The sequence below is a fragment of the Callorhinus ursinus genome, unplaced genomic scaffold, assembly GCF_003265705.2.
Source record: "Callorhinus ursinus isolate GAN/ISIS: 27379988/994484 unplaced genomic scaffold, GSC_fseal_2.0 scaffold5, whole genome shotgun sequence".
NCBI classification, from domain to species: domain Eukaryota; kingdom Metazoa; phylum Chordata; class Mammalia; order Carnivora; family Otariidae; genus Callorhinus; species Callorhinus ursinus.
The window spans coordinates 44,319,198-44,391,286 of NW_027397067.1; the positions used below are offsets into that span (position 1 = coordinate 44,319,198).

General features: G+C 38.4%; 1 protein-coding gene across 8 annotated transcripts; it reads left to right on the plus strand.

The window, feature by feature from the left end:
• Positions 1-1,837: 1,837 nt before the first annotated feature.
• MTDH (metadherin) lies at positions 1,838-60,467 on the plus strand. Of its 8 annotated transcripts, XM_025870879.2 has the most exons (13): positions 1,840-2,569; positions 14,683-14,784; positions 28,473-28,557; positions 29,280-29,456; positions 30,867-30,932; positions 32,527-32,763; positions 35,281-35,367; positions 37,577-37,675; positions 43,500-43,624; positions 49,549-49,656; positions 52,743-52,883; positions 55,239-55,395; positions 56,032-60,467. In XM_025870879.2, exons 1-13 carry the CDS (start codon positions 2,189-2,191, stop codon positions 56,100-56,102), a joined length of 1,836 nt encoding a protein of 611 aa, XP_025726664.1. In that variant the 5' UTR covers positions 1,840-2,188; the 3' UTR covers positions 56,103-60,467. The 8 variants fall into 8 exon arrangements, with proteins under 8 accessions (XP_025726665.1, XP_025726671.1, XP_025726664.1 ...); XM_025870880.2 differs by lacking the exon at positions 30,867-30,932 and having other exon boundaries at positions 1,838-2,569; XM_025870885.2 differs by lacking the exon at positions 35,281-35,367 and having other exon boundaries at positions 1,841-2,569; positions 32,527-32,613.
• Positions 60,468-72,089: the final 11,622 nt, after the last annotated feature.

The window sequence follows — 72,089 nt, forward strand, 5'->3', positions numbered from 1 at the left end:
AATACTTGCATGACTATACAGTTATATATGAAAAATGATATTTGTATTACTAAATATATTTTTTATCTAAGGTTTTTTAAAAAGGCATTTTTAGGGACAGTCACAAAAAAGTGAAATTATTTTACATAATCAACACTTGCTAGGCTGCCAAAGGAACAGGCACATCCTGCTACTATTACCGTATAATAGCTTAATTCATAAATCCACAGGTGTTAACCTAGAATGGGCATTTGAACTTCTTAAGAAAGTCATCATCTTTCCCATCTCTGGAAACAAAATGTTAAAATGTGGAATTATAAATCTAGTTTCATAAATATAAATGGAATTTGGAAACTTTTAGGGTTAAAGCAGATCCCAATGTCATCATCTAAGTTTTTGGCCTTGTAACTTACATTGTCTTTAATTATAAGTCCATATAAAGCTTAGCAAGAGTAGTCTTTCATTTTTACCATTTATTTACAAAACTCCCTTCCACCCATTAATCACAAAGTAGGTCAAAATACTCCTTAATAGATATTTGGCATTAGGTGCTTATTGATCTTACCCCCTTTTCTATTCTTTGAGAAAGTCTGTACAATTGACCCTTGAAAAACAGACGTTTGAACTGCCTAGGCCCACTTACACGTAAATTTCTTTCAACAGACACAGTACAATACTGTAAATGTACTTTCCTTCAGAATTTAATATTTTTTCTCTGGTTTATTATAAGAATATAGTACATAATACATATAACATACAAAAATATGTTAGGTGATTGTTCGTGTTCTTGGTAAGGCTTCCAGACAACAGTAGGCTACTAAAGTTTTGGGGAAGTCAAAAGTTATATTCCACTGTCCAGGAGTCAGTGCCCCTAACCCCTGAGTTGTTCAAGGGTCAACAATATTTAATCCACTAAGACACTTGCTTACATTCTATTATTTAATGATTAAACAGCTTCCTTGTAGCAAAGTGGAAAGAAACCGCAAGGCACGCCGCAAACCATCATTTTTGTAATTAAAATATGAAAGGGCAATTCATTTCTTCCTAACTCTACCCAGAGATGGTCAACACAGATTCTAAAAATAGACTTTTTTCAAACTCCTTTTGTGGTCTTGTATGAAAGCTTAAAATAAAACACAAGGAGGAAGCTACCTCTACGCATATACACAGTCCAACGTGCTTCTCTTGTTATTTCTCATTAAAGCTACAAATTAGTAGGAAAATAGTGCCGCCCACGGGCTTTTCAAGTTTTGAATTCTGGGGAACACCCAGAGCAAGAGTGAATGAGCGAAATTGATGCGAACCGCCCAAGCCAGGCCAGCGAAAGATAGGCACGCGGTATGTTAGTTGGCCCTGAAGAGAAAGAAGAGCCAGTTTGTGAATGAAACCTAGAGCTTGGAGGAGGAACGTCTGGCTTCATACTCAGTTAAGCCCACTCTGGAAGAATCCAGCCCTGTGACCCAGGGAGAAAATGCTGATTCCACCCCAACACCACTCCCGGAAAAAGAATGGAGAAAACCTACACCTACTAGGGCGACTTTGACCTAGACGCCCCCGACCCGCTGTCACGCTCTTCACCCTCTCCCCCCACCCCCGACTTCCTCCAAAGCCCCTCCCCTGGACTCATTCAAAGCGCCACGTCTCCTAGCGCCAGGGGACCAGCTACCCGGCGGAGGCTTCCTGCAGTTAACCCCTCCCAGACGCCCGCCCAAGGTCTGCGATCCAAAGGCTCCGAGCCTCCACTAGGGCCAGAACCGGTCACCGCCAACCGCAGGAGCCGCGCCCTCGACCCAACGGCTCCTGCCCCGCCCCTGCCCACGTGACACCCACGACCCGCCCATGGCGCCCACGTGACCCGCGGCCATCCCCGCGCGCGGCGTGGATCGCGGCCCGAGCCGCCATTGTTCCGCCAAGGGACGACGGCGGGGCCTGGCACTGGCGCCGAGACGCCGCTTAGCGGCCGCCACTGGAGACACTTCCTCCCGCCGCCCCCCTCCTTCTGGCGGCGGCGGAGTGAGGCTGGCTAGGGGGAACTGGGAGCCCCCTCTCCTGGCGGCGGCAGCTGCCGATCCCCGGCTCCGGCGCGAGGGGCGGCCGCGATGCGCTCCGCCTGAGACAGTCCGGCCCGGCCCTTCTTCGCCTCCCTTGACTCTTACACAGCGTCTGTGCGCCCCAGCGTCATCCTGCGAGTCTCGCTGACGGAGGGAAGATGGCTGCACAGAGCTGGCAGGACGAGCTGGCCCGGCAGGCCGAGGAGGGCTCGGCTCGGCTGCGGGAAATGCTTTCGGTTGGCCTAGGCTTTCTGCGCACCGAGCTGGGCCTCGACCTGGGGCTGGAGCCGAAGCGGTACCCGGGCTGGGTAATCCTGGTGGGCACCGGCGCGCTGGGGCTGCTGCTGCTTCTCCTGCTCTGCTACGGCTGGGCCGCGGCTTGCGCCGGCGCCCGAAAAAAGCGGAGGAGCCCGCCCCGCAAGCGGGAGGAGGCGGCGGCGGTGCCGGCCCCGGCCCCTGACGATCTAGCCCTATTGAAGAATCTTAGGAGCGAGGAACAGAAGAAGAAAAACCGGAAGAAGTTGCCCGAGAAGCCCAAAGTGAGTAGGGGTGGAGCGGCGGTAGAATAGGGGCCAGGGGCCGGCGTGGAAACCCTCGAGAGAGCGGGAGGCCGAGCCCCAGCCGCCCGAGCCGGGAGAAGGAAAAGTGAGGTTAGTCAAGAGCTGGGACTCCGATCTCTTCAGGTGGAGGAGGTGATCGGTGGACGCGTTACTGGGGAGTCGTGGAAACTCGGGAAGTGTTAAGACGGGTGGGAAAGACTAGCTTCAAGGAAGGAAGTTAGACGGCATGGGGTACGTTTAACTCAAAGCGTCCAGAGGTCAAGCCGTTTTCGGGAACCTTGACCGCCGGAATTACGTACCAACCCTTCTTGAGGCCTACCGGGTAGGCTGTATGTGTGCAGAGTAATGGGACCTTAAGGTGGTGTTGGGAAGTTGTGGAAAGACAGTGACTGGAAGACAGATGTCTACTTCAAGTCACATTGAGACGGTAGTCAGTGGAGGAAATACGATGACCTAAAAAATCTGGGGCTTACAGAGGATTAAAGGTACCCAGGTCTAGACGCGCTTCCATTTTAGTTAGACTGTTTAAGGGAAATGGTTGCCCACTCTTATTCTTGTGAATGTGGCCAATAGAGGCCTGAACCGGAGCAAGGCAAGAGGGAGTCGGTTGCCTAATTTACTCTGGGGTACAGGGCCCCATGAGAGACACCTAAGGCAAGTTGAGCGGTGTGCGAGGTTTTGAAATAGAGTAAAAGGGGATGACAGAGCAGAATGGTGCAGTCCGAAAGAGAGATTTAGGCACCGATTTACCTACCGGACCACGTGTGGAAATGCAGAGAGCATCACATCCATTTTATCATGCCTTTCTGTTTCATTTGTATTTTCTTTATTGCCGTTTTCCCATTGTATCTTTCATAGTTTTGTTTTTTAAAATACTTTACAGTTGAGCAGAGTTTGGAGGATGTGGAGAATTAGAAACCGTTCTTAGCGCGTTGTTATATACACTGAATTAAGCTCTTTACGTTTCAGTACAATAAAGTAAATGTAACCAAGGCCATACTTTGTGATATGCACTCTGGTCTGTGTTGGGCAATGGGAGGTATACACATAGGAGTTAGAGTCAATCCTGGAGACTAGTGTAGGAGACAGATTCATAAATAATGCCTGTAGTGCATAGACAGGTGCTATAGGAGCACAAGTGGTGTTAATGAGGTCTGGAAGGTGGGAGACTAATTACGTTGAAGGAATTTAGGAAAGTTATTGGAAGAAGTGGGATTTGAGCTCAAACTAAAGCAATGAGAGTATTGTTGATACCAGTACAAAGAATAAGTCAGTATTAGAGAAGTGACAGGTCACAGTTAGTGCATTATTAGGCCTAGATAAGTGATCACATTTTGTCTGCTGATTAAGAGGATGTAAGATATATGCAAAATCTAGAAAAGGTACAACTTTGTCAGTATGAATTCTACCTTAAGTTAGAAGAGGAAATAGAACTGATTTGGAACGTATATAATTAAATTTGTCGAGCACATCAAAGGTTACCAGAAAGTAATGTTATGGTGGACATAGAGAACTTGGTTCCAAAATAAGCAAAGAAGGTGATCTTGCAAAAATCACATACATTAGCCTAAACCCTATGTGGATGAAGCAGGTCGTGAACATTTCAAAGCGCTGTTTAGGATGTCTAGAATTTCAGATAGACTTGAGTCCAGAGATGGGTGCTCCAGGAGCCCATCTGAAGTGCATCATAACACTCAGATGACCTCTATCGGAAGAAGGAACAGACTTCTATGAAACTTGTACTGTGAAAAATACCCATCAGACTTTGGACTTACTGCTTCTCTTTTTCATTTTAGTTAAGGAATGGGGCAGTGAATAAATAAATCTAATATTAAGCTTTGGGGAGTGGAGAATGGGACGACTAATCAAATGGTCGAATGTTAATTGGGTGAGAAAATATCTTTGCCTACTTCATGGTATAGAAGTGTTGGAAAAGTTTGTCAACATTAACAAAATTCTAGCTTTCAAACTTTTTTGACTGCAACTTATAGTAAGAAACACATTTTACATTACAGTCCCTGCCCCTACTCTCCCCCCACCCACATATCAAACCATTCTGTTTTTCTTTAATGATATTTGTGACCCATCAGATTGGCTTCACATTTCACTGTGAGGCATGACCCTCAGAAAAATACTGCTTTATGGGACTGAAAAGTAAAAGCACCCATTTGTGTAGTACTCAAATGCTTTGTACTGTGCTAAGTATTTACTTGGAGAAAAGCAGCATACTGCTTGCAAATTGAAGGCAGTAAAAAGGAATACAGTATTCATATGTCTCATTGTGAAGGGGATGCAAAAGTAAAGCTCAGTTGCTCCCCAGGGAGCTTTTTATTCCCGTTGTGGAAGAAGATACACACACACACAAAAAAATTAACATCGCACACCCAGTGTGGGCCCAGGAGGCTGTGAACGGCCTTATCACACAATCTGGCTTTGAATGTGGGTAGGAGCAAGGTAGTGGAAGAGACTGAAGCAACAGAAAAGGCCCAGTAGAGGAAGACTTAACTGTCAGCCTCTCAGGAATGGGGACTAAACTTAAGTAAGACATTTAACCTTGCTCCGTTTAGCTTGTCTTGTTTATAAATTGAGGATCTTAACTGAGTTAAAATACTGCAGGATTTCTCAAAATGTTATCTCTGTCTACTTGCGATAGAGTTACTTTGAATGCTTACTAAAATTTATAGATTCCTGAGCACCAGAACAGGTCTTACAAATTCAAAATCTCTGGAACTGAGTCCAGGGAATTTGCATTTTTAACGAGATCCCTTGGTAAATCCTTGCTATTAGATTAAAAATGACTCACTGGTCTAAGACCATAAGATCCATAGAATAGGAGAGGTTTCTAAGTGGAGTCATGTTTAATCTTACAATCCATCTCTTCGTTACTACATCATTCTGATACACATTTTAGGATATACCTTCCTCTGATCAACTAAACTACTATGGGTTTGTAAAAGGATATTACATGTTTACTTAAATGTTTTATTCTCATCTTTTTATCCCATTATTTTTAGTTCTCTCTTAAGTCATTCCAAATTTTGCAACTCAAGTTTTTAAAATTTGTTTCTAGTAGCTTATTTTTATCTGTAGAGTAGGTGGTATTTAGCTCTTTAATATCTACCCATAAGCACTTTTTGAAATGTTTATATCATTTTCATTTTTATCCCCTAATAATATCCTGGCATAGGTCTTTTAGGGTATGAATTGCGGTTTATTTCCCTATTAAAAGTGGAGGGGGTGGCACTTTTCGCTGGGTTTAGTTCTTGGCATTTTTAGAAATCATTGTTAGGACAATGTGAGTATTAAGCACTCAGTAAATTTTTTTTGTGAAGATTTTATTTATTTATTTGACAGAGAAAGAGACAGCGAGAGAGGGAAACAAGCAGGGGGAGTGGGAGAGGGAGAAGCAGGCTTCCTGCTGAGCAGAGAGCCCGATGCGGGGCTCGATCCCAGGACCCTGGGATCATGACCTGAGCTGAAGGCAGACGCTTAACGACTGAGCCACCCAGGCGCCCCAGTTAAGCACTCAGTAAATATTTTTAACTTGACTTAATCTGAGCAGTGATTTAGATGGATGTGAGATCTCAGATAACTGGTCTTTAACAAAAAATCATTGCTTTGAATTTCAACTGGAAGCCCATAACCCAGGATCAACTTCAGCAAAAATTCATTTTAGTGAAAAAGCTGTTTTTATATTGGTGTAGGACTTCTCATAAAGATTTGCCATAGCGCAGCCATCAGTATCAATAAGTTCACTGAATAGAGCAGTGTTTTGTTTGCTGCTGTATAACCTTGCCTAGTGCTTGGCACTCAATAAATAATTACCGAATGCATAAAGTAGTAAGATGTCCTACCAAAGTATTTATACAACTCATTCCCATTCTTCGTGCCTGGTAAACAGCCATATGAGCCACCTTTTTATTTTTACAGTGGATGATGGCTGTGTTTGCCTCTTCTGACTAAAATTTTGTAAGGTCCATCGTTCTACAGCCAATAAATCGTTCTAATAGTATGCAGTATCTTTTGTAATTATTACTTCTGTTCCAGTTTCATTGCCATTGCCCTACTTTTGAACTTTATTACCTTTTGCTTCAACTATACTAACAACATCCTAACTGGTTTTCCTGCTTTCTGTCTCTTTGTTGCCATTCCTTTCTACCCACTCCTACTAGTTAAATCTTTTAAAGCCCAGCTCTGATCGTGACTTTCATGTTCACATCTTGTCAGTAGTTTGCTCATCACATTTGAGTAAAATCCAGTCTATGACATGGCCATGATGTAACCCCATCTTAGATTTATCTCTTACCCATTATCCTAGATGCATTACCATTAGCTAGACTGCAGTATCTCTTTATTCATATTATTTTGTTCCATTAGAAAGCCTGTCTTTCTGTATCTGTACAGTTTCTACCTATCCTTCAAGGAAGGCCCAGCTATGGTGCTCTCTATACTATAAAGCCTTCCCTAGCTCCCCAGGTAGAGGTAATCTGTTTTTTATATGTTTATTTTATATTTTATTATCTAAAGAAGACAGAGCATTGCCTAGGATTGTACCTGTGGGGCAATTCAGATTTTTTCCCATCTCTGTGCACGTCCATGTGTGATGAGGAAAGCACCTCAAGTGCTGATTTTGGGATCAGAAATTAACTTTAGTGAGTAGGTGAACTTGCCAATATGGAATCCCTGAATAATGGAGATCAACTTTATTTTTTTTAAGATTTTATTTATTTATATGAGAGAGAGAAAGAGAGAAAGCACATGGGGGGGAGGGTCAGAGGGAGAAGCAGACTCCCTGCTGAGCAGGGAGCCCCATGCGGGACTCGATCCAGGGACTCCAGGATCGTGACCTGAGCCGAAGGCAGTCGCTTAACCAACTGAGCCACCCAGGCGCCCCGGAGATCAACTTTATACTAGTCTGTATCTGTAATTGGACCATTCCTCTCATCTCCTCATGTCTAGGTATATACTTGACTTCTCCAATTGGAAATCTGGCATTTGTCTCAAATTTTAACATCTCCAAAACAATTCATGATTCCTTGCTTTCTCCATTTCTGTGAATGGTAAATGACTGCCACCCATTCAGTTATTCAAGCCAAAAATCTGAGAATCATTCTTGATTCTTCCCTTTTCCTCACCTCCTTGTATCTTCCCTACCTCATATCTAATCTATGAGCAAATACCATCCATTTTATCTCCAAGATGTATATTCACTTTGACTACTCTGTTCTGTTGTCTGGCACCTTAGCTCGCTTGTGTTGCTGGAGCTTCTGCAGGCTGCCTCCAATCCCAAAGCCAACACTTGTCTAAAATCAACACTTCAGTGGCTTTTGCATTTAAAATCTCAACTTCTTTCCTAAGTGGCCCAGCACCTGCGTTTCTTTCTAAGCTGTTTTGAGTTAATTTCCTCTCATTATTACCTCCAGCTATAGTGATCTTTTCTTCAGTTCCTCAAATTCCTTCACAACCCAGTGCCTTTACATGAACTATTATTAACACTTCTGGAATAATCTTTTCCCCACTGTTCTAATCAGCCTGTAGATCTCACCTTAAAGCTCACCTTTCTAGAAAATCATTTTCTGATTACCTATTTCACATAGTCATCCTGTTCTATTTTCAGTCTCAACTTTTGGTATGTGGGGATTTTTTTAATTGTAAGTATCACAGTTTGTAAATTATTTACTTATCCATTAACTTTTGGTTGGGGGGGGTGGTCCTCTGCCTCCACTAGGGGAAAGCCTCACTGGCCTTGAAATGCAATGGCAAACAGTGCCCAGCACATGTAAGAGCCTTTGATAATTATTTGTTGAACTCAATTCTGAACAGAGTAACTATAATGATATCTCACAGTTTAATTGGATAGTTTATTTGGCTAAATAAATTTATCTTTTAAGATACTCCAACAGAATTATATCTTTTATTCTTAAGTAGTGGTTTTGCTGTATCATCCCAGGTATTAGTAAAGGTAAATTATATCACTTGCCACCTACATACAGGATTTTCTTTTTACCTCTAAATCACTAGTCCTGTTAGTTTAAGTACTAAAAGAATAATCATTTGAAAATAAGTAAAGAATAATCATTCGATGAAAAAAATCCCGTCATAGTTAAAACAAATATTCCCGATTGTACAGAAAAGGAATCTTGAGATTCATAAAGATCAAGTAACTTATTCAAGGTCATAGACCAAAGGAGTTTCAAAGGCTAAACAGTATCCTGATTTTTAGTCTACAGACTCAACCGTTATTTCCACTGTACCTCTCTGGTTTCTGTAGCATGTTCAAGGAGGTTACTTTTATTCAGAGAGCAAATCCAATTTTCCCAGTGAGTTACAGCTCTCTCTATTGCTCTTAAAATTTACTTGTAGAATCAGAAGTTTGTACTGCAAATTGTAATGATTTTACCAAAGCTCCAGAATTTTGGCTCCACTTGTTTGGTTATATGACAGGGCTTTTTCATCTTGTTATTTTCTCCTGCCAGAGGCCTAGTAGAGAAGACCTTTAATAGTTCTGCTTATGTTAGATACCAAGAGCAGCAATAAACCCTCTGAGCACTGGGGGTTTCTTTTGCATTTGGGCATTATTGCTTAATGCACTACTTCTCAAGTTCATGAAAGCTTTGACAGTATTTTTAAATTATTATTATTCAGGCAAAATCAAGGGCTCTGAGTGAGGAACTGGTGTTACTTGACCAGTTTTAAAGTTTACTTTTTTCTCTCCAGCTATGCTAATAGTTTTTGAACTGTGCCACAGAATGCCGGTATTCCAGAGGGCATCCAACAGGATCCAAGAAAGTACATGGCTGTGTATCTGCTGTATCAAATGTAGTCCTTATCTCAGTACCCATCAGAGGTAAAACCTTTGAAACCAATACCGTATTGAATTCTTCAGAAGTCCTCTTAGCATAATTTGGCCAGGTGACAGGTATGGCATGTCATCTCTCTGTCCTATGAAAGTAGCTCTGATCATCCCTGATGCAATCAACAAGTAGATAGTTTGGAATCCCTGAAAAGAGTTGGGTCTTTGACTAACTGCTTAGAAGGCAGCAGGATCTTTACCACTAAAGAAAAGATCTCAGGATACACAGCAAGATTGTGCAAATTTGAATTATAGGCCATATTTTTAAGATTATTCTCGGTTATTAAGAGTTTAAAATTGGAGTTGAATTTAAAAATAATTTGGTAAATTACTATGACTGAAGCTGTAGTTTATTGTATATTTAGTTTATGTAATTGATATATTCACATTTGGCAGAAAAAAGACACAGTTCGTGCTTTCAAATAAATGACAAGGAATTGTTCTATCATGAATTTGTATCAGAACTCTTCAAACTAAAATAAACTGACTGAGGTAAGGTCGTGTTCGTTAGATAAGTTGATGTGTATAAAAAGCATCTAGAGCAAGGTGTTTGGCACATGGCAAATATTTGGAAATTATTAGTTATTGTCAGGCTGTCTTATAGTCTAATCTGTCAGCTAAAGATGATGCACCTTGAATTTCTATAACATCTTGCCTTTATCTTCTTTATGAAGGGTGTAATGTATATACTTATGCCTCCGGTATGTTCAGTATGACTTTGAGCCAAGAAAATTGAAACTCCAGTGACATCAACTTGTCCAGGTGGCCCACATTTGAGAATTCAACCGTGGTTTCAGCTTGCCTTCAAAACCCATACTGTTCGCCTTTAAGGGGTGGGGTTGGAGGGGTAGGGAGAAGGGGGCAGAGTATACCTTTTGCCTTGTATTTTAATATGTGATGTTGTCTTCTTCCTTTGCTAGGTTCTAAGCTTTTTGAAGGCAGGGATTGTGCCTCACTTGTCTGTTTCAAGGTTTTAAGGGTCTACATATTACTCTACTGTGTTCACTTACTGGATGTTGAGTGAATGAACATAAGTGAATATGATGTAATTTTCTTTTCTTAGAAAATGGTGAAACTATAAGCAGTTGTTTTTTTTTTTTTTAAGAAAGATAATATTACACTGCTGTCTCTAGAGGAAGCCTGGACTATTTCTGGCCTCTGAGAGGATATATTTACTTATCATTTGTATTCTGTTAACTTCCCAAAAGAATTTGTCTGGAGTACTGAGCACATGTACTGTTTGTTGGCCCTCTTGACCACCAGGTCTTAACGTTTATTTTGAGCTTGCTAGTTTGAAAAGTGACCTGAATGCTAGAACATGAGGGTAGGGATTTGAGCCATCCTAGCCATGTTCTCTCCTTTATTGTCATTTTAATAAGAACCTTGTATAAGACAAGTACTTTTTTTTTTAATATATTACAGATGATGAAATCAAGGGTTAAGTCAAGGAAAATGCTTATAATCACAGGGAGTAAATACAGAAGTCAAGTCTTGATCCCAGTTTTGTCCACCTTCAGAGCCCATGGTCTTTTCATATTCCTTTTTTTTTGGTAGTTGGTAGACTGCCCTTCTAGTTTCTAAACTTAAGGCGTTTCCAAGTAATTTAAGTCATGATTTTTATATTTTATGTCTAGAAATAAAATTTACATAGCTAAGTGAAAATGGGATTCTAAATGGTTTCATTTTAGAAGTCAAATGTTAAACCTTAAATATGCTTATCTTAGATGTAGATTCTTTTGCAATTTAGAATCAGTTTGACAAATACGCACAGGCTGCTCAAATGGAGTAGCTGTCTGTTATTAAGCATATCTTCTTATTCTGAACTTTTGAAACTCCTGGAGGGCAGATTCCTTTCATGTGTCCTTTTTCCTGAAGTCCCTAGCCCATTGCCTAGTACTTAAAAACGTTTATGGAATTGTATGGAATTAATAACTTGAAGGTTCACCAGCACGAAGAATTTTATTTCCTTTAAATCAGGCATTATTAAATAAGAGACCCTACTCCCTTATGTGTCCCCCTTCTGCATTTTATTTTCTTGATTGTCAGCTAGGTATTTTCGTTTTGGTTTATCACCACCCCTCCCAACACACACGCACACGCATGCAAGCGCACACACGCACACACACACCATGTTCTTTTCATGAATGCATTTTTAAAAGAATCTGGCATAGGAATTGGGGAATATATAATAATAAGGCAGGCATAGTTATGCCTACAAGGACTTTATCCGTATAAGAAATGATTATGTCATTCTTCTGTTATTAGTTGATTTTCACGAGATTTGGAGGATGTTCTTGTCTAATTTAAAATACAGATTGTATGCTATATATGAAATTAGCCTTGGTTGGCCCTGGAAGGAACCCTAAGAGTGTTCTAGAAAATTTTACACTAGGGTACAATAAGAGGCTCATGGAATTACTAATCTATGGAAACACACCGTATATATTAAGGTTTCATGATGAGAGAAGATAATACTTTTGTGTAAAACCCAGATTGGCAGTTAGGTAGTATTTAAAGTGTTGGTTTGCAGTTAGTTACTTTTCATGTGAGCAGATCTATATAGTATTCTTCCATTTCTGGATTTGCTGATTGATTGATTGAATGATTTTTTTTTTTAAGATTTTATTTATGTATTTGACAGAGAGAGAATGAGAGAGAGCACGAGAGGGAAGAGGGTCAGAGGGAGAAGCAGACTCCCTGCTGAGCAGGGGGCCCGATGCCGGACTCGATCCCGGGACTCCAGGATCATGACCTGAGCCGAAGGCAGTTCCTTAACCAACTGAGCCACCCAGGCGCCCCTGGATTTGCTGATTTAAATATGGTTAACAATTTTCCAGGGTGAGGCTTTCTTGACCAGTTAGTGGCAAGTAAGAGGACAGATTAGTGTTGCTGGTGGGTAGAAGAGGCGCAGCCACCATAGTGTTGTATCCTTTTCTCCTGCTGTCCAAGAACTCGTTGACTTTATTCTTGGGAAAGGAGGGTTATTGTTTCATGTTATCAGGCATTTGGGGGGAGTTGTTGCTGACTTATGGACTCCCAGTAGTACTGAGAGCTATATAAAGCCCCAGAGTTAGTGGAACATTGGGACATTGGCAGAGACCAAAGGAACAGCTGCAGTAGCAGCCATTGCTTTATGTGGCAAAGAAGGAAGTCAAATTGGCACAGGTTGATGGTGTGGGACCAACCTCTGGCTTGGTCGTTTCAGAGTCTATGAAATGGAAACTGAGTATTCCCTTTGTAAGTCACTGATAGCGGACTTCAGACTTCCTAGTTGATCAAGAGGAGAGATTGTTTCATCTTTCATTTGGGAGGCTGTATCAACAGTGTTTGCAGTTGGCCTCAAAGGAATTGCACTGAACTTTTTAGTCATTTTAAACCACTTAATTTCTTGCCTTTTAGCAGTTAATAAAGAAATTAAAATGACTCCGTGTAGTCATTTATATGAGTAAAATGGAAATGCTATTTAAGTGACTATGATGGACAGTTTCTGAAGGGATTAGTTAAGTGAAGTTTTTAGAAATGTAAGCCTGTGAGCTGCCAGTTAGAAGTGGGAAACTGGAATTGGAGCTGCAAGATCTAAGGTGGCGTAAGGCTTGTATAGAAAGGTAAAGCCAACCACAGGAAATCAGAAAAAAAATTTGGCTTAGAAAGATAGCATGAACTAAGAACTAGCATATGTTGGATATTAGAAAGTAGAATTAAACAGTTTTCTATTCCTGTTGTGGTTATGGCTCTAAGTCCAAATTCCTTTTAGGGTTTCTTACCTTTCTCTGTAGTACCCCCCCACCACCCCCAAACACACACATATACATACACAGGAAGGTGGATTAGAGGAAGCAGCAGGAAAGTGACAAAACAGCACAGGAGAAAGAAAACCAAATGAAGAGTGAGGAGACCTGGTTTTGGCATCTGACTTCAACAAGTTGCCTTAAGAGCCAGCAGATTAAATTGGGATTAATTGGGAATTTCATCAGCTAAAAGACAGCTTTTGTTTTGGTTTTTCTTCCATAAATCTTTGTGAAGCCTACAAATTGGATTTTAGAATATTAATGGTCTCTTTCTCTAACTGTATATCCCTGATAATTTTGAACAAACTCAGGGAAAGTCAAGTTATAGAAACTTGAACATTCATATTGTTTTCTTGAGTATGGCTCTGCTATAATGAATAATCTGGTGGAAGTCAATTCTGCAAGAACTGGAAATAAGGCAACTGAAACTAGTGTATTGATTTACTAACTCATTGTGTTGGAATATGAGGAGAATAAGCAAGTGAAAAGAAGTAGTAGGATCCATAAAGAAGAGGTTAGAATACAGATACCTGGACCCCATTCTTCAAACTCCTAAATCCTAAATACGTTTCTGGTGATAGAGCTCAGAAATGGTTTTTTTTTTGGGGGGGGTAGCCCCCGAAACAAGTCATTCTAATGAAAAGCCAAATTTGGAATTCACAGACTTAATTTTATTCATGAGCACCTCTAAGAGCTATCATTTTATTTTAGGAGTGTTAAAGCTGAGGTAGCCTTTCTTAAGCTTTAGCAGTGGATTGGTAAATTTCTTAACCCCGGAGCAGTAGAGCCATTAGATAATAGAATTACAAGGGATATTAAAGATAATCTTATACAGAGGCCAACAAACTATGGTCCATGGACCAAATCTGGTCCTCTACCTGTGTTTTGTAAATAAAGCTTTATTGGAAATAGCCAAACTCATTAATTTATTCATCTGTGTCTGCTTTTGTACTACAAGAGCGGAGTTTTGCAGTTGCAGCAGAGACGATATGGCCCACAAAGCCTAAAATATTTCCTGTCCTTTTACTGACAGAGCGTGCCAACTTTTGAATTGATCAGATCTGTCATTCTATATATGTAGAAATAAGACTAAAAGATAATCAGTGAAATGTTCGGAGATGACACAACTAATTGGTAGTTAGAGTGCAAATACAGTATAGTTCCCTTTTTTCCTGCTTTCAGTCCATTACTTTTTGCTGGAGCAACTGATACCTGAGTAAGATCAGAAAATATATTTGTGGTACAGAGTTTTGTTTATATTAATTATATTATGAAACACAGTTACTATGAATAGTAGTCCAGGTCTTAGATAACATGGCTGTACAGAAACCTTCTAAATTTGGGTCAGGGGGTAGAATTTGATTGTAGTATATTCTGTTTCCTGAGTATAAATCTTTGGTTTGACCTATTGAGTAGTTTGATAACAAGATTCTTTTCTGTTGCCTGTGCAGCCAAATGGACGGACTGTTGAAGTGGCTGACGAGGAAGCTGTCCAAACTCCTCGAAGTATTACAGCAAAGCAGCCCTTAGAGACAGATAAGAAAAATGAAAAGGTAAGCTTGAGAACATATGAAATTATATGCAAAGCTCTTAATAAAGAGAGTAACATATAAAAATGATGCTTTTCTGTTTCACAAAAGTGTACATGTACTCCCCGTTTAAGGACAACTGAAAATGTGGGACATAGGTGGTGCAGGTTTAAGTAAGTTGTTTTGTTTTTTTACTTTTAAAAAGGAAGGATATATCACCAAGTATTTTAAACATGCTGTGGCATTATTAAATATTCATTTTGCCAAAAGAATTTACTCATGACTTGAACATCTTTTATATGAATAAGATTCCAGGTATGTAACATCCCTCTTATTTGAAAACAGAATTGTGTTATCTTTGTTAATAGTGCACTTCTGACATAAAAAGCTTACCAAAATTGTTCTGTGGTATTAAGGGTTGAAACAAATTTCTGTTCTGTTGGGAGATATGATTGTCTTCTTATTAGACAGTTTGACTTTGTTTAACAAAAGAGAATGTTCTATATTCAGGTCATTATTAAAAGGTTTGGATGTGCACTCTTAAGTTTTCAAATAAGACAATCTGTCATACCCCATAAATGGTACATTCCTGGGATTTTATTCATTTTTCAATTTTCAGTGTTAGAACTGACCCAGTTTTTATTTGATTTAATTTAGTTTGTAAGTAGGCAAAATGTAAAAAACTGTTAACAGTGGGTTGTTCTGCTGTGGGAGAGTGACTTTTCATTTAAGTCCTTTTGGTACATTAAATACTTGTTCCCCCCTCCCCCTTTAAAACCCTACACATGCATAACTTCTTTTCAAGAAAGACAGACAAAACAAAAAATAACCAGAGGTAGGTAAGTGGGTTTCTAGGAACCAGAATGCAACAGCTCCAGTCCTACAGAATAGTAGTATGAAATGGTTGCTACTACAGTTTCTGAATGCTTGCAACTTCAAAATGTCTTTGAAGAACCGGCAAGATCAATTCTCCCCCTGTAACCCAATGAAATTGGTCTAGGGCCACGACAGTTGCAGGTGGGATGGCTTAAAATGAAGGCTAGTTGTGGGAAAGAGTTAACTTTATGCCTGATTTTGCCTTTGGCAGAAAAATAAATAGTAAATGACTTGTATTAGCAAATAAGGATACAATTTCGGGATTGTGAGTTTACAGAATAAATAGTTTATATGTCTAATAATGGATTTATACTTCTTTCATCTAAAGTTTCCTTATTTCTGGGCTTTCCACTAGTGAGCATTTTATGCTTGTTCTTGCTTCCAGTTCCTGAATTATCCTATAAAATTTGTAGTTGGAATAATTGATGAACTACCATTCATTTCTGATTGATGAATTATATAGATTGGGTGCGTGAGGATGTAAAACTACAGTTTAGAGTTTATAATCATTCTGAAATTTCTGATAGAAAATAGTTGTAATTGACATTTGCTAAGTATCCATAATATGGCAGGCACTGTGCAAGGTGAGGTGTGTGTATACGTGTGAATATATTTACATATATCTAGGAGAGACAAGTTGCTGAGTACCTACTGGGTATACTTTTAAGACTTTATAGAATATTTATATGTTCTTTATTTGTGCTCACAAGAGCACTGAGGAGGTGGTATTATACCTGTCTTACAAATAAGAAACCTGAGGCATAATTTATCACAGCTACTAAAAGTAGTCAGTTCTATCCCAGACCCATCTGACTTCAAAGTCTGTGCTTTTTACTGCTCTGTATGATTTCTGATCCTTTCATAAACTCTACAAGGCAAATAGTAAGAGCCCCATTGTACCGATAAGGGCTCTGAGGCACAGAGGGATTTTGCAGTTTCACTCATTTCATAGATTGCTGAAGTAGGATTCGAATCCAGCTCACTCTGGTGCCAAAGCCCGTGCACTTGTTAATCACTTGATGGTACCGCCTCCTTTCAGTTGCTGTTGATTTTAAGGACAAAGCTTCTGCCTTTGGTTTGCTGCCTATTTGATTTGACTTTTTGCATAGTGGTAAATGCTGCAACTCATGGCTAGTGTTTCTTTTTGCCATCTGCGTCTTGAATTTATGCTTTTTAACCTGGTACCAGTCCAAGAGACCTCGTTTCAGTTAATTTTTTACGCTCTTGCACTGTGTATGTTTTTGTGCGTTTTAAATATGTGTTATTTTAAGACTTTTTATTACTTTTTTTGTAAAGATGCTTATCGTAGATCTACTTAGAAACCTTAAGACACATTATTGTCCGTTTTCCTCTCAGAGCCACATCTTGGCCACTTTGAGAAGTACAGGTTGCCTATAGAATAATTGCAGTCTTAAGCTGTGATACTGAATACCTTGCCCTGTCACTTGAGTAAACCTCACAGAGAAAAACATTGTCTAAAAACCATGTTTGACAAGAGTTACAGATCTTGGGTCTATAAAGCAAGTTAAACTACCATAGTTGTCTAGGTCTTTATTTGGCTGTGAAGGTCAGTGCTTCATTGATACTGGTCTCTAGCAGAGTCCACAAGGACCATTAGCTAGGCTGAATGCATTGTGCTGTTAGATGCTGAAGGGAATAAGAAGAATGGAAGATGTACTTAGCCCTCAGAGAGATTGCAGTCTAGTTAAGGAAGTGCAAGCACAAGAGAAGATACCAGGTAACAAGGCTTTGAGTGCCAGATATTCAGAAGAGTAAGATTATCTATTCTATTTGGGTGGGCAGAAAAGATTGACTTAGTAGGACTCTTAAGGATGGGGATGGTATTTCAGTAACTAGAAGTGAGGAGGCCAATTCTGGCAGGTGAGAGAAACAAATGAACACAATCAGACATTATGCATCTGAAGCAAAAAAGCACATTCAGACATACTCAACGGAAAGCCCTAGACAAGTTTGACTGGTCACAGTGGGGTTGGGGGTATGATAAAAATAGGTATGTTCAGCTGGCAGCAACATTTATGAAAACAAATCAGGTTTGCATCAATGATTATATGAGGGTCTGAATTAAAACAGAAGTGTAAAGATCATTAGAGAAACAAGAGAAAAATGTATGAAATTTGGTCACTGTCAGGTTGTTCAGGATGAAGTCAGTGGTGTCCTGAAATACTAATATCACTCATGATAAGTATTAATAAGCTCTTACATTTTTATGATGCTACAGTAATACAAATATTTTCACATCTCTTGACCCTGATGAATAACTCTTGGTTGGGGAAGGAGGGGAGTATAATCATTTTTTTCAAATCCAGCTCATTAAAAAGAGTTTAGTGGATTGCCCAATATCACATAGCTAGTAAATAATGATCCCTCAATTTTGCGGGGGCACCATTTCTCAAAGTGTGGTTTGTGGACCCCTGGGAAAGGGCCTCGGGGACCTTTTGTTGGGTCCAGCTGTTTTCATAACAACAAGAGACATTTGCCTTTCTCAGTGTGTTGATATTTGCATTAATGGTACAGAAGCAATAGCAGGTAAAACTGCTGACCTCCCTAGCACAAATCATGACTGTGACACCAGACTACTAGTAGCTGTATTCTTTATTGCAATCCACTCACAATTAACAAGAAAAAGAATGCCAGTTTCACTTAAGAGTGTCCTTAAGCTGTGAAAATGATCGTTATTAGTTTTATTAAATCGTGACCTTTGAACACAGGCTTTTTAATTATTTTGTATGATGAAATGGGAACTATATATACGGTGTGCTGTGTAGTGAAGAACAGTGGTTGTCTTGAGGAAAAACACCAGTACAGTTGAATTACAGTCCTGACTAGCCCCCACTTTGTTCATGTTGCTCCATTTTAACATGAAAGAAGAGCTGATAGATAGGCCATGGTGATTTAGACTTGGGTATTTGCAGACATTTTCTCAAAAATAGTCAAGATGATCCTGTCACGTCAAGGAAAACAACATTTAGTATTTATTGCAAATGATACAATGATTTGTTTCCAAGTGAAAATTAGAAATTTAGAAAATTTGTATCTGCTGCCATGAGCTTGACAGCATCTCAGAGCTTAAAGAACTTCTGATGAGATCAATTGTGATATTAACAATTGTGACTTTTAAAAATACGGTATACAATGGAATATTTTAACATTTTAGAAGATGTGTGTGACTCACTGAACTGGTATTTTCCAAATGACCAATGCTTGCACGTTACAAAATCAGGAAAGTGTAAAAGATTCATTCAAAGTACAGGATAGACCAATAGAGTATGGGAAAGTTCGTCGATACAGATTTCATGTTGCAACAGTTTTTAAGAAACTACCACTTGACAAGTTTTGGCGTAATATTTTTTTCCTTCCTCTGCTTAAAACTTCACAACTTGCCATTGCTCTTATGCCACAGGCTTGAACATAACCACTCAAGTCTCTCTTCCTATCCCTGACCCTCCCTGAGCCCAAACACATTGGTTTTCTGTCTTCCTTTTTTATTAAACAGCTTTATTTTGAGATATACTGTAAAATTTATTTTGTTAAAGTATATGATTTCAGTGTATCTGCAGAGTCATAGTGTAGTTTTTGAACGTTTTCCTCTTCCCAAGAAGAAGTCTTGTGCCCATTACCAGTCATGCCCCATTTTCCCCTCTTTTCCTCTCAGTCCCAGCCCCTGTCAACCACTAATCTTTGGTGTAATATCAAAGAAGAATGCAATTATCTGAAAAAACTATTAAGACAGTCCTTTTTCCAGTTACATATGTATGTGTACGTAGCCAGGTTTTCTTCATCTGCTTCAAATAGTGTGTCACACAGTACAATTAAATGCAAAAGCAGGTATGCAGGCTTTTATGAAGCCAGACACTAAAGATATTTGCAAAATGTAAAGCATACCACTCTTCTCACTAAAATGTTTTTTGTTGTTGTGGAAAATATAGTTCATATAGGTGTAATTATACAATATGTAATTAGTCTATTTTTTGAAATTGATATATATCTAAATAATATCTTAATTTTAATTTATAATATGGTAGATATCGGTAGGTATAATCCATGTAAACAAAGGCTCTTTGACATCCTCAGTCTGTTTTAAGAGTAATCCTATATCCAGGAAGTTTGAGAACCACCACTCTAGGAGTAATCAGTGTTTAGAAGACCAAAGACAAATTTACTCCAAGGCATCATAGATTTTAAGCAAGTGTAAGGTATAGCAGCTCTTAGCAAAACAGAGAACACCTGCGTGCCCAGTGATCTTACATGCATTTGTGTTTTACCTTCCATAATACATCGTAGAAACTAATTTAAAACCAGGGACTGGAAAACCATGACCTATTTGCCATGTCTAGCTCTCTGCCTATTTTTGAAAGTGAGTTGGAATGCAGCCACACTTACTTATTTATTGTCTATGGCTGCTTTTGTACTCCCAACAGCAAAGTTGAGTGGTTGCAACAGAGGCCTTATAGTCTGCAAAGCCTAAAATATTTACTGTCTGACTTCATTTTTTTTTTTTTTTTTTTTTGCTGAAACCCTGTTTTAAACTCCAATATAGTCTTTTGGATTCATTAAAATGTTTTTATCTGGAGTGCTTTGAGTCTGACTGTGTAGGTCTTAGATTCTTGACCTTTCGGGCTCCTTGGGCCACAAAATCTATAGCTTCATGAGTCTTGGGTTCCCATCCAAGGAATTAGTTTTCAGTGTCCCCTTTAAGGTAAACACTATTTTCTATAAAAGAGGGTATATCTTACTAGAGAAACGTCATTTCTGCTCCTAGAATTTTCTGTCTAAATTCTGACAAATGCAGAAATGAGACCAGAACCAGGACTTCCACCCGAGCCCATCCTTTTTCCATGATGCTGTAGTTGTATGAAGCAGGAGGGGATCGAAATACGGTGAAATAATGAATTTGGTTTTAAACATACTAAGATTGAGGTAAAAATGGGGTCTCCAAGTGGAATTAATTTATTAGGCTATTGGAAATGTGAGAACCATATCTGGGAAAGAGTTCAGGGCTAGATAAAAAGAGTTCTTAAGGAAGGTTTCTTGTAATTTTTTTAAGATTCTGGGTTGATAGCCATGCTACTTATGTGGTGTACCATAATTCATGAGCTCATACTAAACGTATTTAAATAATTTAATGGCTTGGATGATGGATCAAGTATACAAATAGGATAGCCCAGAGGTTTTATTTTGGGGACAGTGAGAGTTGGGCAGACAGGGCTATATGTAATGCAGTCTACTTTTAGGCCCTTCCATTGATTAACCAAATATTAATTGAATACCTTCTATCTGCAAGGTACATTATTCTAGGCACTAGGGATATAATAGTTAATAAAACAGGATAAAATGGGAGCGAGGGGACAACTGAAAACAAGCAAATATATTCTCCCGTGTCAGATGGTGGTAAGTGCTGTGAAAGAAAATATAACTAATTAGGGTAAGGAGAAAGAGGTAAAGTTTAAGTTGTGGGCACTTCCCTGCACCTGCAATCCTGCTCCTCCCTTGCATTCAGGAAAATGCATCAGGATAGTAATGAGTAGAATAGTCTGGGCTCTAGTTTGAATTACACCGCCTCTGCCAGCCCCCACCACTACCACCTGCAGAGAAGGGGGAACATCAGTTGCAAGTCTCTCTACTTTTAAAAAGGTTTATGACACTTATTATAATTAACCTCATCCTAATATTGTGTCACCAAATTACTAAGATTAAGAATTGCTGGTATAGAAAAATAATGGAAGTAATATACTCTTTGGACCATCCATCCTTTGCCATTTAACCATGCCCAGCTTGTTTACATGTTTGAGACAAGTGAGAAAAATAGTGCTAAATGTGGAGCAATGTAAAATAAGGACTTGCCGTATTTGTTTAGGCAGGAAGCGGATGAGATTGATTTAAAGCAATAGTTTTCAGATTTTCCAAGTGGCAGTTGATTTCACCAACTAACAGATTTTAATTTTGTCAGGTATGTACATTTTTAAAACCACTGTCACCATTATAAAAAAAAAAAGGAATTTTGACACAGTGGAAAGAGAAAGAACAAAAATCTCAGAAAACGGAATAGTTTTTGCCATGAATTAGTGGAAAATCTTACATACTAGCCACTCATCTGCAGACAAAAGCGTCATAGTATCCACTTCTAACCTCTAGGAAATACTCAGCATTCCTCTTTTTCAGCTTCCATTTCCTTTATCACTCCTAACTTTACCAACAGTGGCTTTAGATAATTATAGGGCTTTAAATATCAGTTATGTCAGTTCACCAAAATTTTAAGGACCGGTATTTCCCAAAAAAGACAATTAACAAATTGAGTAAGGATTACATTTAGAATCTGGCTGCCTACCTTGGTGCAAATAACTAATTGCAAAATAAAGTATCCTCTAACTTAAAACTTGTACAGTATCTCTCTTAATGATAGTTTTTGACTCCATATGAATATTTAATTAGACTCCCTAAAATTGAGCACTCCTCTGCCCCCCCCCCTTTTTTTAAAATACTTCATAATTCCTTAAAATCTGCTAAGAAGCAGCCATTTCGGTAGATCTACTTTTGCTGCCAACATACACCTTTTGCTGCTCTAATAAGTGTTGTCACTTATTTTTGGGTGTTGTCTAACACTAGGAATATTCATTCATGTTAGGAAGTTAAAGGTAGAGGCTGAGCTTATTTATGGAAGTCACTTTAGTGTCTTTTTTTGATAACTCAGCTTATAATTTTTTGATATTTTAAGTTCTGTGAATTCAAAAGCATATTACTTGTAGTCCTAGAACTGCTTCAGCATGTGCTTTTTAAGGCCATTGTCTCCAGACTGGAGTACACGGGAGCATCCACTGGGATGAAGGAAGAGAATATTGGGCTTTCTATTTATACTTAGTTTTTTATTAAAACAAATTAAGCTTTATTCATTTCAATATATGATGTCATTGGCATCCTCATTTGGAATATTAGAGGGTAGTAAGACACTACACAGGCCAGATCCTAAGAAGAATGGGAAGCTACAATGGAAAGACTGCCCTCATTGGTTCTTTTCTCATAACATATTTTGACAGATTGCAATTGATGTGTGCTCAACTCTGTGGGTTTCTTGATTGTGTTATCCAGTTTAAACTAGACTAACCTTTAGTGAACAGGCTAGGAAGCTGCCAACTGTAGATGATAATAATGCAAATAAACAGAAAAATAGAGTGGGCACTGCTATTCCTACTAAGACCTCTGTCAATCACATCATCATGAGGTTAAGATGATTTAATCAGACCTGATAAGAAATTGGTCACAAAAAATTGGAATCATCAAGGAAGATTTGTGAAACAGAAATATATTCCTACTTCTGGCAAGAAACCTTGCCCATTTATACTGTGACTTAAGATTTTAGCTAATGATATTCTGAAACTGTCTCAAATCAGCAGGATATCTAAGCATTCAGAATGTGAAGATTGGCCTTTGCAGTTTTTTTTTTAAAGGTGATTTATTTATGCAGTACCCAATAGTACAGAATTTTACTAAATATAATTATGAATGCTTAGAAGCCACTCTTGAGGTTTCTTATTTAAGGGGAAAGACGTGGGGAAACACTGGTTCTTTCTGCCATGGTAAAATCGCAAAAAACAATATGACAATCAACCAGAACACATTCTTTCATCAGCATATACTGTTGGGTGCAGCATAAAAACATTGTTGATGAATTAAGTAAATCAGTAGCAGAGCAGATTGCAAATTGGAAAAATGTACAGATGATTCTGACATTACACTTGGGGAACTTGGTATATTCTATTTCAATAATGAAATGCATAAAGAACTAGTTTTGTGAGCAACTAAAGATAAAAAAAAATACCTACAAAGATACATTCTCAAGAATAGATCACTTAATTTAATTTTTTTGGTGTGGAAAAACTAAATAAAAGCCACTGATGGAGGGCCCATGTGAACTGGAATTTAATTTAAAAAAATAAAATTTGGGGAATAGGGAGATGAAGTTATAGAGATAGCACCGTGCACAAAAGTCATTCACTACATTATTTCTAGAAATCTGTGGTGGCAAAAAAGGTATAAAGCCAGACTGTAAACTGGAAGACGAGGCCTTTAATTTATAGTAAGGGCAAGGTGGGAATCATCATCTTCTATTCTACAAAAAAGAGATTCATTGATTATATTTGTCAAAATACTTATAAAAGCTGACCACCTTAAAAAGCGAGCCAGACATTTTTCTTTTACTAATATGTTTCTTTTACTAATATGTTTTTCAAATATGTTGATCTTTTTTATAATGACAGATTATACTTAGCAGATCTTTTTGGGAAAAATTTGTACTTAATCTGTCCCGTCAATGTTAAGGAAACTTTAACAAGATGTGTCAGAAAGTAGCTGGTGTTTTGTTTTGTTTTGTTTTGTTTTGTAAGAAACTCATGCAATGGAGAGTATATTCTGAGAAGTTTACATCATTGTGTGATTTTATTAAAAATTATTTGTTGTGAAAATTATCATATCTGCATAATTTAATAGCTTGGGAGCAGTTTTCTAACAGAAAAATAGCGTAGCAGCCCAGGTTCTGGAGCATGCTTATCAAATCCAGCTCTGGCACTTAATAATTATTTGATCTTCGGGTTGGTTACTTAACCACTTGGTGCCTCCCTTCTCTTATCTGTAAAGTGGAAATAATAGCATCTGCCTCATAGAGCTATTTTGAGAGTTAACTGGGTTAATTAGAAAGGTCTATAAGTGATAGCAATTACAACCAGCTTTTTTTAATTTAAGTGTTTTTAGTGAATCCATTTTTTAAAAATGCCAAAATATTTTCTCTGTGTACATGCATCCTTGGTGTCTCTTTGTATGTCATAATCCCTCCTTTTAAGAACACCAGTCAGATTGGGTTGGGGCTTACCCTAATGGCCTCATGTTATTTACCTATTTAAAGACCTTGTTTCTAAATAGAGCCACAATCTTAGTATTGGCGGTTAGGGCTTCATTATATGTTTGGGGGGTGGGTGGGAGCACAATTCAGTCTGTAACACTGAGTTCAGAATGTTCTATATAACTGAATGAATTGAGTTGAATGAAATTATGTGGAATTGTTTTTTTGTAAGAAACATTTAACCATACCCTTAGAGTGCAATAACAAGATGTAATACATCAAGTCCAATATGTAACTTTAGGATTACGGTGGTATGTACTTTTGCCATCAGAAGGTATTTTAAAGTATTTAGAAAAAAATGTCATAGATCTGGGAGGGTATTATAGCCTTACTTTATATCATTTATGGTATGAATTTATTTTAAAAAATCATTATGACCCATTTTAATTTTTATGATATTGTCATAAAGAAACAGTAAAAGTTTGTTCTATTGCTATTTAAAGCATCCTGAAAGCTAATGATACAATGACAAATGTTGTAAAGATTTATATTACTCTTATATTCCAATTAGTAGAAATATTAAATAAGTTTTCTCTTTTGTGCACACACTGATGGCTAGGGAGAGGCAATTACCCAGAAACAGGCAACGTGTCTGGATAAAACAATTAAAGTTAATAAAAAAGAAAGGTTGAAAAAAAAAAATGCCAAAATAAAGTAAAACCATCAGATTCAATTGCAGGAACACCTGGTGTTGAGGAAGACTAAATTTTATTAGTTATATTTCCACAAAAACTTTTGCCGACATAGAGGATGAGGTGGAAGAATTAATGTCATGTTTTAGTAAGCATGGCCTTCATTTAAATGGATCTCTGTACCTTTGTCAGGTATGATAGTTTTTTAATATTGAAAGTATTAAAATGCATGCATTTAGGAGATTATTCAGAAATAATGAAGCGTATTCAGTCCTGTTGCTCTCGTGTTTTACACATGTATACATCATCAGTAGTAGGATATGTGTAAAATTTACAAGTAAGTGTTTTGGAGTGTATGTCTAGCACTTTGTAGGTATTTAATAAGTCTTGATTGCATGATGACCAGCCATTCAAGGGAGGCTAAGGCTAGCTCCATGGTAGAGTCTGACAATGAACTGGGGGAAAGAACTGTGGTAACAAGGGAGCTAGAACTTTGTATTTGCAGTTTTCCTTCAAAAGTGTTAACTGTAGTGGAGCTGCCCAGAAGTAAGGTGTTTCTCTGAAGAGGATGACTGGGGCAAATAGCATGTGTGCATATTCATTTTAATGCTTTTTATAATATGTTATTAAGGCTCATCTGGGTAAGCATGATTTTTTGGTTAGTTACTTTTAAAGGTAACTAAAACAAGACCTAAGCCAAGATAGTTGTCTTTATTTTTCTGCAGATTTTATTTTAGTGACAGATCACAGTATTTCAGTGTGAATGTAATTTCAATCCTTTTTTCATAGTTGCTTTCCTTGAAAGAGTCTTATTTATGTATACCGTTTCGTAGTTAGCAATCCGCTTTCACATCTTACTTAATCCTTAAAAGACCGTATGTGAGGTTAGGAATTTTTGTCCTATATGGCAGTTGGGGAAAAGGGTTTAGAGCGATTTAGCCCAAAATCACATACCTAATACATGATTAAATTTGTATTTAGACTTAAATGTAGAGAGACAGAATAGCAGAGTATTTGTGAGGGCAGGATCTAGAGTCGGAACTGAATTTTAGCTCATTTTACCACTTAATAACCCTATGATCTCAGGCAATTTATATAATCTATGGCCTCAGTTCTCGTATCTATAAAATGGGGGTACTTTAGTTAGTTCCTGTAGGTCTGTACTGTCCAATGTGGTAGCTACTTACATGGCTATTGGGCACTCTTTCTCATACTATGCTATTAATAGTTTCTTATATTAATTACATTTTGAAATAGTATTTTGAACGTGTTTATTTACATATATTATTAAAATTAATGTTACCTATTTCTTTTAATCTTTTAACCTGTGTGCTAGGAAATTTTAAATTACTAACATGGCTTGCATTATATTTCTATTGGACAGTGCTGCTCTAGACCAGAGGTTGGCAAACTCTGGCCCCCGAAATCCAACCAGGTGCCTATTTTTGTAAATAAAATTTTGTTGGAACACAGTCATGCCCATTTAATTACATATTGTATATGGCTACTTCCATGCTATAATAGCAGAGTTGTACAATTGCTACATGTAGAGATACATATGACTTGCACAGCCTAAAATATTTACTGTTTGATCCTTTATGGAAAAAGTTTGCTGACCCCTATTTTAGACTGTAATTGAAAAGTGCTCAAGGTATTGTGTGTACTTGAGAGTGGATATGAGAGACAGACAGACAGAAAGTGGCCTGGTGGTGGACGCCAATGGGAAGAGGGTAGTGGGGAGTGACTAATACTAGGTACCAGCTTTCTTTTTCGGGATGATGAAATCATTCTGGAATTAGATAATGGTGGTAATTGTACAACCTCGAGTATACTAAAAACCACCGAATTGTACACTTTTTTTTTTAAAGATTTATTTATTTATTTATTTGAAAGAGAGAGAGAAAGAGAGAGAGCACATGAGAGGGGGGAGGGTCAGAGGGAGAAGCATACTCCCTGCTGAGCAGGGAGCCCGATGCGGGACTTGATCCTGGGACTCCAGGATCATGACCTGAGCTGAAGGCAGTCGCTTAACCAACTGAGCCACCCAGGCGCCCCTGAATTGTACACTTAAGGATAAATATTATGGTATGTAGATGATGCCTCTTTTTTGTAAAGTTTTTATAAAGTGGATATGAGCCTGGTTTGGTAGGTGTAATAAAGCAGTACGCGAGACGTGATACATGTTCATGAGAACATGCAAAGAAACAAGTACAGATCAACTATGGGAAATAAAAAAACATTGTTTTGAATAGTTTGTGTTTACTCCTTTTGTCAAAGAATTCTTAATCACTCTTAAGAGCTGTCATTCATTACTTACTATCCTTTACTGCTTTACCCATGAAAAAGGCTTACTATCAAGATACAGTCTTTTTGGCTGTAAACTTAATTTTAAGATAGTGTACAATAATACATATGTGTAGCCAATCTCAATAAATAGTTAAATGAGTGAATACAAATTATAAATAAAATCACTATTTCATGAACGTTAGTACTCTTCTTGAAGCACTAATCTATAGGAATCATGGCTTTATGAGGTTTTAATGAGCTTTTGAGAAGAGAAAATATTAGCGGAAGGGAATTGGAAGGCTATTTCAGAATATCCTTACCTTCTCTGTGTGTAGATATTTTTTCTTTAATGAATTACTAAATGCTAAACATCTACCATATACGAATCCTAGGTATTTTCACATTGCTCTGAAACCGACAAAATATTATCTACTTTGTACAGTTGACTCACTAATTTGCTATACAGTAGGGTATTCCAGCAATGTGTTTTACGAAATCCAAAAACCAATAATCAGTGCATCATTTTCTTTCTGAACATTAGCAGTAGGTTTTTATTTTATTGTTCTGAACACATATTATAGTACCTTATTTATGATGTAAGTTAGGGTAGCATGTTTCTAAGGGCACAGACTTTGGAACCAGATAGACCTATTTCCTAATTTTACTCTACCATTTACTAGCTCTTAATGTGACCCCAGACAGCCTATTTAATATTTAACAGCTCTAAGTCTCCATTTCCTCATCTCTAAAATGGGAATAATACCTTCTCTAGTGATTTTTTTTTTTTTTTAGGGAATAAAGAAGAAAATGAGTGCAAAGTACTTAGCATAGAGTAATCACTCAATAAATGTTAACCTCATATTATTATTGCCATTTAATGTTAAGTTTTTTAATCAAACATTAAATTTTTTGCTTGTCAGCATCATACATTTCATTATGTATCTTACTGACTCCTACCTTTTCAAAAACATAATGAAATATTAAGTAACATTCTATTTTACTTTCAGTCAAAGAAAAATAAGAAGAAATCAAAGTCAGATGCTAAAGCAGTGCAAAACAGTTCACGCCATGATGGAAAGGAAGTTGATGAAGGTACTTGAGCAAGTGAAAGGACTATAGAAAAATTTTTAATCCTTTTTTACCATGGTGCATTATATAAAAGCTGCATTTGTGTTGCTTAATCTTGTATCTAGCTTTTCTTTTAATAATTACAGATTTTAATGTACAGATCTGTGACATTGTTAGAAAACAGTTTTTTGTTTTTTTTTTACTCTAAGTTATAAGAATCTAATAGTGCTTTTCCTGAAGGGAACCACTTTGAGATTTAAGGTCTAGCTCAGTATCTTGAGCAATTGTTTTGTCTTTGTTTCTTAGAAATATGATTTGGACTTTTCCCCTTTTGTTCTCAAATACACTGTCCCTAGAAGGCTGTGTACAAAATTCTTGAGGAAGCCCTTTATTGTCATCACCAAATAAACCCATTTATGAGTAATTATTTATAACACTCTGAATTCTCTGCAGCGGGATAAAAAGATCTACAGGATGACTTATAGTTATCATTTTTCCTAAATCATAGGTGACAGTTGATAAAAATTACCAGAATAAATAATAATGGCCGTTAGCTGCTAAAACAACATATTGGGATTAGAATAAATTCTTAGGATAAATTAATATAATCAGTACCCTGGGTTTTTAGTTTACTCTCTTAATTTATCATGATATCTTATGTGCCCTGCCTCATTTCCCCCCTCAGAACTACAACGTTTTGTTTTCCCCTTTACTGAATAACACTTTTTTTTCTGGGGCTATGTCAGGAGCCTGGGAAACTAAAATTAGTCACAGAGAGAAACGACAGCAGCGTAAACGTGATAAGGTGCAGACTGATTCTGGTTCATTGGATTCAACTATCCCTGGGATAGAAAATACCATCACAGTTCCCACCGAGCAACTTACAACTGCATCATTTCCTGTTGGTTCCAAGAAGAATAAAGGTATATTAGTGGAACATAAGAGTCATACATCAAATCCAGCTCCTTTTAATCAGATGTACAAAATATCATTATGTCAAAATTTGACTATTTTGAACTGCTTACATCATTGTGCTGATATACCCTTCTTCGTGAGAGCACTGTGGACCACATATTGGTTTACCTGATGACTAGCAGTGTTACTTGTTACGTACCGCCTAATGAATGGCCTGCTAAATTAAAATTGCCTTTCTGCCTTGAGTCACATGAGAAAATGATGTTGCCTTTTTTTCTTGTGTGCATTGCTTTGCTGCAACTCTCTTACATCTCCATTTCTTAGAGTGGACAAGACATTTATTAAATAAAATTATTTGTCACTCTTCTGCATGTTGGATGCTTTCATTCCAAGATGAAGCAAGCATGATCTGGATAGTGCAGGCTCTGTCTGGACTTCTTATCACCCTAACTTTTTGAGAATGCCATAGGTGTTTGATAAAGCTAGACTGAAACTTCAGAGGTTGTTGAGCTGGTACTCTTCCCAAGTATTTCAAGTGCTCACACGATCCAGTACTGATGGCTTCTTAAAGCTCTTTACATTGCCATCATTTTTACCCTGAAGACATCAGTCTGCAGAGTGATAGTATTCAACTTGGGCATTGACTTTTCTTCACCTTTTTATTAATTGCCTCCTCACCCTGCATTTGTCTCCAGACCACTTTCTTAGCCTTGGTATATTTTACTTTTTTGCTTGATGACTTGCTGGAATGTATTGCTTTGGTACAGCAATGACTTCTATTTATGCATTTTCGCTGTTACATATTAGCCATGCCTTAGAGCTCCTTTGTGTTGGGGACCCTTTTTCACTGTCTTGTGCATGCCTCCCTTGCTAGCACAATCCTGTGTCTGCTGGCTTTTTGATACATTGTAATCATTAAATGCCTTTTAGTGTCAGAGAAATGGTATCTTTGTTATAATATGTATTCGTACCTCTTGCCATATTTCCTAAGTCCTGGTCCCAAATACTGGCAGTGTTCTTCTTAAGTTGGATGTGTTTGCTTCCAGGATTATTGAAAAGGCAGCTGGTATTGTTGAGAGGTGGCAAAGTTGAATCCAATTACAGAGCCCCAGTTCTCCAGTTCCTACTTCAAAGAATCTCATAAGCATTACAGAACAGCAGACTCTACATATACTTAAGCGATTTTCTAGTTCCTATATTGCCATTTTAGTTGACTAAGAATATGGTATAGAACTCAGTTCCTTAAGGATATGTCAAGTGTGTTGTGAGTAAAACTCTTCTCCAGTATAAGAATTTAGTACTTGAAGAAACAATTTATTAAAAATAATAAGTGAAAACTAATTTCTTTGTTAACTCCTAATTTAATGTGCATAGTGGCCTATTTAGTATTAAATAAATTTTATTTCTATTTCAACCAGGTGATTCTCATCTAAATGTTCAAGTTAGCAACTTTAAGTCTGGAAAAGGAGATTCTACACTTCAGGGTGAGAGAAATTACGTGTAACTTAAATTGAAGGCCCATCAAAATAGAAACTTATATACATGTCTGTTTCCTCACATGAATGATACAGAAGGAAAAAAAGGCTTAGAAATGATTTTTAATTACTAAAGTAACATAATCACAATCCAGAGATTTTGGAAAATGGATAAAAAGAAAAATCATTCCCACTTCCTAACAGTCTTTGGTATGTTCTAGTTGTTTCTCCCTCTCCCCATATGTAAAAACATTTTTTTAGTAATAGTTTACATGCGATTTTTATTCTTGCTTGCATTGTGTAAGCCAATAGAGAAAAGAAAGATTTGGGGTGGTGGAGGACTTGGTTTTAATATAGGCATATATGGGATAAAAGACTTTACCCCTGTTTATTAAAAAAAAAAAAAAACCTTAATACCTATAATCGTTTAAATTGCTTCCTTAACAATATCAAATATTTTACAATAAATGGACTACAGTCTGAAGTTATACTGTGCTTCACAATTAGAAAATATATTTTATTTACTTGTTTATGATAAAGATTGAATTAAGTAGAGGGATATACCTTACCTGCAAACTAAAAGTGTGGTAGTAAAATATAAACTCAGAAATGAAAAGCACCTTCTTGTTTCAGGCTTGTTTTAACCCTGTCAGCTTCCTTCATTCCCATGGTTCTCAATCCTGGCTACACATTACAGTCATCGAGGAAGCTTAGAAAAACAACACACACACATATGTACATATACCTGCATGCAAATATTCTGATTTTATTTTATTTTATTTTTATTTTCTTTTTTTTTTTTTTTAAAGATTTTATTTATTTATTTATTCATGAGAGCCAGAGAGAGAGAGAGAGAGAGAGAGGCAGAGGGAGAAGCAGGCTCCCAAGGAGCAGGGAGCCCGATGCGGGACTCGATCCCAGGACCCTGGGATCATGACCTGAGCCGAAGGCAGACGCTTAACCATCTGAGCCACCCAGGCGCCCCTTTATTTTTATTTTCTTAAATAATCTCTGTGCCCAACATGGGTCTCAAACCCACCACCCCAAGATTAAAAGTTACATGCTCTTCCAACTTGAGCCAGCCAGGCACCCCTAGAGATTCTGATTTTAATTAGTCTGGCCTGAGGCTCCAGTGTCTAAAGAAATTTTTCAGTTGATTTTAACGTGCAGCCAGGTTTCAGAATCACTGCCTTATACTGTGTGTGTGTGTGTGCGTGCGTGCGTGTGTGTGTGTAAATAAGAAAAGAACATGGAACTAAGGAGAAGTGTTCATATTTTTAGTGGGTGAGTATTCTGAGCATAGCAGAATATGTGTTGTTTTCCTGTTTGCTGTTTTGTACTTTCTTTGAGCAAGTCATTCTGCTGTTGAAAACATCATTAAAATATAAAGTTCAAGCCTACTCTTAGTTTTTAAATTAAAGTCATCCACGGTGGTCATGTCAGTTTTAGGACATCATTTTTATTTTTAAAGCTCAAGCTGTTTAGAGGACAGTAGGGGAAAAAATGAGTGATAAATATAAACCAAGCAATCAGAGAAATTTGAAAATATCCCAGTTTTAAGGAGTTATGTATCAGTTTTTAATCTTCTTTTCTTTTCTTTAAGTTCCTTCAGGATTGAACGAAAACCTCACTGTAAATGGAGGAGGCTGGAATGAAAAGTCTGTAAAACTCTCCTCACAGATCAGTGCAGGTGAGGAGAAGTGGAATTCTGTTTCACCTGCTTCTGTAGGCAAGAGGAAAAGTGAGCCATCTGCCTGGGGTCAAGACACTGGAGATGCTAATGTAAATGGAAAAGACTGGGGAAGGAGTTGGAGTGACCGTTCAATATTTTCTGGCATTGGTAAGAAGTGTTAGAAAATTTTAAGTTCATTTACAATTGCTTATTTCCAGTACATTTTGAATTTTCCAGGAATGAAAAAAAAAATCCATGAGTAGAAAAATGAGTAAAGCTATTCAGAAATAATAGTAATAACTAACTCATCTCAAACCTTCACATAGAGCAAAGTGGTAACTAAAAAAGTCAATAATAGCATGTATTACTCGCTCTTTGTTTAGTGCTCTCACATACTTTTATCACATCTGATTATCAGTGTAGCTAAGGGGTATAATTGTATATTTTTAGTGATGTTATAAATGTAATGTGTGAGCAGACTTTTTGATTAATTTCATCAGTTCTCTTGAGTTTAAATAAGAATAATAAAAGTTTACAGCATCCACTTTTATACTATTTTGCAGTATATATAATTAATTTTTCTCCTCGGTTTTAAAGATAAAGACAGTAGTTGAGAAGCTTATTCTTGTTGAAAGCCATCAAATAAACAACTTAATTCCTGTGTGTGTGTGTGTGTGTGTGTGTGTGTGTGTGTATGTATGTGTATGTGTTATAGAAAAGAAGTCCATGTTTAATATGGAAAACTTAAAAGAGAAGGAAAAACCCAGTTATCACACCACCCAATGACAACCACTGTTTTTTTATATTTCTTTAATGGTCTTTTTTTTCCTGTGTAGTTTTTTTGTTTTTTGTTTTTTGTTTTACATAATCTAAATTAGATAATGCATTTTTATGTCCCTTCCCCCCACACACACACTTAATATTATAACATGAACATTTTCCTTATTGTAAGGATTTTTATTTGGAGGCCCTATAATATATCGTATAAGCATAGCATATAAATTATTCAACTATTCCCATATTATCAAGAGAATTTTCTCTGTTTTTTAACCATTGTAAGTAACATTGCATTAATATATTTGTTTTCGGGTTATTTTTTTAGGATAGATTCTTGGGAGTGATGTTACTGGGCTGAAGGGAGTATAAACATACAGTGCTCTGTCACGTTGTCAAAGTATTTTCTAAGAGAGTAGTTCTGATTTATACTGTCAGCATCGATATGAGTGCCATTTGTCCTGTGCTGACCAAGATTGGGTATTCTTATTTAAAAAATCTTTTCTAACTTGATAAACAAAAAATACATACATAAATTGTTCTGGTTAAATGAGGTTGAATATTTTTCACAATTTTCTTGGTCATTTCTATTTTATGAATTGTCTATTCATGTTCTTTGCTCATTTGTCTAATGGCCTCTTGTTTCAGTTATTTTTTTTTCTAATCAAGTTGTAATTCCTTGTACATTAAACATATACTTTTTTCTGTTACGCTTATTGCAGATATTTTTGTTTTATCTCTTTTATTTGGGAGAGCAACAGACACTACAGAGTTTTTAGTGATTAAGTACAAAAAAACTTTCTTCCAGTGTTATTTGCTTTTCCCATCACTTTTAAGCCTAAAAAGATTCATGTTGACTATTGTCCCCAAGAAGCAAACTCTAGATCATTTACTGATAATTATTTTTAAGCTTGTTCTTCCCTACAATGTCCAGAAATTGTGTAGAAATATAAAAATTTGTTTGGAAGTAAACAGTCCCTAAATTCCCAGCCTCATTTTCCATAGTGAAGAAAGCAGAAATGTCTATGCTTTAAAGCATCCTTTCATATTTAACAAAAGATCATCAGATTTTATCGAGTAATGTTAAAAACTATGGCCTTTTCAGATATTTGCAATTTACTTATAAAAGCTATATAGCATTTTCATAATTACAACATAAATTAGATGGTACTTGCTTAATGGTTGCTACAGATAAAATTAAGCAGCAGGTTAGAGTTCCTGCCTAAGTGGATTAGGACCTTTGTTGAAATTGAAAGGGAACTATATTAAATTGGGTTTGTAGTGACTCACTAAGAAGAGACTGGTGTGACTGGTCTCATGGATGTATACGTTCCTTAAAATACTCATTTATATAAGTAAGAAATAGCTTGAAAATATTGAGGAAATAGTACAGTATAGTAGAATGAGTGTGGACTAGTTGAAATGGACCTATTTGGAATGAATCCCTATTTTCCCACATAATAACTTTTATGGAAATCAGGCTTAGTTTTTTAACCTGTATGAACCTCCTATTTCAGTAGTTGTGAGGATTGGCTGTAATGAATGTCAAGTACCAAGTTCGGTGCCTGGCCCCAAGTAGTAGCATAATTATGGTAAATAATAAGGTAGCTTGCTAAAGTGGAGAAAGCATAGGCTTTGGAAATCAGCTTAAGTTCCAGTCATGGCTCAGCTGTTTTCTGGCTGTCAGAAAGTCATTTAACTACTCTGAAATTGTGCCTAGCAGGGTTACCCTAGGATTAGAGGTGTTTGGTATGAAGAGTTTGGCCTGTCATAGAAATAGTAGCTATTGCTGTATTGTCCTAATTTCCAAGGTTATCTTTAAATATTATTATCATAGTTTAAATCTGTACATATCTTTCAACTTTTCTTTTGCAAATTGAAGGTTCCAAGTGACGTTCTTTATTTTAACAGCTGCTTGGTCTAGTGTGGATAGGGGAATGAATACCTCTGAACAGAATTCTTCTTTTGCATCTCTCACACTTAACTCTGCTGTTTCTGGTATGTGAAAACAGTCTTTCATTTAGTTAACAAAAGAATTTCTGTTTAAATTCTTTGTAGCTCATGCTATTTGAAAAATAAAAGAGTCAAGTACTGCTATCAACATAAATAACAGATATATAATATAAAGTAGCGGAGGCCTTAATAAAAGGGGAGAAAAGAAGACCTAAATTCTTACCTGCAAGTGGCTTGGTTCCTTTCTGTAGTGAAGATAGGAAGATTCTGTGGCATAACATAACTGAAAGTTCCTTGTCACACAGACAAATAGAAATAGAAGGCCTTTCCTTCAGGGTCATACTTTCCTGTTACTAGTGTATTTCTACCATACTTCTACTTGCAGTTTGCTATTTCTATTTGCCCTTATTTCCTTATTCATCATGCGTTTATATCTAAGCCTTTTAGGTTATGTAGAACCTCACATAATAACTCTACTTAGAGTATCTATTGATTTAGAAAATACAGTATTACTAATAAACTATTACCAATTCAGCATTACTTAAATGCTGTAATGGATGTGCCTTTTATTAATCATGTAGAAGTCATATGTACTTAACAAATACTACATAAATGTGGGAGGTGTCTAGTTTGTAACATTTTGTTCACTATGGAATTCATGGACCCACTGTACTAATTATGTAGCTCCACAGTGTCTGGAGTCACTAGAACTAGGGGGTCAGCAGACTTTTTCTGTAAAGGGCAAAATAATAAATATTTTAGGCTTTGTGGGCCATACTGTCTCTGTGGAACTACTTAATTCTGACATTGTAACAGGAAGGCAGCCAGAGATGATACATATAAACAGATGGCTGTGTCTGGTTTTGAAATACTATTCTTTTGATCTTTTTTCAGTCATTTGTAAATATAAAAACTGATCTTCGCTTATGGGTCACACAGAAAGGGACTGTTTGCATTTGGCCTGTGGGTCATAGTTTGCCAGCCCCTGGTCTCATAGACTACATTTCAGTTCCAGAGATAGAATTAATTGCGTCTTTCATTTGGTGACTTGGTACAGCACAGATGTTATTCTCTTCATTATTCAGAGAAAGAGAAAGCAGCATGGGCTGCTAAAGAAATAGCAATAGTGTTACTGTGGTGCTTATAAGCAGCTAATATACTAATTATATATGGATTTATAGGGTTCTACTGTTAAATTTTTTATTAAAAAATACATAACTACTTTAAGTATGTATCAAGCCATTATATTATGGAAGGCTGGTAAGATCATCTATAACCAGGTGAAAACGTTTAAGTTAGGAAGGACTTTTATAAGAGGACATGATTGTATGTAAGTCTTTTACAGTAACAGGTTTTCTTAACCATTTCTTTGTATCAGTGGCTGCAAATCCAAAGTGAGGATCAGAGTCTCCCAAGGATTCCAGTACATGTGAAAATTGTGATTCAGAAGGTCTGGGGTATATGTATCCCTGATGGAGAATCCTTGCTTTATGTTTGCATTCTAAAATGAATTTATAGCTATAGAACAAGGGTTTTTGACCTGGCACCCATGAATTGTTGTGCCCCCAAAATTATCTGCAAAATTTTGTGTAGCTTCTGGACAGAGTCCATCACAGCTTTCATCAGATTCTAAAAACTATGTGACCCCATTCTCACCCCACCTCCTCCCCAAAAATGAAAACAGAAGGAACTTAGGAGATAATAGTCTCTTCTCTTTAAGTGCACCTGAACTTAACTTGGCCTCTAAACCACTGGCTTCCCTCTGTCTCTCACCTCTCTAGATAATCATGTTTCTTTAACTTTTTCTTAGGCAGAAGGTTCCAGCAAACCTAGATATTTTCTAGCTCTCTCTTTTCAAGGTTCTCAGGTTATAGGCATATCCTGAAACATTCAGGATTTCTTTTGTGCTTTATTATTTTTCATTAAGAACAAAAATAGAACTTTTTTCACCTTCTTGAAATTTGTAGATAATCAGTTTGAAATATGTGTTATAAAAGACAAAATCGAATAGATTGGTACTAGGGACAATATATAGTTCCAGGCAGTGAATTCAGTCAAGTGATTATCATGCTTAATCTGAAATTACCCTCAATTCTACTTTTCCTTATCTTAACTCTTTTTCTAATGTCTGAATTTTTCCTTTTAGGGGAAATAAAAAATAATTTAGACTCCGTGTGCAAAGTATAGAACTATTGTTATGAAGCATCATTAGAAAATTCCATTTTTAATTTTATTGCATTCGTTTTCATTTAAGGGTCTACTGCTGAGCCAGTTTCTCATTCTACCACTTCTGATTATCAGTGGGATGTTAGCCGTAATCAACCCTATATCGATGATGAATGGTCTGGGTTAAGTATGTCCTTTTAAAAATTATGTTTTTGTTTTTGTTTTTTTCAGAATTTCATTTCTAGCACCCTAAATTCATGCTTTATGTTTTAATTTTAATCCTAATTTTCACCTCTTAGGCCATAGTAATATAATTTAATACCAGATGTGTACTACTTGTAAACTGATGTTTGAATAACTGTAGAATTTAAATTTACACTTTTTGTGATTGAGGCAATATTTAAACATGATGTTTTCTTATAGTTGCTCTATAGTTTTTTATTTTAAAAATTTTTTGTTTTATATGAACGTTCTGTTTCTCTTCTTAGTTTTAGTATAATAGAGTGAATATAATATATAGGAATGGCTTTCAGTTTGTGAGGTATGCAAATTTTGTATTATAAAATAATTTTCTTAGCCTGATTCCCAGTAGAAACTTAGGAAGGTTAATGACAAGAGTTATTTAAAAAAAAAAAAAAGAGGAGGAGGAGGGAAAAAGAATACGATTTTTATGTTCACAGAACTTATGCCATCTTCACTTAAAAAAAATATCTGAGATTTTTTTTTTCCCCACACAACCTCAAACCTCAGAATGTATTCCTTAGAATTTTTACAGCCATCCTTTTCTATTTATTTAGCATTTATATGTTACCTTGTGGACTTCTCCACCATTTGGCTAGTGCAAAAAAAAAATTCTTGAAGAATATCTTGTGTTTCTTCAAGTAGAGTTGAAATGAAACCCTCTAAAAATAGCAACTCTCAGTTACTCTTGGATCCTCGGTACGTAGTGCAGTGCTTTATACAGAGGTGTTCAGTAGTAATAATGATAAGAAAAGCAAACAGCTGACTGTGCCAGGCACTCGTCTTAAGTCTTGTGCATTTTATTAGCTTATTTTAATGCTTACAACAGTTCTACAAGGTACGTGTTTTTTTCCCACACTTTCCAGATGGAGAAACTGAGGCAAAGCAAAGTTTTCTAACCCAGGTCACACAGCTAGTTAAGTGGAGGAAGTGGTATCAAACTTGGGTAGTCTGGCTCCAGAGTTCATGCTCTTAACCACCACAGGGTCCAGTCTTAGTGATGATTGTAATCGCGAAGGTACACTTGCAATGCAGTACAAAAATTAGTCTGTAAATTACTTAGTCTCTGTAGATTCACCAAAGCACAGTTCCTACAGATTAAAGGAAGTGAGGTGGAAAGGTAGATTAGGCCATAAAAAGCCTTGAATTGCTGGCTAAAGATTAGGGAGGTGGGGTTGGCGTGCTACTTGAGAAGAAGGTATTTCCTACTTTAGTTCTCACTTTAAAACGTTGTACCTCATATGGCTTGACTTAAGCACTTATCTTGGAATCTAGATTAATTGAGCTGTAAGATGGAGCAAATAATCTGTCCCATCTACTTCTGTAGATTGTTGTGAGGTTTTAATGTGGTAATGAATGAACATGAAAGCTTTTTGTAAATTACAAAGTACCATATAAATCCAGGGTATTAACAGGATGTGAAGGTAATGATTTTGGAAAATAAAGTCTCTGTACTTTGGGAAGAAAGATCAGCTCTGTGCAGGATAGAATTGAAGAGTGGGTTGTAGGAATGCCAGAGAATAGCGGTGAGGCAGCTATGGGCTGAGACGGAGGACAGCTGAGCATCAGGGCTCTAGGCTTCCCTGCCTGCACAGAATTACTCCACTTTTATCCATTTTTAGAATTCTTATAACATGAAAAACATGATTGGCTACCGAAATAAAAGACTGAAGAAAAAGATGTATCCACAGGACTCTGTTGAAAGTTTAAATGTATCAGAAACACCATCTTTCATTGGCTAGGCTCTTTGCAGCCTTTTAAGTCCAAAGTTTCTCTTTAACCTCATTTTTCTCTGTGAATTTTATTTTTTTATCATCTATAATGTGGCTAATTTTGGTACTCCGTGCACTTAATTATTCCTTCTAAATTTACAAAATGCATGATTTAGTATTTGAGATTACTAATCCACAGAGTATGTATATGTGTGTGTGTGTGTGTGTGTGTATGTATACACATACGCTAGCTTTACATTTCATAGTGTGATATGATTAATATATTGACCCTCTGGTTTGAGGCATACACATCATTATCTGAAAAAAAGGCATTGGATTTACCCAAACACTTGAATATAAAGTTAAGATGCTAAAGTACAGAAGATACATTTTTTAAAAACAGATGTTAATCTTATCCGTTGTCTGGATCATAAACGAACAACATCATCATAACCCCTGTAAAAAGTCAGATTTTGAATAGAACTTTGTTTTTGTTGGCACACCAGAGTGAGCGAATTGCTGCAGCATAGTTAGGGGTTGAGAGCATGAGCTTTGACGACAGACTACTTGGGTTTGAATCTTAGCCTTGACATAAACTTAGGTAGGTACGTGGTCATTGTATGCTTCAGTTTCATCATCTGTCAAAAGAATAGTTCTTCTCCCACAGTTGTTGAGAGAATTAAATAATAAAGTATATAAATATTAGCACTTAGAACACTGCCTGAATATTCAGTAAGTGCTGTGGTGCTGTTGATATTCTTCTAGGGGCAACATTTGTCTACTTGGTGGAGTCAATTAGTATTGTCTGTTTGAACACTGGAGAGTCTTTCTAACATAATTGTTTTGTTGTATTAAAGTTAATACTAAAGTTCTGACCAGAAGCAGCTGACAGCCATTTTTTTACTGAGATAAAATAAGAGATTAGCTATGAGATGCTTAAACCTAAAGCATTATTCAAGCAAATTAAATAAATTCCTTACCATTTTGAAAAGACACTAATACAGCTCTTTGAAAAGATATTGGCAAACTGATGGGAAAATTTTGAGAAATGAGAAGTTACTCTGTTTATAAATGGAGAAAACTATCCAGTGAATGAAACTATACTGTATAGTTTCCTTAAAGGAAAGAAGTTTTTAGCATATTAGGCCCATGAATCTTAAGAATTATGTGTTGAAAAGTCTCCTGGTGACAACTTTTATGTTTAGGTAATCTTTTGTTTTATAAAGTAGTTTTATTTGATCCCAGTTAATAAGAAAACAAACAAAACTGAAATCAATAAACCTGGAAAAAATCACCATAAACCTTTATAGAGCCAATAGAGATTTGTGCTTCTGTTAATGTTCTTACATGGGTTAAACCGTAGGCTGCAGTCATTCCCCAGCCTTTCTGGTTATCTAAGCCTTTAAAAAAGTAATGTTACTAAATACTTTACTAGATTTTTACCTGTTATCCCCCCCACACCACCGTATTTAGTTTATGGGGTGCCTGGGTGACTCAGTCGTTAAGCATCTGCCTTCCGCTCAGGTCATGATCCCAGGGTCCTGGGATCAAGCCCCGCATCAGGCTCACTGCTCAGCAGGAAGCCTGCTTCTCCCTCTCCCCCTCCCCCTGCTTATGTTTGCTGTCTCTCTCTGTCAAATAAATAAAATCTAAAAAAAAAGGAAAGAAAATAGTTTATATGTTAGTATAATGCCCACCCACTTGTCTAAACTTTTTTTTCCCTATAAAAGAAAGTGTGTTTTCTGGCCAAAGGCCTTAGAGACCTGGCTTATGGAGAGCAATTTGCCAAATCTGCATTTCTTATTTGTGAGGTTTAAGCAAAACCTGTGACATTCAGATCTCCTAACAGTGTTCTTAATGAATGCTTAATGTAAGATGAGCAATTGGTTCCAGATATCTGCTAGATGCCTTTATACTTATAAAAATGATTTCTACATTACGACACACCAAATGTATCTTACTGAAAGATTGACCAGGGTTGTAAGAAACAGATTCTTAGTTGTGTATGCCTGATAGCTTAGAAACTGGCTTTCTATTGTTAATGTCATAAGTGCTACATAAACAGAACACCTGCTCTTCATTGAGTACATACTGCATTGCTGTGCACTGCTTTAGATGTATCTAATATCTTCTCAGTCATCCTGGAGAGTTAGTGTATAACCGACTAAGATTATGAAATTTGACCCATATCACATAGTTATTAAGTGGTAGATCAATATTCAGATGTAGATCTATTTGACTCCAAGGTCCATACCCTTAACCCCAATTGTGGGTGTACCGTGCAGTACAGCCTCTGGATTCCTGCTCATGGTAGTAAATTTAGGAAAGGACTTCCTTTATTGTAACATACTTCACAGTTGTCATCACTTGTTACCTGTTTAGACTACCAGTTCTTATTTTCAGTCTCTTTCCATCCTCTACTGTTTTAACCCCTCTTCTCCCTTTCCATACCCTTGTGACAGAAAGTCTCATTCTGTGCTTAAATGTCTCTTGTACTTACCTATCTTCATCTCTGAATAGATAAGACCAGGAGCTCCATGTTGGGGGCGGGGGGTATATTGTACTCATTTTTGTATGTCTAGTACCTACCCAGCTCAAGTTCTAATATATAGTAAGTGCTTAATAAGGTGAAATTCCTGCAATTCTACTATTAAGATATATCTGTTGTTACTGTATTATTTTCTTCAGTCTCTTCCTCATATAAATTTAGGATCATGTTTTAAAGACAATTTTGTCTGTTTTTTTTTCTGTGAGCATTTTCCCAGATTATATTCTTCTGAAACATAGGTTTTAAAGCCTTCATGAGGTATCATAATACCTCCCCTTTAAAGAAAAATAATAGAGTTCACATGAAAAAATAAGAACAGCAAAGAAAATAAGAATCAGGCAGATTTGTCATTTGAGTTACTAAAAAGTATTACAGAGTCACATATGGCACCATCCCAGGAATATATCAGTGAAATAGGATAGAAATTCCAGAAACAGACTGAAGTGTATGTGAAAGACCTCAGTAGTTAATAAAAGTAACGTTTGACATAAATGGGAAAAGATTGGATTTTTCAATAAAGCAGTGCTAGAATGACTTGTTTACCATTTAGAAATAGAGCTTAACCCCTATCATCTTAAACCACTGGAAATGAAACCTGGCTGTAAGTAGTCATTGCAGAAGTGATGTGGAAGCATTTCAGAAATCCAGGGAGAGGAAAGAAGAATTGACTTTTGAGAGCTACTTAACTAGGATAAAGCCAAAGATTGTTTTTCCCTTTTTAGAATAAGCAAGTGATAGCTTCCCAAAGGAGGTAAAATTCAGTGCCTTTTAGAGTGAAAGAGAGGAATCTAGAGGTCTGAAATATAAATTTATTCTTGAGAATAGATGATAGAAACCCTGAAAGTGACTTGAATATTTTGGAATGATAAAAGTAGCATTGAATAATCTGGAAAATGTAAGAAGGTACAGATGAAGTATTAACCATTAAAAGTCACAAAGTAATTGTTTCCCCAAAAAAAGGAAGAAAGAAGACATTATTCTGTCGTGACTTGGTGAATTTGAAGAACCTAATCTTGAAAAGCTCCTAAGGAGGGGAGGAGGTGTAGTGTAAAAGGACGGATGGGGACCATAATTTTGGCACTGCGGTTCAAGATTCACTAATTCTGTACCCTAGAAAATAAATCAAGTACAAAAATGGAATGACCAAGGAGGAGAAAAAAAATGACCAGGACCCAGACCAAATTAGACATAAACAGTACAAACAGAGCAAAGTCAGGTGTTTGATCACAGAGGAATTTGGGAGAGTGAAATTAAATAGGTAATTCTTAAGTTTCCTAGAGTTTCTTAGAAATTCCATTTAATTAGCCATATGATGTGCCTAGCACAAGTGGGACAAAGGTTTTTACCATCATGTTATTGGGTTTTCTTCTAGCTCTTAAAATGTGCTTGGGAGAAAGAAGGAAGAACAATAGTTTAAAAATACAGCTTAGTTCAACATAAGGAATTTTAGTTTTTGCGTTTTAGTTTTTGGCAGAAATGATAGATTCCTAATTCACACTGTTAAATTTTAGATGGTCTGTCTTCTGCTGATCCCAGCTCTGATTGGAATGCACCAGCAGAAGAGTGGGGAAATTGGGTAGATGAAGAAAGAGCTTCACTTCTAAAGTCCCAGGAACCAATTCCTGATGATCAAAAAGTGAGTAAAGGCATTGGCGGGTATGTCTATTTCTTTGTGCACCCAACTATATTATAATTATTAGGGGTTACATTCTGTATTATAAATACATCCAGTGGTAGAATTGCTTCTGAGCCATTCTGATTATATTTGCTTCAATCCTTATGCCTGCATGCCTTCTCTGTATCACTGTTTTTTCTTTCCACAAATTATTGAGAATTGTGATATGTGGAAAGCACTATTAGGCACTGATAAGAAAACACAGTTCCTTTCCTCTTATCAGAATTAATAATAGTTGGTATTATATCAACTCTTAGTGTGTTTAGAGAAGACTAGATCAGTTGCCAGTGAAAGATTTAGGAAGGCTTCATAGCAGCAGACAAGACTGAGAACACCATGAAAAAGCCATCAAGGCAAGAAAAGAGGTAATAATTTAGTGGAGAGGTAAATAGTACACATGTGTGGAATCAGTTGATGAAAAGTATATTCCTTCTAGGCTACGTTCCTTAAAGAAAGGGACCATGAAGTTTTTATTTTTGTAGCTCTAGCAACATGCTTGGCATTCAGTAAATAAATGAAAGGAATGATAGATAACCTTGCCACATTTTTGTGAAATTCTGTAGATGATAACCTGTCGGCGGCTTTTTAACTAGGGATAACCTAATCATCACTGGGGTTAGGAAAATTAAGCTGGATACAGTGGAAAGACAAGAAGCTTGGGAAGCTATTTTGTACTATTTTGGGGTAAGTGTTAAAGAGGCAGTTACATGAATCAGGTAGGAGATAATGAACTAAATTGATAGCTTTGAAAAATAAATGGAAGTGGTGTTTACCAGAGATATAAAGCTCCTGATCAGACTGCATCTGGTTGGCTATAGGAATTAGGGTGAAAGTCAAGGAGTCTCTGAAGATAATAGGGCTGTTGGTATTCAACAAATATTAATTGAACATCTGCCATAAGTCAGGTATTGATTGGTTAGTAGAGAAGCGGTAATAAGACACGATTACTGCCTTCCAGGAGCCTACAGTCTGGTTAGGGAGGAGAGGAAGGAGACCCGCACATCAGCAGGTAAAAGTCATGTTACAGTATGTGTTGGGTATTAGAGAAGCACTTGGGAGTTTTAGCAAAAGCATCCTGAAGGTAAAAGCAGAATGCGAAACAAAGAGTGGTCAGAAATTAAACTAGAGAGGGAGGCAGGGACCAGATCCTAGAAGTTCTTGAATGTCATATTTAAAACCATGGATTTTATCCTGTAAGTAATGGAAGGATTTTAAGCTAAAGTGTTTTTTTTCTCCGTGGGTTACACTGGTAGCCCATGTGGAAAAAGGTGGAGGCATATCTGGGAAAAGGCAGGAAGACCAGTTTAGAGGTTGCTTAGTAGTCCAGGACAGTAGTGGTAAGAATGGTACACGGAATACAGAACAGACTTGAAAAATACATTGAAATAAAATCCACAGAACATGATTAGAATTGAATGGTGTTGGGCGCCTGGGTGGCTCAGTTGGTTAAGCGACTGCCTTCGGCTCGGGTCATGATCCTGGAGTCCCGGGATCGAGTCCCGCATCGGGCTCCCTGCTCGGCGGGGAGTCTGCTTCTCCCTCTGACCCTCTTCCCTCTCGTGCTCTCTATCTCATTCTCTCTCTCTCAAATAAATAAATAAAATCTTTAAAAAAAAAAAAAAAGAATTGAATGGTGTTATATGCAAACAGTGAATCATGGAACACTACATCAAAAACTAATGATGTGATGTATGGTGATTAACGTAATAAAATAAAATTTAAAAAAAAAGAAAAAAGAGTTGAATGGAGGAGGAGTCATCAAAATGACTTCCAGGATTTTAGCTTGGGTAACTGGGAAGGTGGAAGTAGTCCTCCCAACAGAGAAAATATAGGAGCAAAGGCTAGTTAATTGGGGGAAGGGTGGTTGGTTCCATTTGGGATATGTTAAATACAGAGCGTTTTGTTGAAATGCCAAAGAGAAGTTGGTTTTGTGCCACGTTAAAGCTTAGGGAAAAGATGTGTTTAGACGTTATTAGTATATGGTTGTTAAACACTTTGAGCGTAGGTGAAATATCTAGGAAAAGTCTGTAGACTTGAAAAGAGCAGTGGAATGAACATAGGAATCTGGGAAACTCCCAACTTTTAAGGAGAAAAAAGCCCATGAAAGAGACTGAGGGAAGAGAGTTCTGGGTCACAGAGGCTGAGACATTTGCTCTCTGGTAATTAAGAGCAGTTTCGTTAGAAATCTTGGACTAGGGGAGCCTGGGTGGCTCAGTTGTTAAGCGTCTGCCTTCGGCTCAGGTCATGGTCCCAGGGTCCTGGGATCGAGCCCCGCATCGGGCTCCCTGCTCAGCGGGAAGCTTGCTTCTCCCTCTCCCATTCCCCCTGCTTGTGTTCCCTCTCTCACTTTCTCTCTCTGTCAAAAAATAAAATCTTTAAAAAAAAAAAAAAAATTTTGGACTAATAACCATATTGCAGTAAGTTGAGTAAATGGTTAGGAAAGAGTAGTGACAATTACAAGGTTTTTCTAAAGTAAGTTTGGATAGAAATGGAGGAGAGGTAGTGGATGACAGCACACTGTAGTATCAGGAAGGGTTTTGTTGGGGGTTGTTTGTGTTTTAATGATAGGAGAGATTTTAGTACAGGGTCGGTAAACTTTTTATTAAAGTCCCATACAGTAGTGCAAAAGCAACCGTAGACTATAGGGAAACGAACTTTATTTACGAAAACTGGCATCGGGCCAGACTTGTAGTTTGTCAACCCCTGCTTTAACATATCTGTGGTCACAAAGGGAAAGGATCTAGAGTAAAGTAAAAGCTAAACATAACTGACAGATTTGACTAATAGAGTAAGTTCCTGGCAGTAGGTGTAGGGGAATCTTAGGCATGAGTGGATTGTGGGTTGGCCTTTAATATAGTAGGATGGTAGTACCTCTGATCTTTAGAGACCATAGGAAGGAAGAGGTAGTAATGGGATTTATTGTTAAGGGTGTAAAGAAATGTACAGGGGGGCAGTTGATAGGTAATATGAAGGTTGAGGGGGTTTGGGGGAGAGAGAGATGAACAGGCAGAGCATGGAGGGTTTTTAGAGCAGTAAAACTACTCTGTAGAGACACTATAATGGTGGATGCATGTCATTATACATTTTTCCCAAAGCTGTAGAATGTACAACACCAAGAGTGAACCCTAAGGTAAATTCTAGGGGCTTTGAGTGATAATCGTGTGTCAGTGTAGGCTCATCAGTTGTAACAAATGCCCCACTCTGGGGAGGGATAGTGATAGTGGGAGAGGCTGTGCATGTGTGGGGTGGGGAGTACATGAAAATCTCTGCCTTCTGCTCAGTTTTGCAGTGAACCTAAAATTGCTCTAAAAAATAAAGTCTGTTAAGGAAAGAAAAGCTTCCTGGTACGGTACCTTAACACACCATAATCATTCTGGTATTTGTTGAATGTTTAGTGAATGTGCAACCAAAAATCTGTTTTTTAACTGAAACTTCCTTGTGCCTGATCATCAGAATGACAGAGTAGAATCACTGAACGGAGTAAAGACTGTTACATATCATAGCAGTTCTTTTTCTGAGTATATTTGGAGATCGTCTTTCATTTATCTTAGCAAAAATGGGGCAATATCTAAATGCCCATCAGTTGAGGAATGGAGAAAGAAAATGTGACAGGTTTGTACAATCACATATTAGATGTTAAAAATCAATGAAACAAGTTACATTAATATCAACATGAATAGAATCTCAAAAACATGTTGAATGATGGACAGGTTTATGGAAAGATACAGTATGGGCGCCTGGGTGGCTCAGTTGGTTAAGCGACTGCCTTCGGCTCAGGTCATGATCCTGGAGTCCCGGGATCGAGTCCCACATCGGGCTCCCTGCTCAGCAGGGAGTCTGCTTCTCCCTCTGATCCTCCCCCCTCTCATGTGCTCTCTCTATCTCATTCTCTCTCTCAAATAAATAAATAAATAAAATATTTAAAAAAAAAAAAAAAAAGAAAGAAAGATACAGTATGATACCATTTATATAAATTGTGTATGTGTGAACACACCAGAATTTATAAAAAGAAGCTTGACTGGAGGGACACAAAAGAGGTTCGTGGTAATGGTAATGGTAGACCATTAGCATGGTAATGATAAAGACTAGGGTAAACCCCCAGGGGAGGTGGTGTGGAAATGGGAAGGGTTTACGGAATTTTAAGTTTATCAATAATGTCTTTTAATAATCTAAAATAAATGTGTCAAAGTGTCAGTTCTTTTGTGCGAGTTAAAAGATGGTATGGAGTTGATTTCAGCCTTTTTCCCCATGAACAAAAATAGTGTTTTGCCATCAATCAGGAACTACGGTTCTCTTATGGTTGGATGATAATTGTCTGAGAAGCAGGCTGCCCAGAGTCATTGTGACCTGAATATTCCTTATAGGATACATTTTTTCACGTGGTATTTTAATCACAATGAGCTTACGGTGAAAACTTCTGTGGAAGTTTCTCCACAACTGGCAACCATCTTGTACTGAACATCTCTTAGCTAAGTTTGTGTAGGATTTTGTTTTTCCATCTGCTAGTAATTTCTGTGAACTGTTTGGTGGTTCATGAGACCTCCAGAGTCATCGTAATGACTCTGCTGCTGAGCGGAGAAATAGTAGTTACCCCATCATCTCATCCTATAAGGATAGGCTAGGAATCTTGGCTGTCATCTGTGCAGAAGAAACAAAAAGCACTTTTTCATAGAGAAGTCAACTATATGGTATGTGTGAAGGGATATTATGAATACTAATTTAACGTTCTAGATCACTGTTTTCGTCCTGCAGAATGTTATTTTCAATGACATTCCATCTCAAATTCAATTTTTTTTAAATTAAGCCTTCTGTAGAGTGGCAGGCACTTGTGAGAAATGATACAGAGATCCCCTGTACTCTTTACCCAGTCCCCCCAGTGGTAACATCTTGAAAAACTTGAGAGCAGTATCACAACTAGGATATTGACATTAATGCAGTCAGATACAGAAAACATTCCCATCCTGCAAGGACCCCTCATGTTGCCCTTTTTTTTATAGCCACCCTTTCTTTCCACTTGTCACCACCCGCCTCGTAACCCCTGGCAACTAGTAATCTCTTTCCATCTCCATAATTTTATCATTTCAAGAATGTTCTATGAATAGAATAATATAGCATGTAACCTTTCATACTGTTATTTTTTTCACTCAGCATAATTCTCTAGACACTCATCTAGATTGTTGTGTGCATCATTAGCTGGTTCTTTTTTACTTCTGAGTAGTCATGGTGTGGATATGCCTCAGATTGTTCAGTCATTCTGTTGAAGGACATCAGGATTGTTTTTGGCTTGGGGCTAGAATGAGTGATCGTATTTCTCTGAATCCTTGCCAGAACTTGCTTGTCACTGTTTTTTATTTTAGCCGTTATTGGTAGGTGTGTAGTGAACTCACTGTGATTTTAATTTTGCATTTCCCTAATATCTGATGATGTGGAACATCTTCCATGTGCTACTTTGCCATCTGTCTGTCCTCTCTCTGTGAGATGTCTGTTCATATATTTTACACATTTTCTAATTGGATTGTTTACTGTTGAATTTTTAGTGTTTTTTATATAGTCTGAGACACGAGTCCTTTGTTGAATATATGGTTTGCAAATATTTTCTCCCACTCGGTAGCTTGTCATTCTCTTAACAGAGCATATAAAAACAATCAGAAATATGTAAAAAAAAATAAAAAAGGTGGTCTATCATAGATAATAGGGGAATGAAGTTCCGTGTACTTTGTTCTTTTTAAATATGTAATTTTAGATCCATTTTATTACTCATTACTAATTCTTACTTAGCATTTAGGAGATAAAGACTGAGCCTAATGAATGAAATTATTCCATAATTTCTGAATAATGAAAACTTAACCAATTGTTTCACTTAATACTTTTGCTTTTAACATCAGGTTTCAGATGATGATAAAGAAAAGGGAGAGGGAGCTCTTCCAACTGGGAAATCTAAAAAGAAAAAAAAGAAAAAGAAGAAGCAAGGTGAAGATAACTCTCCAGCACAGGTAGAGTATCAAAACAGATGTCATTCGTTAAGCACCTACTGCTCAAATGTGAAAAGATAATATGCAGGTACTAAGAATATGTAGAGTTAAAAGACACTTTAGGAGATAGGTTTACTTGCAGAGCATTTAAAAAGTCACAGAATGTTTTAAAGATCTTCTATATCCTACTGTAATAATAACTATTGCTCTAAAAAAATCATACCAAAGGTGTAAACCCCAAAGTAATAAATTAAATTAGATGCATTTTGATTTATATTAAGGTGAAATGGAAAAAGAGGTAACCTTGTGTATTTCTCACATACACAAATGCCTTTTGAATAACTGGAATTTAGCAAGTTAGAATTTTAGCTCAGAACAACATGTGGGTCACAAGTGGAGTGTCACTCTGAGTCTGCTGTCTGTTTCACTTAGTATCCTCTTAATACCTTCACTTAGTATCTTCCATCTGCTTGTTGGCTTCTGACAGAAACTTTCTACTTCTGTCACTCCTCCATTTTCCTTCTTTTTTCATTGGTCGCTCCTATTGGGAAAATTTTTAAGTGACAATATAGATGAAAACAAAGGTATTTTAATTGCAAACATACTAGATTACTAGAAGTATGCATGGGTTTCTCTTTGAAAGCACTATCACCATTATATTACAAATTATGAAAATCTTATTCCTTACCTACAAACATGTGGCTACTTGTTTTTATTCCTTTAAATGTAGGAGATAGCCAGAGTTTCTAGAGGATAGCCTACATAGTAATTTTCCTATTTATTCTCTTTGGGAAAAGTTGCTATATAAGGAAATACATGTTGCATTCATTTTTTGTTGAGGGAGGCACAGCCCATCATAAATGACACTAATCCATTTTCAGTGCTAGTTTTTTCTCACAGTAACATATGTAACTGAGCTCAGTGGATACACTACATAATAAGGGTGCTTCTCTTGTTAGCTGAGCTGTCTGACGAGAACCATTATTGACAGCTGTCTTTTGTTGGTAATACTGTCTGAACTCTGTTTAGCCAAACTTTTCCTGGACTTCTGTGACTTAAATTTATAGCCTTTACTAAAGATTGCTTTTCTGGTTTGTGGATTAGATGAGTTCCTTTTAAAAAGAAATTTTGTCGGACAGATGTAATCTGTAAATTTCAACTTACTGGCAAAGGTCATTAACTTGTGGAAGTTCTTTTGGTATTCTGATACTCCTTTTAAAAATGTTTGATAGGTTTTTAAAAATAACAGTGAGTATGGGGCAGCTGGGTGGCGCGGTTGGTTAAGCATCTGACTCGGTTTTGGCTCCTGTTGTGATCTCAGGTCATGAGATTGAGCTCCTCATCGGGCTCTGCGCTCACCGCCGAGTCTTCGTGGGACTCTCTCACCCTCTGCCCCTCCCTCCCTCCCTCTGTCTCTCTCTTAAATCAGTAAATCTTTTAAATAAATAACAGTGAGTAAGTATACAGGCTTTGGAGTCAGATCTGTATTCAAATTTCAGTTTTGCCATTTACTAGTTGTTTTTGTTTGTTTTTCTTTGTACAAGTGACTTAACTGCATAGGTTGCTTTGAGAATTAAATGAGACAACCGTGAAATTCTGTGTCAGGTTCATAGAACATAGTATCCTGTCCGTAATACATTTGGGAATTTGTTCTTTTTAGTTGTGGGTACGTGGTTGGCGGGCGTCTTACTCTTAGAATACAGCTTAGGGTAAAACTCACTGATGTCATCACGTTAATTTTGTGCAGATGGCAAGTCCTACATATATACTTCCAGAGCTACTCTTCAACTTAAATTCACAACAAAATTTCTATTACTGTCTAAACCCACTACCATCCTGAACAAGTTTTATAAAATATCGGTATTGGCAGAAAACTTCCAAGATCATCCTAGCCAGTGGTTTATATGTATGTGTTGGCTAAAGAACAATACACTTAGCAACGATGGTCCTGTTTAATGTATTCTACTTCATATTTATTTCACATACCTAAGCATGTAATGTGCTTTAGAATTGCTTTGTTGAAACTTTTTTAAGTCTGAAGGCCTTTGGACACCTGGTTGGCTCAGTCAGTTAAGCATCTGCATTTGGCTCAGGTCACGATCCCAGGGTCCTGGGATCGAGCCCCTCATCGGGCTCCCTGTTCAGCGGGGAGCCTGCTTCTCCCTCTCCCTTTACTGCTCCCCCTGCTTGTGTGTGTGCTCTTTGTCTCTCTCTCTCTCTGTTAAATAAATAAAGTCTTTTTTAAAAAATAAAGTCTGATGGCCTAAGAATGGAAATGTTAAAGCTTGGATAAGACCTTAGAAATTATCTAGGCACATTTTATTTTATAGTTGAGGGAGGAAACTAAGGTTCAGGGAAATGAAATTATTTGTCTTTGACACTACACAACGAGGCTGCAGCAGACCAGAACTGAAAAGTACTTTCTTTTTTTTTTTTTTTTTAAAGATTTTATTTATTTATTTGACAGAGAGAGACACAGCGAGAGAGGGAACACAAGCAGGGGGAGTGGGAGAGGGAGAAGCAGGCTTCCCGCCGAGCAGGGAGCCCGATGCGGGGCTCGATCCCAGGGCCCTGGGATCATGACCTGAGCCGAAGGCAGACGCTTAACGACTGAGCCACCCAGGCGCCCCTGAAAAGTACTTTCTACTGTGTCAGCCTCATTTATCTACAGAATGTATTTATGTACAAATATTTTGTTCCTTAAAGAAGTCATTAACTGAAATGTTACTTCCAAAATCTTAGTTCGAGTATCACCTGATTCACTGTGTATTTTGTTTAAAAGACAGAATTCTAGTTTATTTCGTTTTAGTTGGTTTAGTAAATTAGAATGGTTTGCATTTGGGGATGGGAGTGTATTGGTTTTTAATTCCCAATTGATTTAAGTCCCTGGCGAGAGCAGGGATGATCACTGTTGTTCCAGATGTACCTGTATATTTTAAATCTTTGAATGATTGTTTTTATATGCTCTATTAAGCTGTTTGAACAGTTACTGAAGTGAAATTATTTTCTTGGAATATCTTTTGGACATTAACACTACAAACCAGATAGATTTTTAATTAGTAAAAAAGAGTGATTTATATCATCTAATAGACTACTTTTCTCTGTAGGACACAGAAGAATTAGAAAAAGAGATTAGGGAAGAGCTTCCAGTGAATACCTCAAAAGTCCGTCCAAAACAGGAAAAAGCTTTTTCTTTGAAGACCATAAGCACTAGTGATCCAGCTGAAGCACTCATCAAAAATAGCCAGGTAATTTTTTGATATTTAAGGAATAAAATTTTGATGACTTGAGAGTTGTGTCATAACTCATATTTTATCGAAGTACTAAATGCTAAGCATTGCTAATCACTAAAGTGCTGAGTATTTTAAATACACTAATTTAACCCTCATAACAACCCCATGAGAAAGGTAAGATCTATTATATAAATGAGGTTGGAGAACTTAAATAACTAGTCCCAAGCTGCCTGACAGTGGTGAAACCAGAACCAATAGACTATGTTTTCTCCTATTAAATATTTAAACATACAGGGGATAGATGGCTTAGAGAAAATGTAACTGGTTGCATTTTCCTAAAAGCATGCCATAATATATAATGACTGTGGTCCAACCTCTCAAAATTTAACATTTGTTTAAAATTGGTGACAGGTTCTTGAAATATGTGCCATTGGTAGAAAATTTTGATGTGTCCGAAAGGATCATTTTACAAGAGGTCTAGGCCAGTGATGCATAGTTTTTTAAAATGTAATTTCTAAAAAGGTAAATTGTATAGAAATCTATGAAATCCTACTAGAGTTGCATGGTTCATTTATATGCTCATTCAAAAAAATTTATTGAGAACCCACTACACTGCCACACACTATTTGAGGATATATCAGAGAGCAAAGCAGATCAAAAAAAATCTGCCTTTTTGAAGTGTACATATTTAATGAAACAGCTTCAGACACAAACCTGAGTTACAGGGGCGCCTGGCTGCCTCAGTTGGTAAAGGATGTGATTCTTGATCTCGGGGTTGTGAGTTCCAGCCCCACAGTGGGTGTAGAGATTACTTAAAATCTTTAGGGGCGCCTGGGTGGCTCAGTCGTTAAGTGTCTGCCATCGGCTCAGGTCATGGTCCCAGGGTCCGAGCCCCGCATCGGGCTCCCTGCTCTGCGGGAAGCCTGTTTCTCCCTCTCCCACTCCCCCTGCTTGTGTTCCCTCTCTCGCTGTCTCTCTCTCTGTCAAATAAATAAAATCTTTAAAAAAATAAAATAAAATCTTTAAAAAAGAAGAACCTGAGTTACCGCCAAAAGAAGTAATTGGTAACAGTCTTGTGCCAAAATAAAATCTTAACCATAGTTCCTATTTGGATTTGATGCTTTTAATTCCCTAAGAGAAGAATTCCCTTTTGAGATGTAAGGATGTGATCTCAGTACATGCATAGGTTTAATAGTAGGGCGACAAAGGGTCATTTGACATTTTGATGTTTTACTTACTAGTAAGTCATTTTCAGAAGCCATTTTGTAAAGACTATTTGAGTCCTTCTGTGATTTACCATAGATTAAGTGGAGAGAATAGAGGGGAGAAAGAATACTGGAAATAAATACTAAAACTTTTGGGTAAGAAATAAATATGGAGAACACTAATAAGAAAGCTGAGCCAAGCAGGACAAATGCAGCTTCTTTCAGATACCTGAAACAGAAGGAAGGAATCCTAGTAATTACCCGCGTGCACACAGCTTCCTCTTCTTGTTTCCTTTTCCATTGAGCTTTCTTACACCCACAAAGCCTAGCGGAACAAGGGGCAAGAGAAACATCACTTAGCCTTGTTTCTATATTCAGTCATGTTGATAAGGCTAAGGATGAATTGATGATCTCTGTTACAGCCTCAAGGCACTCCAAATACTGGGGTTTCCATCCTTACCTCTCCTGACCATGCATTAACAGGTCTCACAGAGGCCTTTCTGCTTCCAGGTTGGTGGGGAGAAGCAAGGCGTAGGAGCCTAGGCCCTCAGCATTATGATTTCACTAAAAGACTGGATAGAACTCTGGAAATTTGGACCTGAGTTTTACTGCTTCCTTTAATGGATAGGACTAGTAGCCATAGTTCGCTTTTGTCTGAGGCCGCCATTTTCTGTGGGTAGGAAACGGAAGTGATTGCTGCCCTGTTTGAGTTGAGTTAGCCTTACCTCTCAAGAAGCAGAGAAGGGAGCATCCCCTATAGGTATTTCAGAAATTAGCCTTTTTCTGTCTTTCACATGAAAAAGTTTTGAGGAATTAAAGAGTTGGTAAGAAGTGGACATTGAGTTACTAAAACATATAAAATCATTATATTTGTAATGAAAAAGAAAAATGTAAAGGTTCATGGAGATGGAATTATTCACCCCTATTTGAGATTCCGTAAACATCTTCTAATTTTATACTTTCGTCCATTTGTTATTGTGGGTAAGGATTTATTTGGTTATGCCGCTAGAGGGCAGGCACGAGTTGTAGTGCTTCCGCTGGTAAATTGTTTGGAAACGGTGTTAGTATTCACTTGTTCCTGAACAGCCTCTTGGTATTACTATGATATTTAATTTTATTTGAAAGTTTTTACAAAAGAACTTAAGATAATTTTATCCCAAAATAGCCTATCAAGACTCTTCCACCTGCTATTTCTCCCGAGCCATCTGTTCTTTTATCAAAAAGTGATTCTGACAAGAGTTCGTCCCAAGTGCCACCGATGCTACAAGAGACAGATAAATCCAAGTCAAATACTAAGCAAAATAGTGTGCCTCCTTCACAGAGTGAGTAATCCTCCGTTTTGGTTCTTTTGTGTGTTCTTGTACTGTTGATAAGCGTTAATACCTTAGAAGGCTGATGGATTGGATTGATAGATAATCCTTCCTTCCTTGGCAAAGGCTGGATTTCTTGGAACCCTGTGGACCTCAGCTGTGAGGGCCCAGGGACTGAAATCACTCCAAGCAAGAGGGGGCGGCCAGGGACATGGACGGTGGAGGATTTGATACATGCCCTTGTCTGTCTGGTCCCTCCCTTTTCCTGTGCGCATGTTCTTGGGGCTGGGAATTGTTCTGTGCCTTTTTTCCCTCTGTTGCTCCCTCCAGCTCCGTTCAGTGTCCATTTTTGCCCATTTTCACTTTCATCACTCAGATTGAGCCGTATTAAATGGTGGGTTTTCTAGATCAAAACCGGTGAAATACCTCCCATGTCATAAAAAAACAATACACTGGGATTCAGAGGAAAAGGGGCCGGCAGCCGTGGACTCACCTACAGAACGTGTCCCTGGGGCTGGGGACGTAAACACAAAGGTTGAAGCATTACCGGCGGAGCTATTTCAACGCATGTCTCCGTTGATGCTACCTTTACATTTTTGAGACATAACAGTATTTACTCCTGTTTTTTCTTTCTTTTTTTCCCTTTAGCCAAGTCTGAAACTAGCTGGGAATCTCCCAAACAAATAAAAAAGAAGAAAAAAGCCAGACGGGAAACGTGAATATATTTTTCCTGAATTGGACATGTGTTTTCAAACACTGTCTGGAAGATTATGCTGTTTATGCAATAATTTGTGAACATGTACAGAGTTTTATATAAATTCAAACCAATTTTTAGAACAAAACTGTGAACACAACCACCGTAAAAATGGAATCAAAGGAAAGTTAATTTATGAAATTCAGAGGTCAGCAGAATATACTCCAGTGCTGGAAGACACTTGGGGAAAGTCTTTTCAATTGAACGAGAACGATCTTAATTTAAGAATATTATCCTGGTTTTACAGCAGTGCCCTGTTTACAACAGCTTGTGCCCTGTCTCATCTGCAGCTGAGGAATAAAGGATTCTGATTAGAGAGAGAGCTGCCTGCGGGTGCGTAGGCAGCATCTGCGATCTTTATGCACGGAACTTAAACCATTTGAATCTGTTTTATGCTTAAATCAAAGTGCTTTGATCAAATGCATAATCTGCCATATCTTTACATATATGTTGGTAGCAATTTGTATTAAAGGAATCACAAGTGCAAATAAAAGGTCACTTACCATTTGTTAACTAAACTCCTGGTTTAGTTTACAGTTTTTAAAAAGTTCTTAATTAAAAACATTGAACATGCAGTTGATGCTTGTATGGCTTATGAAGTTATTTTTGATAGTCTTACATTACTTGAATTGTTCAAAGTTCAGTATATTTTAAATTAAGAAAGGTAAACTATATGTATTTGTTTTATACTTTTAAGGTTCAGACTCACAAATAATGCTCTTGTTTAGAATTTGAAAACTTTCAGGCAAAATGCAACTTAACATTTCTCCCTTTCCCTAGCAGTTTCTTTTTCCAACGTCAGCTCTTCTCTTCATTGCTAATACTTCTTCAACTTTAAAAATGAAATCTTTCACAGATTAGTTACACAGACAGAACTTTGAGTATACGATGGAGAATGAAAAACTAGAGTCGGACAGCTTTAATTGACATTGTCAAGACCTCCAGTTATCAGGAATACATTTTTTTACTGCCTTAACCTATAGTGCGTAGAATATGCATCAATTTCTTGAGGGGGATTCGTGTTTTTATAAGAATTTTCATGTAATTATTGCAATTGTGGTCAAATAAGGAACGTTTTCTGCTTGAAACTATTGATTTAAATGACGTGTGAGATGTTTCACCATTTTCAGGCACTGTGTAATTCTATTGTAATAAACTGGCAGGTATCTTTGTAACTATAAATAGTGCATGCTCAGCCATGTACACTGTAAATAGCCTTTACCAAACGTGTTTGACAAGGACCATAATTAACATCACTTAGTGAATTGTGATAAAGAAAAAAAGCCATGATTTATTTGATGTGATTGGCTTGTTTTTACGTGGCGCCAAGAATGAAACTGTTTAACAGCTGTAACCAATGGTACTGATCTGTCCATCCAATCTTGTCTTTTATTAGATCTGATTGTGGTTTGATAGTATTGCATTGTCACGCTAGGAAAGCTAAAGAAACACAATGGTTTTAGTAACTGCTGAAGACTGGCCTTATTAATGGACAGCTTTCCTAACAAGCGATTATTAACTTTTATCAGGTGTTACCATCTGTTTCAGGAACACGGCAGTATGTTTACATGTCAGAAGTCTTGTTTCATTCTATGAGATTTCTAAATTGATTTGTTTAAATAAATTCAGCAAATGGATAGCATTGTGTTTATTTGCTTCAATATTGGGGTAAATAAGCTCAACTGCCAGGAATTCATTTCTTCAAATGACTTTATTCTGTGAGCTTTACATAGATGTTTCCTAAATAGATCAAGGATTCCTGAAGTTGCCAGCACTTTGTAAAGGTGTCACAGAGAGTTTGAGAAGGAGTCTGTATAATTTTAGAATGTGCCAAAAGATCTATGCTCAGAAAATTCAGTTGAACTCTCTCAACTCTACCTCACCATTTCTTTATCTTAGAATTTTGTTGGCTGTGTCAAATGTTGGGCTTTGTTTCTCTGGCTCAGTATCTCCCAGACAGCCACCGACAGTGGATGTTAGGGACACTGTCTTTTGAGGAGAGATCTAGTGTGGAGATGGAGAAGTGCATTGCTAAATGGGTGGATCCGATGTGGCGATGTCTCTTGTCTTTCCAGCTCAAGAGCGAGGACGTGGATTTTATGTTTTAAGAGATGGCAGCTATGAGTGATAAAATTAATTTTTTTTCACATGCATGAGATGAAAACTCTTGCACAATTAAAGTGTCATTGTTCATTGCTCTTTACCTGTTCCAGAAGATCTTGGTATGGCATTAAATCAGTTTCTGGAATCTGAACACAGGAACTTTTGTCCATCATCAACCTTAGAAGGCACTAAAATGAAGGTAGCAGTTCACGGAAGAGGGGAGACAGAGGAACCTATTGTCCTTTGGAGACTCGCATTAGATGCTCCCCAGACTGTCAGTAGGGAGATAACTGACTCCTTTAGGCTTCATCAGGCCTGAAGGGGAACCTGGTTCTAATTAGCAGACGAGGCCTCCTCGGAGAACCTGCTTAGAAATCTCCCTAATCCTGACCTGTCTCCTCAGACTTACTGAAAATCCTTCCCTATTCTGGAGTGGGGTTTAGGATTTCCCCAGACTGGAATCCTACCTATCTGTACCCCAGATTGAGCAAAACAATAGTTGAGAGAGTCCAAAAAAAAAAAGTGTTGAAATAACATGTCGTTAATGTAATTTACCATGTTTACTTTGTGCATGCATTTTGGGGGTGGGGGAAGCAGTGGAAATAATTTATCCAAATCTAATGGTATTATTTCACAGGCTAATCCAGTTTGTATTTGGGTTAAAGATAATTGAAAGGCAATATTTACAGAGTTTAATTTTTCTTAATTAAAAACAGTCCTCTGTTAATGTAGTGTGAAATATCTTTCAAAATTGAGAATTTAGGTTTAAGATGTCTAAGAGATGTCTTAAGACTTTTCTGTAAACTCATTGCACAAACTGGAATTACTTTCCAAAAGACTTAGGGAATGCAAATATGTTATTTGTAAAATGCATTGAGTATTGTAAATAAAACAAACCATTTTTGTTTTGTTTAAATTGCTCGTTACAGTTCTCTTATGGGAAGGGACTTCAGTCACTTTGCATCTTAAGCTAGTCTAAAGGCAATTAGTTTTTGATCTTGATGCTTCTTTCAAAAACCACAGATGCGCTTTACCAGTGGGAGGTCAGATATTTGGAGTTCAGCACCTCGTAAAATAGCCGTTTGTGACGCACGATGTTCTCCGTGGGAACCCGCTTTCGTCCGTCATCTAAGCAGTAGATGCACCCGCCATCAGGTGCAGCGTCTAACTTGCATCAACGTTTTAGGTTAAGGAAATGAGACTCAAATTTGACACTATTTATTAGTTGGGCTGTGTCCCCAAATAGTGACTTAAACAAGATACAAGTTTATTTCTTGTGCATGCGTGGAAAAGTTGGGAAGGCGGTCCGGCGCTGCTCCAGCACTGCAGGGTCAGGACTCCCGGTTCCCTCGACCGCGGTCCCCCCCACGCGCAACACACGGCTTCCATGTCGAGGCTGCCGACAGCTACACAGCTGGATAACGCCGCCCCTGTCTTTAAGAGCACTTCTCGAGTTACGCCACATAGGCTCATCAACTCAAACTTAATCACTTGATCCTACTAGCTACAAAGAGAACAGGAAATAATAGTCTTTATTCTGGCTGTCGTGGGCCAATGAACATTCCAGGATTCGTTACGGAGGAAGCAGTGGGGAGGTGGACAGCGAGCCCAGCTAGCGGTCCCTGTCACAGGGTTGGACGTAACGCTGCGTTTTTCCTGCACCCAGGCATCCTTTCTAAGGTCAGGTTTTAGCGTTTGCAACGGAGCAGAAATTCTGAAATCTCTCAGATACTGCTCAAGAGCAGCAGCTAGTAATGTTCAAACTTACATGTAACAGCTTTCTGGAAGAAATTCCTGCCATTCAATTCCTGCTTTAAATTCTAGAGACAGGCTGAAGGAAACTCAAGTAGCCTGCTATCATGCCTCTACTGCAACTATCAGTTACGAGTTCCAGTAGAAAAATTGCCCTGCTATATAAAGTAATCTTTAAAAAATAAAAAGCATTACTATTCTTTCTAAATGCTTTAACTGGAGAAGGATTTCTAACTCTAGCATCAAGACAGGAAGTACATTGTGACATGTTTGCTAACTTAACAGTACTGAGATTTATGAATAGGCTAATTGAAGAAAAATTTCAGCAGATACAAGGTCTTCCCCGTGATACTGGCATTCTTATTTGTATATGTGTGCTTTCCTTTTTTATTTATTGTATCAAAGCATTCAAAATGAATATATGTAACATGTACATAAAGTATAAAGCATAATAAAATGAACACCTCTGAAAACACCATTCCGCTTAAGAACTAGAACCTTACCAGCAGAGGGGAAATCGGGGGTGAGCCTGACTTTTGCTGTTGTCCGCTAACAGGGTCAAGGCGGGGGTGGGGGCAAGGCACGGATGAAGATAGCTGCTCTCGGGTACCCCAAGCTGGCACGGGTCCTTTTGCATGCCCAGAGTAGCTGTGGGTCCAGGTAACCTCTAGCCAGTCTCGGAGGGGAGTCCTGGCCTCACTGGCGCCCCTCGGTCCACTGCCATCTGCTGGGAAATCGTAGTAAGTACATGGAGGCACAATGGCTGAATGTGAATGGTGCCCCCAGAGCTGTGTAGCGCAGTCTGCACGACAGCTTTTCTATGAGGAAGGAGGCTAGCGCGGCTCCATCAGGAGCTCCCCCCACCCACGTGCGCCCCCGGGAGTCAGAAGAGCAGCACGTGGCCCATTTAGGGTGCGGATTCCTGGTGAAGTTTGTTGAGGGGCTGACGATTTTCTGACGAACACCACAAAAGGGTTTATGGCAAAACAGGAGCTGTGAGTAACTTCAGATAGTGTAATTATGGATGATTTCTTTCTCTTTGAAACTATAACAACTTACTAAAATACAGGATTACCTGGGGAAATTGCAGCTATTCCCATTTCTCATCAAAATTGAAATGTTCACAATAATGCAAGACGAAAGAAAACCCGCCTTAGTATTGGAAGTGGAAAGGGGGACATCCAAATGCCAAAAGCCCGGGGACGTTCCTGTTATTAACAAACAAAATCCAATAATTTATCAACAGAATATAACACCATGAAAGATGCAAGTGTGGGCTGATAATCAGGAAATCCAGTAACACATTTATTTCACCACAAACTTAAAGCAGAAAAGGCCTATGATCACATGACACTGCTGAAGAAGTATTTTAAAAAATCCAATAGCCATTCCCAATTTAGATTTAAAACACAAAAACAAAAACTTAAGGGAAATACTAAAGTCATCTCAATTGAAATCAGAGCAGAGCAGGGTTACCTACTAGCCAAGACTGTCTTGGAGCGGTATTAACAGATAATAAAATTTTAAAACTAACGTCAGAAGAGAAAAAGTAGAAGCGTCTAATATTAAAAAATTTTTTCAAGAAAAATACAAGACCAAATGGAAACTAAAGTCTTTAAAAAAGGACGGAAAAATAACCTAACAAATGAAAAGCAGAGCGTTAAACGCATCTGACGGAGAAAGGAAGGTGGGCCCAGCAAGGCTTAGATCTGCTGGTAGGAATTTGTTCTAAACACAGTACTGAGTAAGACACCGTGTCTGGTTAGCTCACTTTGGCTCCTTGAACTACAACAAGCCTGACTTAGCTGCTCCAAAAAATATTTGTTCAGTGACCACATAAATAAACGGATCCGTGTCAGATGTGTTGCCCATTTTATAGAGAAGGCGGGCTGAGCCGAACAGTGCCGACGCACGTCACGTGTTATATTCCCGAGTCAACAGTCAAGAAGCTGCGCTTTCCTTCCGCAGCACTAAGCATCTGCACGGCTCAAGACCCTGCGCTAGGGGCAGGGATTCGGCAGTCACCAAGGCGTCATGACAGATCAATTGCTCGTCTTACTGGCCTAGAGGACAGACAAGCAAGCCGGTGGTGGTGGACAAGGGGACAAATGCTAGCACCGGAGAAGCATGGAGGGCCAGGAGAGCCACCAGTAAGCCCAGGTTTAGTTTGATAAAAAACTGCCAGATCCTTTTCCAGAGCGGCTTACCATTTTACATTCCCACAGTAATATACGAAAGATCCAGTTCCTGCACATCAGCACCACCATTTTTTTTTTTATATTTGATTTGTCAGAGAGAGAGCACAAGCGGGGAGCAGCAGGCAGAGGGAGAAGCAGACTCCCTGCTGAGCAAGGAGCCCGAAGTGGGGCTCCATCCCATGACAGCGGGATCCTGACCTGAGCCGAAGGCAGATGCTTAACTGACTAAGCCACCCAGGCCATCCCAGCACCACCATTTGATAGTGTCATTTTTGTACATGTTGCAATAGGGGTGTAGTAATACCTCATCATGGTTTTAATCTGCATTTCCCTGATGGCTAATAATATTCAACATCTTTTCTCATGCTCATTTGCCATCCGTACATCACCTTTGGTGAAATGTCTGTTGATGTTTTGCTCATTTCCTGGTTGGGTGGTGTGTTTTGACTACTGGATTTTGAGAGTCCTTCATTATTTTCCATGAAAAAAAATCCTTTGCCAGATACGTGGTTTGCAAATAATTTTTCGCAATCTATAGCTGGTCATTTCATTTTCTTAACAGGGCCTTTTGCAGAGCCAGAGTTTTAAATTTTGCTGTAGTCCAATGTATTGACTTTTTCTTTCATGGGCCATGTCTCTGGGGTCATGTTTAAGAACTCTTCTCCTCACTCTAGGTGCCAAAGACTTTCTCTTGTTTTCTTCTAAAAATTTTAGTTTTATCTTTTACATTTAAATCTATAATCCACTTTGAGTTAATTATTGTAAAATGTGTGAAGGTTTTTTAATTCCAGTGTAGTTAACATACAGTGTTATGTTAGTTTCAGGTGTACAATATAGTGATTCAACAATTCCATATATTCACTCAGTGCTTTTTTTTTTTTTTTTTTTTTTGATTCCAAGCAATTTTGCTGGGAAGTGGTCAGGACTGGCCTCCAGTCCTCCAGCGCCGGCTGTCTGCCACTGCCCACCTCGAGGTAGGTTTAAAAACCTTCAGGAGGAGGGGCGCCTGGGGGGCTCAGCCGGTTAAGTGTCCACCTTCGGCTCAGGTCATGATCTCAGGGTCCTGGGATTAGCCCCAATTCGGGCTCCCTCCTCAGCGAGGAGTCTGCTTCTCCCTCTCTCTTTGCCCCTCCTCCTGTTTGTGCTCTCTTTGTGCGTGCGCGTGTGCTCTCTCAAATATATAAAATCTTAAAAACAAAAAACAAAACCTTCAGAAGTCATCTGAAACCACCACAAGGTGGCGATTTGAACACAGGGCATCCTCAACCCTCACCCCATCCCCTGTCGGCTATTTTCCAAATGAGAAAGGGCTAGAGAAGTGGGTTCTAGGCTGGCCCCGAGGAGGCCACCACCGGAAGCACCGAGTTCAAGAGGACAATGCCAAAAATACGAAGTTTCTTATACATTAAGCATTTGCTTGTATTAGTGAGAGACTAGAAAACAGCCCAGGTCCCCATCAAGAGGTGCTCGTGGAGGGGCGCCTGGGTGGCTCAGTTGTTAAGCATCTGCCTTCGGCTCAGGTCGTGATCCCAGGGTCCTGGGATCGAGCCCCTGGTCTGCGGGAAGCCTGCTTCTCCCTCTCCCGCTCCCCTTGCCCCTCTCTCGCTGTGTCTCTCTCTGTCAAATAAATAAATAAAATCATTCATAAATAAATAAATAAATACCATCTCCTCTAATCCTTCCCTTGTCTCCTTAGTCCTCATCTCTAACTCTCTCTCTCTCTGTCTCTCTCTCACACACACACACACACCCCTGGCCTCTATCTGTATCTCTTCGCAGGTGTACTCATTACCCTTCCTATCACTGTAAATTCCTGGAGACCTTCTTGTCCGCCATCTTTCTGCCCCCCTCACCCCTGCAGTGCCTTCCACAGAGCAGGGATGGAAGATTGGCCGATGTGCAATTTGCAGTCTGGAACTGCATATGTACAGACTCCAATTCTGAGCTTAAAAAATAAGAACAGTGATTAAAAAGTTCATCTTTGGAATTCATTGAGAATTGAGGTTACTCTCATCTCATGCTGTTCTTCTCCTTCATTGACTTCTAGAGGAGACTGATACCAAATTGCTTTCTTGGTAACAGAAGTGATTTGTAACTTTCCTGAGGCCTACAGTTCTATTTTGCCATGTATGATATTCCTCAGGAGAAACGGAGGAAAACTTTTCTTTGCTCTGTAACGGTCTATCAGATTTAAAGGATTGCTTTCCCTGCAATATCTTCAACTACAAGCAAAGCCTTGTTTTTCAATTAAACTTTTTTATTTTGAGATAAATGTAGATTCATATGCAGTCCTAAGAAATAATACAGAACCCTTTACCCAGTTTCCCTCCAAGATAGAATCTTGCAAAATGATAGTGACAATATTGCAAGCAGGAAACAGTTATTGATATAATCCACCATCTTGTTCAGATTCCCTCAGTGTTAGGCGCCCTTCTCTGTGGGTATTTATTACTGTGCAATTTTATCACATGTAGATTCGTGTAGTCAGCACCAGTCAAGGTACACAACAGCCCCTCACCACGCGCCCCCCACTGTCCTTTTATAACCACACCTGCTTTCCCAGCCCCACCCCTGACCCTCACCCATGGCAACATGTGCTCTGTTCTCTATAATGTCATTTTAAAAATGTTATGTAAATGGAATCACGTGGTCTGTACCTTTGGGGAGTGGCCTTTTCCACCCAGCATAATTCCCTTGAGATCAATCCAAATTATTGTATCAAAAATAGCCCATTCCTGATAAAGAAGATGTGGTATATATACACAATGGAATATTATGCAGCCATCAAAAGGAATGAGATCTTGCCATTTGCAACGACGTGGATGGAACTGGAGGGTGTTATGCTGAGTGAAATAAGTCAATCAGAGAAAGACATGTATCACATGACCTCACTGATATGAGGAATTCTTAATCTCAGGAAACAAACTGAGTGTTACTGGAGTGGTTGGGGGTGGGAGGGATGGGGTGGCTGGGTGATAGACATTGGGGAGGGAATGTGCTACGGTGAGCGCTGTGAATTGTGCAAGACTGTTGAATCACAGATCTGTACTTCTGAAACAAATAACGCAACATATTTTAAGAAAAAAGAAGAAGAAGATAACAGGAGAGGAAGAAAAGGGGAGTATGTCAGAGGGGGAGACGAACCATGAGAGATGTTGGACTCTGAAAAACAAACTGAGGGTTCTAGAGGGGAGGAGGGGAGGGGGATGGGTTATCCTGGTGATGGGTATTGAGGAGGGCACGTTCTGCATGGAGCACTGGGTGTTATGAACAAACAATGAATCATGGAACACTGCACCAAAAACTAATGATGTAATATATGGTGATTAACATAACAATAAAAAATTAAAAAAAAAATAGCCCATTCCTTTTCTTACCACTGTTGTTGCTGGTTAGCATTCCATGGTATATACATACCAAGCTTGTTTAACCATTCGTCCATTGAGGGACAGTTAGATTGTTTCTAGATTCTGGCTATTATGAATAAGCTGCAATAAACATTTGTGTCCATATTTTTGTATGGACACAAGTTTCCACTCCTCTATGCTAAAGGCTCAGGAGGGAAATTGCTAGCTACATTGTATGGTAATTGCTTGTTCCCTCTTTATTAAGCAACTGCTAAACTCTTTATCCAAAGTGGATGTACCATTTTACATTTCCAAAAAGCAAAGGTTTCAAAACAAAGGCCAATTCGAAAGTAAGTTCAAGTCTGTTGAAAATCAGGTGATTTATTAATTATTAAATTAGACGAAGGTAAGGCTTTAGACCAAGGTGAGCTCTGGTCTCCACATTAGATTTTGCTGCTGCATAACAGACCATAAACTCCCCTCGGGACAGTTGGTTTGGTTTGTTATCACCTAAAGCTCCATCACGTCTGAATAACTGAAGTGAATGTTACATTCTGAATATTCATCTCCTTATGCACCCTACGGGGAGCTGATAAAAAATGTGGTGAGGCCAGTGCTTTCCGGGCTGATAGTGGTTACTGGAGATATATTAGCAAAATAACAAAGATATTTTTCAGGGTGAAATGTTAAGTACTGTTGAATGTAATGCTGCCCACCCCAGAAGGACAAATACTGCATGATTCCACTTACATAAGATATGTAAAAGGGTCAAACTCCTAGAAACAGAGAGCAGGACGGGGGGTTGCCAGGGGCTGGGGAAGTGAGAAATTGCTGTTCAATGAGTACAAAGTTTTAGTTATGCAAGACGAGGAAGTTCTAGAGACCTGCTGTACAACATTGTGCTTCTAATCCACAATACTGTACTGTGTACTTAGAAATTTATTCAGAGGGTGGGGGTGCCTGGCTGGTTCAGTCGGTGGAGCGTGCGGCTCTTGATCTTGGGATCATGAGTTCGAGCCTCGTGTAGGGCGTAGAGCTTACTTTAAAATATTTTTAAAATTCTGTTAAGAGGGTAGATTTCATGTTGTGTTCTAACCACAATAATAAATAAATACATTTTTAACACAGCCTCGATGAAAATCGGGAACATGAGATTCTGACAGCAGCATCCTTGAGAGACTGAGAATCTTTGAACTCTGAACACAAAGTACTGCCCCAGCCATTGCCTTTTCTTATACAGGGAGAATAAGAGGCTGGAGGATGTTACAAATCACATGCCCTGAAGACATCAACAATATAAACTGTAGTCAGTTGGCGGTAAACGTCTTTCCTGGAAAATGTATGGTACTCTGTATATTATCATCATAAATTTAAGTATTTTATGTACTAGAAGCTCCCTTTCTGAGAACTTTAATGATTAAATGTTATATAGCTTTTAACTTCAATGCTGTGTAATACAGTAACAATAGATGTATGGACTCCAAAATATTTCATCACATAAATCACATAAAATATGAGGTGGTGGTATTTTTTTTTAAAGATTTTATTTATTTATTTGAGAGAGAGAGAGAATGGTAGAGAGAGAGCATGAGAGGGAAGAGGGTCAGAGGGAGAAGCAGACTCCCTGCTGAGCAGGGAGCCCGATGTGGGACTCGATCCCGGGACTCCAGGATCATGACCTGAGCCGAAGGCAGTCGCTTAACCAACTGAGCCACCCAGGCGCCCTGAGGTGGTGGTATTTTTGCAAACTAACAAAAAACACTAGTTTTCAGCCAATCTGTACTGTCTCATAGAGCACAAAAGTAAAGATAAAGGGACTTGAGCACATCTGACCGAAACTTGGGCTGAGGTTTTGAATGATCATCACAAGGCAGTTTCTTCTCCACCTCCCCACAAGAAGACAAGAAACTCCCCCTTCAGAGTCCCCTCTTGCCCCTGAGAAGGGGGCTGGGCAGAGGATGGGGACAATCTAATTATATCTCAACCCCTCTTAACTCAGGACATGTCCTGTCGGCTTTACTTGTTTGTTTGTTGTAGGAAATTGTGTTTACTCAATGCATGTTTGTAATAGGAAATCAAGTTTTCTAATATTTAACCATTCTCTGTGACTTCACTGATCTCTTTAAAATTAACCTGACCAGCATAAAAACTGTCCAGACCTTAGAGTTAGGAAAAATGCTCAGATTTCCTCCATGTGCCAATTTTGAAACAGAGAAAAATAAAGAGTGATGATAGCAGAAATGTTTTTAAACACACAATTCCGGGGCACCTGGAGATGGCTCAGTTGGTTGAGCAGACGGGACTCTTGGTTTTGACTTAGGTCATGATCCTGGGGGTTGTGAGATTGAGCTGGTATTGGGCTCCACACTCAGTGGGGAGTAGGCTTGAATATTCTCTCCCTCTGCCTCTTTCCCAACTTATGAATGCTCTCTCCCTCTCTCTCAAATAAATAAATAAATCTTAAAAAAAAACAACCACAATTCAGAATTTAGACCCCTTAAAAGTATATCACACATTCAATTGTTCTTACAACAAAAGAGTCATTGGTAAAATATACCTACTGATGGTAGGATGGGTTATGAGTTGATTCCATATCCATGAACATCAGATCTTATTCATAATAATAGCTATCACTACGGAACACTGATTCTCTAGTAGGTGCTTTGTGTATGTTATCCTCAGATGCTCACAAAAGCTCAGGAAGTCAAGTAATTAGTTCCAAATTCCGGAGAGGCTGCACAGTTGGAAAGGAGCAAGGGAGAGCCAGGATCTCAGCTGCCTCGCTAACTCCCTATTTCCCAACCCACTGTTCTAGAAATATAGTTCTAGAAACACTTCTGGGAGTTATTACTAGTTAAGTCTCAAAGCTGAGTTCCAGAGTCAAGGTTCAGGAATCCCAGCATGTCGTTTCCTCTCGAAGGAGCTTGCCATTCACATCATTGTGTTAAAGTTTCAGAGAAACCTGGTGTGAAAGTGTTTAACTCTATTAACTCTATTTCACTTAGTTACCCCAAATATATACTGGGGACTTGGAACTCTTCTTTTTCAAGGAATGCCTGGTAGCATCCTGAAAACTTACTGTAACTGATGCTGAGTTGAAGTTTTCCCATTGTCCTGGAACTGACCACTGAGGTCTACAGCTGAGGACTGAGGAGCACTAAGGAACCCCACATTCTAAAAAGAACTGCCATCCCCAGGCACCATTCTGGTCCATGCTCTCCCATCTTGTCAATCCCTGATTCTCACCCAAAATTCTCACCTGTGGAGGGGAGATGGGAAGAGAGTCACAAGAGTAGAATGTGGTTGGCTTAGAGCTCACTGTGGCTTTCCCTCCCCTCTCTGTAGGGTGGAAGGAGGAGGTATTCTTCACCACCATCCCAGCCAAATAAAGAGGTGTTCAAGAGAAACTCGTCTGAACATAGAAACCACTGATACAGACCAGTCAGTGATGGCAGAGAAGCAGAGAAGGCCCTTATTGGGGTTCTCCAAAGAATTGGAACCAACAAAATGCGGGTGCGTGTGTGTGTGCGTACACACATAATGTGGGTGGGCCTCATCCGATCAGATGAAGGTCTTAAGAGAAAATACGTACATATATATGAGATTTTAAAATGACTTTTAAACAGAGACTATTTTTTTAGAGTTGTTTTTGGTTCACAGCAAAATTGAGCCGAAGTTACAGAAATTTCCCATATACCTGTGCCCACACATGTACAGACTCCCCCATTATCAACATCTCCCACCAGAGTGATATGTTGCTGGGGGAGGACAAGGGACACATGATTATCATCCAAAGTCCATAGTTCACCTTAGGGTTCACTCTAGTGTTGGACCTTATATGTGTTTGGACCAATGTATAAGGACATGTACCTGTCATTATGGTATCATACAGATTATTTTCACTGCCCTAAAAATCCTCTGTGCTCCACCTGTTCATCTCTCCCTTCACTCCAAACCCTGACAACCACTGATCCTTTTTTTTTTTTTTAAAGATTTTTTATTTATTTATTTATTTGAGAGGGAGAGAATGAGAGATAGAGAGCACGAGAGGGAAGAGGGTCAGAGGGAGAAGCAGACTCCCTGCTGAGCAGGGAGCCCGATGTGGGACTCGATCCCGGGACTCCAGGATCATGACCCGAGCCGAAGGCAGTCGCCTAACCAACTGAGCCACCCAGGCACCCCGACCACTGATCCTTTTACTGTCTCCATAGTTTTACCTTTTCCAGAATGTCATACTGTTAGAATCATACAATATGTAGCCTTTTCTGATTGGTTTCTTTCACTTAGTAATATGCATTTAAGTTCCTCCATGTCTTTTCCTGGCTTGATAGCACATTTCTGAGAGACAGATTTATTTTAAGGAACTGGCTTATGCAGTGGTGGGAGGTGGCAAGCCTGAAATCTGCATGGCAGGCGGGCAGCCTGGAAATCCCAGCAGGAATCGATGTTGCAGTCTTGAGTCCAAAGGTGGTCTGGAAGTACGGTTCCTTCTCTCCTGGGGATTTGGACTTTTCTCTTAAGGTCTTCAACTGATGAGATGAGGCCAACCCACATTACGGAGAACAATCTCCTTTACTCAAAGTCTACTGATTTAAATGTTAATCAGGTCTAAAAAATAGCTTCACAGCAAATCTAGACTTGTGTCTGACCAAACGATGGGGCACTGTAGCCTAGGCAAGGGTCATGGTTCATTTTAATTAACCATCACAACCCCCGGGAGAAGATCAGCAGGCAGAAAAAGGCTGTCTCTCTCCCAGCTGACACCCTAACACTCTGGAGAAACTGGAGTACGCTTGGTGAGGAGGCCCCAAGCTTGATCACAAGGCCCCTCCTCCACTCCAGGAAGGAGGCAAGAAAGAAATGAAAGCAGAGACAAGCTCCATCTACCTCCAAATCCCTGAGCCATTATTAGCCTACTGAGTGCAGGAAGGGGGGAGAGGGAGGGGGATGAAATTTAAAGTGGAGCTATACAAGGACTAAGCTTCAAGGACTAGAAAAGACTGGGAAGTTATGGAATCTTCTGGAAGTCTCTACAGGACAGGAAAGGAGGACTCAACAGAAAACGGATGACGGGGCGCCTGGGTGGCTCAGTTGGTTAAGCGACTACCTTCGGCTCAGGTCATGATCCCGGAGTCCCGGGATCGAGTCCCGCATCAGGCTCCCTGCTCAGCAGGGAGTCTGCTTCTCCCTCTGACCCTCTTCCTTCTCGTGCTTTCTATCTCTCATTCTCTCTCTCAAATAAATAAATAAAATCTTTAAAAAAAAAAAAAGAAAAAAGAAAACGGATGACGGAAGGCACAGATGGAACAAAAGAAACCACTTTGTGTTTAGACCCCACTGCATTCACATTAATTAATTAAAATGGTGTTATGTTGTTTGGGAGACCCCCATTCCATGTTACATGCCCCATTGCACAGACACTAATAGACTAGTGATCTATTGTTTGAGAGACTCTGAAGTTAGGACACAGTTCTTTAATTCATTTCTGTCACCATCACCATGAGAAAGGCAGGTGAACAAAGATTTTAAAAATATATATGTGTGGGGTGCCTGGGTGGCTCAGATGGTTGAGCGTCTGCCTTCGGCTCAGATCATGGTCCCAGGGTCCTGGGATCGAGCCCCTCATCGGGTTCCCTGCTTGGCAGGGAGCCTGCTTCTCCCTCTCCCTCTGCCTGCCGCTCCCCCTGCTTGTGCTCTCTCTCCCTCTTTCTCTCAAATGAATAAATAAAATCTGTAATATATATATGTGTGTGTGTGTGTGTGTGTGTGTGTGCGTGTGTATGATTAAAAATAGAAAAATATTATTGTTATTTGAATACCTAATTGGAATTGAACTTATTTTCTCAGATATAAGGTTTAGTAAAAAAAATATCTTTAAGAATCTATACAGAGGGCACCTGGGTGGCTCAGTCAGTTAAGCGTCCGACTCTTGGTTTCTGCTCAGGTCATGATCTCAGGGTCCTGAGATGGAGCTCCGTGTTGGCCTCCGCACTGATCATGGAGCCTGATTAAGATTCTCCCTCGCTCTCCCTCTACCTTTCCCCCCTCAAGCGCTCTCGATCTCTCTCTAAAAAAGAAAGAAAGAAAGAAAAAGAACCTGTCAGAGAGATAATGGTAGCTGGGGTCTTTTCATGCCACACCAGACCTTAAACCTAAGAACCTGGCACTGGGAAAGATAACACCACGTGACACCATGTGGCTCAGCTCACTCCAAAAACCTATTCTACATCGATTTCTACAATATGAAATTTCAAAGGAAAACAGTACGGAGTGTTACAAAGACACGTTCCAGGAAAGGGAATTAGAATTTATATCCAGCCCTTATTATCCAATTGTTCGTGCCTTTGGGGCTATAAAACTTAAAAGGGAAGAATGACCAAGTAACATTTTTAAGGAGGAAATTGGGATGATAATAAGGACATTAAAAATCTCCCACTCTGTCCTTGTTTCAATTGGTGGCTCAATTGAGATTTATTGAATACTTACTGTGAAAAGCATAGCGTTAAACGCATCTGACGGAGAAAGGAAGGTGGGCCCAGCAAGGCTTAGATC

Coding starts and splice junctions, on each gene's coding strand:
- MTDH (XM_025870879.2), top strand. CDS start 2,189: ATGGCTGCACAGAGCTGGCAGGACGAGCTGGCCCGGCAGGCCGAGGAG. Junction 52,884..55,238: donor CACTCATCAAAAATAGCCAG/GTAATTTTTTGA, acceptor ATCCCAAAATAG/CCTATCAAGACTCTTCCACC. Junction 55,396..56,031: donor TAGTGTGCCTCCTTCACAGA/GTGAGTAATCCT, acceptor TTTTCCCTTTAG/CCAAGTCTGAAACTAGCTGG.